Consider the following 72089-nt stretch of genomic DNA (forward strand, 5'->3'; position numbering starts at 1 on the left):
ATTAGTTTTAGCTTTTGAGCAAGTTAGTTCGCGAGATATTTTGCCGTGAAGCCCTTTTGGTTAAATTGTAGGATTTATTCCGGGCGTCGTTTGACGGAGTTGTCAACTAGAGAGTTGATCTTGGATGTTTTGTTTAGTCCCTGGTATTTTTGGTTGCAATAGAAATGCATATTTAGGTGTTGTTTTGATTGCCCTCAAGTTGCTAGAAATAGTGCTGTTTTAGAGGAGCTGAAATATTTCTAAGTCTGGAATCTGTTATATTTTGTTGCTGTCTTGTCTTGCTTGCATATTGTGATCTGTAGCTCTTTTGAGGTTGGTCCAATGGAGTTATTTGTACCCCTTGTGTTTCTCTAGCATGCTGTGATGTTTCATGCCATTTGGAGTCCTGTGGCTATAGGTTTTGCTGCTGTCAATATAGCTTCAGGCTGAAACCTGCACTTTCAGGAGGTGTTATTTTCACTAAGTCTGAAATAGTGTGCGAGATGTCAATTTGTGACTTCTTTTCCTAGTGCTCCTTGCTGCCATGCTAGTTGTTGTCAGTTATTCATAGTAGTGCTTCTTGCCCTCTTCCGTGCCATGCCTTGCTTGAGCATATCGGAGTTGGGTAGCCGAAGTTGTGAGGCGTTGAAAATGCTATGTGGCTGATTTTGGCAGATTGTAGTCATTTCTTGTTTTGCTCGTAGTTTTCGAACCGTAGCTCCGTTTTGATCGTGTCCTACATGAAACATGCTTATAAACTCATGTAGATTCATGTTCTCTTGCTATTTGTATGTGTTGAAGTGCTCGTAGACGCCGTTGCACACATTTTTGCATTCATGCCATCATATCTTGCGGTGCTTGTATCTTTTGAACCGTAGCTCCGTTGGAGATGTTTTCTATGTGTAGATTGTTTGCCTTGACGCGTAGAATCACGTGAACCTATATGTTTTGCTGTTTTACAACCAATTAAAGGTGTTAATTCAGATCTGGACAGAATTGTAAATTAACATGTGAGGTCGTTTCGGAGGTGCTATATGTCATTTCCGACCTCACTTAAAATGCCTAGATAGGTAGTTTAATTGCGCTTCACCTCTTGCCATGTTTAACCTCATTTAATATTGCCGTGTATCTAATCGGGATAGAACTAACTAATAAACGTGGAGTTTCGTCAATATGCAACTCGTTGCATATTGAACTTCACTTAATGTGTAGTGTTTGATTGTGTGAATTGTCATGCCGTGACTTGCATGTTTCAGCTGCTCATGCATCATTTGTGTTGTTGCAACGTGTGGTGAATATCGCGTGTTGATGCTTGTTTCCGTTTCCTCCGTATCGATAGAGTTCCGCAAGCGTGTCAGATGTGAGGACCCGTTCGACTACGTCGGTTCGTCTGCTTCACGGAGGCATTCTTCTTCCAAGCGGGATCTCAGGCAAGATGATCATTTCCCCATATACCATTACTAACATTGCCATGCTAGTTTTACCGTTGCTCCCGTTTATGTCTCGTTGCCTACCACATGTTAATTATCAGCCTCTCAACAATGCCATGAAAACTCTCAACCATGTTCAACCTAGCAAACCACTGATTGGCTATGTTACTGCTTGCTTAACCCTGTGTTAGCGTTGCTAGTTGCAGGTGTAGTTGCTTCCATGTGATAACATGGGTTCCTTGTCATATCACCATATTAAATGCTATTTAATTTAATGCACCTATATACTTGGTAAAAGGTGGAAGGCTCGGCCTTTTCTAGCCTGGTGTTTTCTTCCACCTTTGCCCCCTTTAGTTACCGGCTACCGGTGTTATGTTCCATATTTGATCGCTCCTAACACGATCGGGGTTGTTATGGGGACCCCCTTGATAATTCGTTTTAGATTAAAACTGGTCTGGCAAGGCCCAACTTTGGTAGTACATTTTCCTAAACACCTAATAAAAATTGCATAGGGACTTTCCGGACCCCGAGGATAACTTAATCAACCCCCGGGCCAGTGCTCCTCATGAGTGTTGGTCCCACCTGAGCGATGTCCGGCGCCCCTCTGGTCACCCGGAGGTTTAGCGATCCCGATGTCTAGCTCATCCGCCGTGTCCTGAGAACGAGGTATGCGACTCCTATCGGGATCGTCGACACGTCGGGCGGCCTTGCTGGATTAGTTTTACCTTTGACGAGATATCTTGTGCATCGGGATTCCGGTGATGCTTTGGGTAATCTCAGAGTTGAGGTTTTCCACTAGGGAATCCGACGAGATCGCGAGCTTCGTGATTGAGGATTTCTATGCGGCTTGTGGTAATTTGTGATGGACTAGTTGGAGCACCCCTGCAGGGTTAAATCTTTCGGAAAGCCGTGCCCGCGGTTATGTGGCAACGTGGAGACTTTGTTTAACACTGGTTCTAGATAACTTGAAGTTAACTTAATTAAAATATGCCAACCGCGTGCGTAACCGTGACTGTCTCTTTCGTGAGTTCCTTCTCCGATCGAGGACACGGTGGTGTTATGTCTGACGTAGGTAGGTGTTCAGGATCATTCTTTGATCAACATTAGTTCACGTCCGTTATGCATAGATCTTCCCTCTCTTACTTCTTGTACTCGTAAGTTTAGCCACCAAATATATGCTTATCCGCTGCTGCAACCTCACCACTTAACCATACCTCACCCATTAAGCTCTGCTAGTCTTGATACCTTTGGAAATGAGATTGCTGAGTCCCCTGTGGCTCACAGATTACTACAACACCAGTTGCAGGTACAGGTAAAGGTTATTCGACGCGAGCGCGTTGTTTGTTCATTTGGAGTTGCTTCTTCTTCTTCTTCATCGTCGATCTAGGATGGGTTCCAGGCCGGCAGCCTGGGATAGCAAGGATGGACGTCGTTCTTATTTTTCTCGTTTGTTTTCGTCCGTAGTCGGACCCTGCTCTTACTCTTGATGATTATGTAATGTACTGATGTGACTCTGATGTAGCTTGTGGCGAGTGTAAGCCAACTCTTTATATAACTCTCCTTTTCAGTACATGTATTTGTAACGATATCCATTCTTGCGACACGATGAGATGCGCTTCTATCCCTGACGAGGCCTTCGTGCGAAATTGAGGACAGGGTCGCATCTTGGGCGTGACAGGCTAGCTCCAAGGAGACGTCACCTACAGCTTCAACTTTGGCTTGGACACCGTTCGCGACTTCAATTCTTCTTGAATTTCTTGGCATAGTTATCGTCAAACTGAATCCCTGTAAAGAATTTGCAACGTGAACAGTTGCTCCTGAGTCAAACCACCAAGTAGATTTCGTAAACTTTGTATACAAGGATTCATTAACAAAAGAAACTATATCTTTACCTCTCTTAGCCATGAAGGTCTTTAGAAAAACAGGGCAATCCTTCTTGTAGTGCCCTTTCTCCTTACAGTAGACGCAAGTTTTCCTGTCTACTGGAATGGGCCTACGCTGATAATGGATAGGAGCTTTGCCATTGCCATTGCCCTGTGGCTTGGAGGGAGAACCTTTGTTAGGCGGAAAACCCTTCTTCTTTTCCTTCACATAGTTAAGAGAGCCACCATGTGAAGCCTTAATCCTCTCCTCCTCTTGTGAGCACATTGCGATGACCTTTTCAATATCCCAAGTCTCGGGCTGCATGTTGTAGTTGACTACAAAGGTCTCGAACTCCTTAGGCAATGAAGCCATAACCAGGTGGACAAGGAGAGCTGGTTTGATCTCCAGATCCGCATCCATAGGTTTTAGCTTAGCTGCCGTGTGGCTCATCCTAAGGATGTGCTCCCTTATGCCATGGCCACCACCATGGTAGCTCTCTGTCATCAGTTGTTTGATCAACTGGGTGGTATACGTCTTAGAAGAGCCAGTAAACTGACTCTTTATCTTGTTAAGCATTTCTTGTGCCGTAGGGCATTCAGCAATTGGTCCCACGATGGTGGTCTCAATGGTGTTCTTTATAAACGCCAAACATTTCTTGTTGGCATTTAACCATAGCATGTTGCGGATGGAGTGGGACATCACCTCTTTTTCATAACTTGATTGCTTTTTTTCCCAACTCTCATCATCCTCATCAGCCTCTCTGACTGGTTCTGCAGGTGCAGCTGGCTGTGGTTCCTCCAGAACCCAGTCCACCTCTACAATGCAGAGAGCCATGTCCACCTTCTTCCTCCACTCAGAGTAGTTGTCCCCTCTGAGTGTCAGAATTTCCTTGAGGCAGCTCATCAGATGGAAACCTCCTGAAATCACCAAATGAACTAAATCAGTATGACAATAATATGCATTAAATAACGTTGATTAAAATAAGCATACAATTTTCCATGCAAATAAATCCACATTACCGTTGGGCAAATGTTAGAAATAAAAGCATCTTTTTGCAATATGCAACATGACCGTGTGATTAAACAACGTCGGTCAGAATAACAACATGATCATATTCCATATTGCGTTTAGCAACGGAAAACGTGAAATAAAAAATCATACGCCCTTAACTTTGCAGAAAATTAATTCTGTCAATAATAATAAAATCATGAACTTTATTAATGCTTTTACAAAATTCATGAACTTTTCCTTTTCTGAGAAAGCTATTTTATTCTCAAAAATCTCTTTACTTTTCTTTACAGAAAAATAATATAACAATTCTGTAAATATTCACAGAAACTTTGAACATTTTTGCTTCTTCTTTCTAAACATATTTTCATAAGAAAAAATGCCTAAGAAATACTTTTAAATCTGCCTAAAAAGACAGAAACTGAGAATTCTTTAAATAAAGAAAAATGCCCGACTTGGGCTGGCCTAGCTCCCACCGGCCTGTGGCGTTTTTCTTTTGGGTCGGCCTCGGCCTGGCGCCTCCTCCCGCCGGTCTAGGCCGGCGCTGTCACTTGCGACCTGGTGGCCCGCCCTGGCCTAGGGTTTCTAGCGCAGGGAATCATGGCGTTGATTTGCATCGAACGGCTCCCCGTGGGTTTCGGATCGAACAAAAAGGGAGCAACCCGAGCCGGTCTGGGAAAACCTAAAACACTTCTGCCCAGCACCGCTCGGTACCTCGTTCCTCTCGGTTCTCTCGTCCCCGTCGCCCTGGCCTAACCGAGCACATCACCCACCCCGCTCGCGGGATGAGCCACAGCTCCGGTCGCCGGCGTCGGCAACGAGAGCGACCGCGCATCTCGCGCTCGCCCTTCTTGCCTGCTCGCCTCGGCCTCTTTCGCCCCACGCGCTCTCCTCTGGCCGTGGTTGGCCGGGCGGTGGCCGCCGGCCGTGGCGGCCGAAAGCCCCACACCGCGCGCACCCTCCTGCTGCAGGGCCGAGCCACTGTCTCGCGCGGCGGCCCTTGAGCCCCGCCGAGCGCATGCCGTGGCCGTTTTCTGTTCATGGTGGCCGCCTCTTGTCCTCGGAGCCATGGCGTTCCCCTCGCCGGCTGCGCATACTCCTTTCGGTGTGTGCTCCGCCGTCGAGCGGAAGGTCGTGGTTCCCGTTTCCCCTCTAGCCATGACGTGCAACCTTAGATCCCGTGGCGCCGTGGCCACCTCCTTCGCCGGTGGTGCGTTTCCCTTCGTGGAAGCGCACTGCCGTCGAACGTCGTGCTTGCGGTGCCCTTATTTTCTTTTTCCCTTAACAGAGAACAACCTCGGCATCATCCCCGTTCTTTTGCCGACGCGCGCGAGCACCTTCAAGGTGAACGCGCCACCGTCAAGGGAGCGGTGTTGATGCCCTTTGCCCGAAGGGCTGATGCTTTGTTTTGCATGTTTCCCCCTTATTTTGCTTTTCTTTTTCGGATTCGATCTGATTTTCTTCTTATCGATTTCGTGTTGGATCTTGATCCGAACTTTGCCTCCGAGGAGGTAGGTTCTTCTTCCCCACACCTCGGCTTGCCGATGCGTGTGAGGATCGAGAGGAACAGGCGCGGCCTTGCGGCGGCGCTTCTTTTCGGACGAGGCTTTAGGCCATCTTCGGTACTTGCCCATCTAGGGTTCATGTGGTGTGGGGAAGAAGAAATTTTCTTTTGTTTAACCGAATAGATCTTTGCCTAGCGGCTCATGATACCAATGTGTAAGCCGTAGATCGACTAGGCATAGATAGATCCGGTGTAACCCTTGTACTCACCTAATCCCGAGCCAGATGAACTCCCTGCGCTGGCCATCGGAGCGTTGAAGTCGTCGGTGACATGAGGGAAGGATGTAGACGAAGGTAGCGCTTTCCGTGAACATGCGCTAAACCCTAGATCGGAAGGGGATTTCGATGGGGAGTCTGGCGGCACGGTAAACCTCGTACCGTGCGCCCCGGCCACCATCATTTTATTTATAGCACAGGTCACGGGGGCCCACCAACCATAACGGGTTGGGCGTCCCCGATCAGGGCGCATGAATTAAGGGCCCGGTGGGCCCACATGGAAAAGATCAACCTAAGAGTGTGATCTCGGGCCGTGCGTGATGGCTTGATGCGTGCGTTTGTGGGTTGATGATTGGGTGCTCGAGGCTGCGTGGTAGGTGCGTCCTGGAGATGATGCAATGGCTTGTGCGCGGATGGATCGATGGTGCCTCGTCCCCTTCCTGACTAGGAATTTGGATGCTTTGGTATTTATTAGCAAAAGGGTGTGTGCGTTGCAAGGGAAGAAAAATAATTATAATTTTTAAGGATGCTGATCCTTAAAATTTTAGGACATTTTTTGAAATGCATGAACATTTATTGAATTAGCAAACATTTTTTTCAATTGCACTCAAAAAATAATACACAAACTTTCTTCTCAAAATCATGGACTTTTATTGTTTTCACCAACATTGTTCTCAAAATTATGAACATTTTTCTGAATATGGGAATACTTTTACAAATATCCCAAGCATTTTTTGAATTCAAAAACATTTTATGTTTTCTTCAAAATTCTCAGTTTTAGAAGTGGCAAAAGTTTTTCAAAAGTCGATATTATTTAAATTTTAAAAAAATGGAACAGAAAATGAAAATAAAAAATGAGAGTAAAAACAGAGGCACGAACTGTTTTTAAGATTTTTACACGGACTTTTGTTTAAAATTATTGACTTTTTTCATTTTACAGACATTTTCTAAAAATTTAAGCATTTTTTGTATATGCAAACTTTTTTCAAAACTCCTGAGTAATTTTTGAATTCTCAAAAAAATTATGTTTTTTAATATTTTATTTCAAAATTCTCAGTTTCTTAAATTTAAAAAAAGTTATTTGAAGTTCTAAATTATTTAAAGTAGAAAAACATGGAACTGAAAAGTAAAATAAAAAAACTAAACTAAAAGAACAGGCGGTCACGCATGGGCCGACCCAAATAGGTGTGCTGCATCTTTTTTCAATGCCCAGAGCGTAATATAGGAGGTGCCTGCATGGACCGGCCCAGTCCAGAGATTTTCCTGTTTAAAACGTTTTCTATGACTTATAAGTGGCAATTTTGGGTAATTTTCATCAACTTTATAGGCAATGTTAATGACGGACGACAGAAGTACTAATTGCTTTATTAGTACTAGTACAAATGCTCGTGCGTTGCATCGGGCAAAAAAAAGAACACAACATGCTTCATGTGCCATTATGCATTATTTTTTTATATCTGATAGCAAAAGAATATGTTCGTTGCAACTCGGAACGTCCGTGCTTTGTTTCAGAGAAAACACAAAGACTCCTAGTCCGCCACATGCGTCAGCAGATCGGGCAGACCGGAAATCGCAAGCTCCTCCTCGTCCCTTAAAATCGTGATCAAGACAAAATATGACAGGATCAACATCTGGATAATTAGATACTGAGCAGAACTGAGGTTCCTGAACATCGAAAGATAAACTCTGCCAACAGGAAATGTAGTCAGTAATAATTTCATCTGGTAATAGCTGGAGACCTAGAATTTCAGCACAAAATACATTTATCTCATGCATTCAATTATGTTAAAAGACCTATGCAGGCAGAAGATCAAACTTACACATTAAATAATGGCATGCCTAGAAAAGAAATAGATAGATAAACTGGATAGTAATAAATAAAGGTCGACATTTTGACATATCATGTAGTAACTCCAACTGACAAAATAAGATACTGGGCCTAGGTTTCTGCCGCAGATATTCTGGCTTGTAACTCCACAGTGACTGACTGACTGGTACAACAACTAACTAACCCCCACGTACAGTCTAACTGGGTCTGCAGCTGACTACTAACATTAGCTATTAATCAGCATATTCTCCCTAACGTGCAAACCTTGGACAGTATGCAATACCCATAGTCAATCGAAAAAAATGATGTTAAAGTCAATTAAATCTGCAAGATAAGGTGAGTTCTTTACCTTCGAAAAGAGATTCACTAAAGTCCGGACATTCTGGTCATTTCCACTGATGACTTGTTTGATATCAGCGTATGTGCAGCCAACTTTAGACAACTCCCTTTTCAAAGAGTGATATCTGACCTTTGCTTGCAGGTCCTTCCATTGTGTCTTGCCAATTCCAAAGAGGTTGAACAGCACAAATGCTACTTGGCTCCTACCATGCAAACCAGATATCTGGAATCTGACCGAGGTGCATGGGGCTTCTGATTCCTTAAAAGCATTCAGCCCAGAATCCTTATTGAAGCTTCCGACAAGTGAACAGAAAAGAGATACAAGCAAGTCTCAAGAAGCAAGTGTTTCAAACCTAAAGTATCATCAACAAGAAGTATGTCCAGACATACGGCAAGCCATAAGGTAATCAATGAACCATGCTGAGGGTGAACGAAAGTACTAGGAAGCCAAGCACTGCAGGCTTCCGAAATTAACTTGTAAACAAATTTAAGTGGAAGGCTTACTACCAATATGACATATTTCAATGCAGCACCAGTTTCAGTATCAGCCTCCCTGCCAGTGGCTGAGGCAAGAACCGCTGCAGAACTTGCTCTGATTTTAAGATGTGAATCATGTTCTGAAATGTTGACAAAACCATTCCTTCTCCTTTCGAGGCCGACCGGTCGAGATGTACCAGGCGATCCCGTATAGCGCGGGCCGGCTGCCGGCGTGGCCGCGGCGGTCCGAGCAGGCCGAGGCCGAGGGCGCGCCGGCGAGGGGCGACGGTGGGGAGGCGGTGAGGCGGGCGGTGGCGGAGAGCCCGGTGCTGGTGGTGGGGAGGCGCGGGTGCTGCCTCAACCACGTGGTGAAGCGGCTGCTACAGGGGCTCGGGTGAACCCCGCCGTGCACGAGGTCGCCGACGAGGCCGAGCACGCCGCCGCGGTCACCGGGGACGAGGCCGTCGTCGCTCTGCCCTCTCCTTTTGAGTCCGACCGGTCGAGATGTACCAGGCGATCCCGTATAGCGTGGGCCGGCTGCCGGCGTGGCCGCGGCGGTCCGAGAAGGCCGAGGCCGAGGGTGCGGGCAGCCAGGAGGGCGTGCCGGCGAGGGGCGACGGCGGGGAGGCGGTGAGGCGGGCGGTGGCGGAGAGCCCGGTGCTGGTGGTGGGGAGGCGAGGGTGATTGCGAGGGGGTTCACGTAAAAGCGAAACGTTTTTTAACTCACAAAAGGACCGCGGGTTGAATAGCCGAAAACATAAGGACTTTTTTGCAAAACCGCCAGCGACGTACGGCAGAACCGATCCGTGATTTATTATTAGGGGAGATTAGTAGGTAAAGATAAAGATAAAGATAGGCAGCTAGAGAATGCAAGGCGCCGGGCCAGCTCCCGTCGTTCCGATATTTGTGGACGGGATATAGGTGCTGATCGGTTTAAGATGATCACGGCGGTGGTTCAACCCCTCGTCCAAGTCAATCGGCTCCTTGATTAACAAGGCTGCAAAACAAAGCACAAGAAAATATTCGTGTACTTTTTTTTACATTGAAAATATTCGTGTACCTGGGTCGCTTGTACTTCCTCTTGTAAACTGGGGTAGTATAAAAGTGTTTAGATCATTACTTTAGTTATCTAAACACTTTTATATTAGTTTACAGAGGAACGGAGGACATGTTTGCTACCGGAACGTCACCGATTCGGTCAAGTCTAAGCTTAAGCATGTCTCTTGCATATATGTGTAGCCAGCCGCCGGCCGCGTACCCGAATACACGTATTCAAACGCGGCCGCAATGCAGCCGACTCGCTGTGCAAGTGCAATGAACAGTATCTTTATATAAATTCGTGCAGCAGGTTTACTAGGGTTTATACAAATACACCCAAAGCATCGCACACGCTATGTTCTCTGGTTCATATGCTTTCACCGGCACTGGAGTACTGGACAAGTGTTGCCGAGGCTCGGGGGTTACTAAAACCTGGGACTGGTCATCTATGCACCCCACTCCACTAGTACGACTATATACGACAACATGTGGCAGTGGGTATACTAAAGGAGTTCTATTCTTATTTCTAATTTCTCAGATCAAAGCAATACTAAAGATCTAGGAACAACAAGCTCTCAAAACATCCTCCATTTCAGGGTCATCTCCAGCTTCTTTGTCCTGTTGAAGGATTACACAACACAAAGTTACAACCAGTAATTCACCATCCAGCGAATGATCAAATGGAAAATGGTGCCACCAAGGGCTTGCTTACTGACCTTGTGGATGTAGGAGATGTTGTCGATGCCTGGGCCTGCAACAAGGAGGCCCCCTTGATACCTAAGAAAGATAGACAATTGTTCCTCAAACTGATCCACCACTAACCAATGCTCCGAAGAGAATTACTATATCAGAGCTCCAACAGCCAAAGCAACGCCAAAACATACCATCCGCCTTTCGTCCTGGTGTTCTTTTCAAATGACAGTTCCCAGTCCTGCCTGTACCCTTCCCTGTACAGCTGTATAATCTTCAGACCCGCCTGCGACATGATGGATGTTTACGTATCTGTCGATGAACAGAAACTACACAATAGGAAAGTTATCCAGTAGGAGTTACCGATGGAGTGAATGTTGAGAACAAGCCATTGGCAAATTCCAGAGCCCTATATGATGAGTAATCCGGATCGGCATATACTTCTGCAAAGTGTTATTGTCAGATTTGTATAGTGGAACAATTCCCACAAATTGCCCAATCCGAATCAACATCGGTATGATTTATAGTCAAATACCTTTAACGAGTGATATAAATAATTTTCATTTTCATTTTCTTAAGAACTATAGTATTAATAAACCAAAATGTTTCGTCAACAACTCATTTTCTTGTATAGTTAAGCTGCCCCTGTTGCACAGTTACTGAGAACTTGTAAAATTTGAGCTTTAGGAGCACTCTGCGCAAAGCGTTTCATGGGAAAAGGTTCATAATCAAGAGAACTGGTTTCATGAGACACTAGTTATTTGAAGGCCAAAATACTGTTGCATAAAAAAGGTTCCACCTACTTTCAGAACCTAAGTGGAACATGCTTTCAACATATACTAATGCATCACAACACTGAATCATTGGTACCAGTGGAGGAGCATGAACCAAAATGTAGAGACGGCCAATAAATTATGCTACATGATACTAGCAAACTATTGCTAACTTCCTTCTAGTTGGTGTATAAGTAGAAAGTAATGATACTTAGTAGTGGGACTTTTATTTAAAAGAGGGACTAGGGTGATATAATGATAGTTAATAGTGGGTTTTTCATTTAGAAGGGGCGCCAGGGCCCACTTATCACAATAAGCTCCGGCCTCGGCTGCTACCACTTCAATCTACTATACTAGCATGTTAACATTGTTATAGGCGTACAAGTCGATGTATAATTGTATTTACTCTTACCTCCTTTGAATTTGGTTTGATCAGAAAACGCCTTTGCCTGGATCAGTAAAAATACAGTATTATTCCATCAACCATTGACATGATAGATTATCTACAATTAAAATGGACTCCATCTATCAAATAACTAATTCAATCAACCACCAGAACACTCATGAGTTTGCAACTCCTCTTCGTGATAAACGTAACCGTTGATTCATGGTTACTTCAGGAATACACCAAACACAATACCACATCAAACACCAGTGCGTATTATCCTTACCGTCCACATTAGCCTTATTTTATTTCACAACCACCAAATACACCAAAAAAGAAGTGTTCTCACAGTAGAGCACATACCTGTTCAACAGTACCTGGTCCGATTAAAACAAGAGAAACTCCTGCAGCTTCCATTGCCTCCTGAATGAAGATCAAACATACAAAAAAGAACAGTTTACAAAAGGCATACACTGAATTCAGGAGCTACATAAGCTAATGAAACTGAACACATAACGTTAAGTTTTGCGTTAACTAACTTAGGAAGGCCTTATGCTGTGCGGAATTACTGAAACATCTGGGCAGCCAAACATTGAGCAGGTGTTAGTACGTTACCCATGGGCCATGACCTCTGAAACAGGGGGGTTCATTTTTGTTCAATGGACCTTGGCAAATGACAAGCGACAGAATGCATAGCTTTGAGCAGTTGACGGCATTTCGTATGTTCCTCTATCACTAGTAATTAACAAAGTGGGGAATCAATGAGACATCGAATTGACCTGCTTAGCTGCCAGAAGGTCGGCCCTCTTCCGGCATAGCACACACCTGCAAATAACCAGCACCAATCATCTCAGCTACACAAAATAATCGCCGTAGCTCGACAAATAATCCGGACAGAAACAGTGAAATCCACCCGAAATGGCGGGCGAACGCAACCACGGCCTTCCTGTCCTTCCACAGATCAACGACGGGCACCGCCTTCCCGCTCAGGTCGAGCACCTCCACCCCCTGCAGCGACCTCACGAGCCCCTCCGCCGGCGCCGAAGCAGCCTCCGCGGCGCTCCCTGCGAATCGCGCCGATCATGTTAAGCGCGCGTGCGTGTGGCTTTCACAGATCGAGCTGAACAGCATCATATAAGCGACCAGTGTGACCGACGGAGGTCGCGGGATACCTATGGCTCCGGGCTTGGTGGCCGGGTGAAGGTGGCGCAGCCGCTGCTGCTGGTTGGTGAGGTGGCCGGGCCGGTAGTTCGCGCGGCAGAGGCTCGGCCCGGTCGCGGCCGGGGTGAAAAGCGGTGCAGCCAGTCGCGGGCCGGCAGTCGCGCGCGGCACGGTGAGCAGCGAGTGCGCGGCCATGGCGGTGGGCGCCGGTGGCGAGCGGAGTTTGGGTGGTGACCAACGGGCGGTTGTGCGGCTGTCACTGCCCCGAGAGTTGGCCTTGGAACCGGAGCTGGAAGAAGAAGAGGGCGCGGCGCTGCTGCGGGACGCCGGCCCGCCACGTCTTGTGCTGCGGCACACACATCACACAGCGGGTGGTGGCCCGCACGTCAGCGACCGCGGAAATAAAGAGCCCGGAACTCTTTTTTTTTGGTTGCGAAAAAGGAGTCCACAATTCGCCACGCCTCGTCGCGTTCTCTGACGGCATGAGGGGCTTCCGCTCCGCTCTCGCTCTCGCGGCGGCGCGGACGCGGGTGGAGCTCCAGGGCACGCGCGGCCGCCGACTGTCCCACTGCGCCGCGGCGCCGGCGAGGCCTTCCTTCGGCATCGCCTTCGACATTGACGGGGTCATCCTGCGCGGCCGTAGCCCCATCGGGGGCTCGCCGCAGGCCATCCGACGCCTCTACTCCGACGATGGTAATCCCGTGCTTCTTGCACTCTGCTGGCATTTGGTTGAATCAGTTTGTATTGTACTACATATAAGAAGATCAAGAAGGGAGCGTTTCGTCCGTACTTGTGCAGGCGGATTGGCAACGTGTGCTAGGTGCCTTTGCGTTATTTCATCAAACAGGTCCTAGGCACTAGGTTTGTGCTTGGGCGTGGTGTTCATGCGGATTATGTTAATTTATAAAACTTATAATACATAAAAGATATTTGTGCTGTGCACTACTAATAACTGTGTTTGTAAACAGATGACTTCCGAAAGAGCATGTAGTCAAACTTATGAAACTTATAATACATAAAAGATATTTAGGTTGCTCAGGGGAAATAACTCCAGTAGATCGTCATGAAATATACTTCATAGCAACATAATTTTCTAATTTTCTTACTACCATATTCATACTGGAAGTGGAAGTCATGATCAAAGCTGCATGAAACACCACGAACGGAGGGAAGGAGTAATAGATTGCTGAACACTTATGCTGCATCAGTATGTTTTAAAAAAAAAATATGCTGGCAATGATAGTAAATTAATGCCCTACCATATGGTGCTTAGTAGCTTGTGGATCATCATTCGTTGCCTCTTTTTCAGGTACCCTGAAGGTTCCTTTTCTGTTCTTGACCAACGGTGAGCAGTTCACTATGTCCTATAGCACATCCTGTTTATCTAAAATGGTTGCAATGATTTCTATATATAGTGATGGATTGCTTCTGTTATTTAGATCAATATCAGGCCTGTTAATTTTAACACGAACTGAATGTTGGCTTAACTCTTATAATCAGGTTAATATCTTCCTGTACTACAACTAAACCAGTTGCATGCATGATGTTTTCCAATATATGTCACTATATTGTAGCCAGTGGCGGCGCCGGTGTCGCAACCCTGTGGAGGTCAAATACGCAATTATGTGGTTACACCGTTCTTAGTGTTAATTTCATGAAATTTCACTAGCATAATGTGATTTGCAAAAAATATAAAAAAATGGCGCAACCCTGTGGGTTCAAATACACAATTATATATGAAAGTTACACCATTCTTAGTGTTAATTTCATGAAATTTCATTAGCATGATGTGGTTTGCAAAAAACAAAAGACCCACAGCCCTAACATGGCACCACCTGTATTATGGGGTTATCTTAACTCACATGGATTCAGCCTTACAAAAATTGAAATGCTGAGGTTGACTTGTCTATTTTGGTTATAGAATAATGCTGAACTATCTGGATAATTAAGAGGCAATGTTTCCTACAGGAAGAATGTTTTACAATGTTGAACAGTTATTTTTTCATACCCATCCTATGTTTAAGGGTTTTGTACTTTGTACAGTGAGGCACGGTGATGCTTACCAGTTCTCAGTTATATTACCAAATCTCGTTATTGATATTATTAAGATTTTTCAATTTGTTGGCAGGAGGTGGTGTTCCAGAGCATAAAAGAGCCCTAGAGTTAAGTGAGCTTTTGGGAGTTAACATCTCTCCAGCACAGGTATTTACACTATCATCATGGCTCATTATTCATTGCTTATGAACAGTCAGTCATACACAACATTAGACTTTTAACTAACAATTAACACAACACAGTTTAATGAAAAAGAATATCTGCATCTGTTTCTATGTTAATTTCTGCCTTTTTTTGTGATGATGATGCAGGTTGTGCATGGCCATTCTCCTTACAGAGAGCTGGTGAAGCGGTATAGCATTGAAGTACATAAGTAGTCTTTAAGTTCTGTCTATGGATAACGTTTGTGATTTTCACCCATGAAATTTTATTCCTGAACGGAATATACAACGGTTTCCTGTTACTACAGTTTTGAAGATGATCTTATTGTTGCTGTTGGAAAAGGAGAGCCTGCAGCAGTGATGGCTGAGTATGGTTTTAGGTAATCCTTAATGTTGCTTTTAAGTATTACGACCGTAGTGAAATTTGTTGTGTGTATTTCTCATGAATTGTTTGTTATGTGCAGAAAGGTTCTATCTATAGATGACTATTCATCATATTTTAAGGAAATTGACCCCCTAGCTCCTTTCAAAAAATGGAAAGTGGGAGAATCAAACTGTGAAGACTTTATGTCTGAAAAATTGCATCGACCATATGATGTTTACCAGGAGAGAGTTAAAGGAGTGTTTGTTGTCAGTGACCCTGTTGATTGGGGTAGAGATCTACAGGTAGTCTACTCTATGTTTCATTATTGTAAAATCTTCTTGAGCCATTTTTTAATCTTCTTGGAAACAGTAACCGTGTGAGTTATAAATGTTCACTTCTATAGACATGCATGCAAAGTGCCATGTTTATGTTTTTCAGTTGAAGTGGTTGGCATGCATACATTAAATTGTTTGTCGATTATATGTTAAAGGTACTTTGTGACATCTTGTCAACTGGTGGACTTCCTGGAAATGGAAAAGGAGATCAACCTCCTTTGTATTTTTCGGCTGATGATCTTGAATATCAGGTATGAGGAGTTCGTTGTGTATAGCCCGTTTCTAAAATGTCATATTTCTGAACAGAGGAAGTATCAAATCTTAATATGTAGTTTGGTGGTGTCATTATAGAAATTGGGGCATCCCACGCATTCTTTCCATTAATGGGCTCAATTTAATACAGATTAGTTGACCTGTCAGCTTACTTTCAGATTTAGGGACTTAATGTACAGGTTCAAGGATTTCAGTTCGTATCTCAATTAAAGGCCCTACTTGTTTAGACTTGACATTAATGGTAGAAGAAACAGATTTAAGGTCATTTCACCATTTGCATAGGTGGAGGAGTGTATGTGTCGGTTTTAGCCGAAGCATTGTGTCATGTGGGGATCTACGCATCAGAGGAGGCAGCATGCGTCCAGACCTCCAGCTGAACAGGCTAAGGAATCCTAGTACTAGTTGGCTACCTCTATAGAGGCTGGCCTTACTCATCATAGGACTCAAAGGCAAAGTTGGACTAGGACTCTTCCCTAAACTGAACGTGCAACTACTAAGACACTTGTAGGACACGTCGGATTCCTTAGCCTAATCAGCTGGAGATCTGGATGCATGGTGCCTCAGGTGAGAAAAGAAGAATGGTTTAAATGGATTTGTATGGTTCAGAATTGTAGCTGTGTACCCTTCACAGCTGATTTCAACTCCTGGCATTGACAGTTAATTACAACTCATTTCCATCTGTACATGGTTCACCCCCATGCTTGCTATGTACTACAGACAATATCTCTCTTCCATGATTTTGAACTGATTCTCTTCCAGATGATTTATCTCACTTGCATCCCTTTGTCTCTTTATCAACCAGAGGATGACCTGTATAAGTTGTATCTCAGCCCATACAAAGTAAGAGTGCTGGCCAAAACTTCAAACAAAAGGCAGAAGCATTTTTCTATTCTCTTTTGCTCCGTTCTTTAAAAATTGGCACACGAATCTGCTTTGTCAATATATTTAAAATGTGTAAAGTTTGAAGGTATGATAATGTATTAGGAAGGGGGTCACCGTGCCACACGATGAACTCATTGCAGGGAAATACTCTGATTGATGTTCAGGTTCCGTGCATGCATATGTAAGGTAACTGCTAGCAAATTATAATTTGTTTGGGATCTCCTATGGCAGGCTGCATTTCCTTCTGAGCGGCTTGGGATGGGTGCCTTCCGGATTGCACTTGAAAGCATCTTCAATCAGTAAGCCAATATACTATATACTCCCTCCGTCCCAAAATAACTGTCTCAAGCTTAGTACAACTTTGTACTAGAACTAGTACAAAGTTGAGACACTTATTTTGGGACGGATGGAGTAATTAATTAACTGTATGTCTAAGCACATATATGTTAAATACTACTTATCTGTCTCCTGTTAACTTAAATTTGCAGAGTTAATGATATTCCGCTGAAGTATATATCTTATGGGAAGCCTAATCCATTCGTGTTCAAGAATGCAGCTAGTATACTCCAAAAAATTGTTATGGGTATCTATCCAAATTCACAGCTGACAAATGAAGTACAAGACCATCAGTTCTCTACTATCTACATGATCGGTGATAATCCTAAAGTTGATATCAATGGAGTTTTGAAGGTTAGCCTATGCTATGACACCTCTTATTCTTCCAATAAAGGAAATCACTGCTTCCAGCGGTTGACAGCGTTAGGAAGTTGAGCACTTCTCAGTCTGTCCTTCGTAGTATTTGTGAACTCACGGTTGAACAGTTAGCATGCAATCCTACAAAATAATGTGTCACCTGCATTTATCCGAAGACAGCATTTACCTTGTTGATTGAATTCTGGCAAGAGATGCTAATATTGATAAATTTACACTTTGCAGGCTGGCCCCCCTTGGTCGTCTGTCCTTACTAGGACTGGTGTGTTTAGGGGAAATGATAATGATCCAAAGTTTCCTGCTGATTTGGTATGTATACTGGTGATTCTCTAGTTGGAACTTATGGATGTTTCGTCATCTGCAACAAATGTTGTCAGCTAAATTTATGTATAACTGATAGTAGTTTCAGTCTGAAATCTGAATAACCATAAGGCAGTTGTCATGTTTCTTGACCTCGATGTCTTCTACACTTCCCCTATAGTACATCAGTTCACCCAACTTGCACGAGTTCATTTGACTTCATTCTATAGTACATCAGTTCACACAACTAGCAACTCACTCTGGAGCTCTGTTCTTCATGCAGTGATGCCACCACACAATCGTGTACTATGTTTGAAATCAAGATTAGCGGGTCGTCGGCCGGCTTTCGCCCATTTCTTTCAAATACCGAAAACAGGCTTTCACCCATTATTTTAGGCTAGATAGATTCAGTCAATTTCATTGCTTAGTCCACCATTCTGTGTCACCTATTGGTTCTTAGTTTGTTGATATAAACGAGTTGTAAAAGCATGAAATACCCACTTAGAAATTGTTTAGTACTGTCTTGATCGGTCAAATCAACTTAGTGGCAACGGACAGCAACGATCAAATCCTGTCTATTACTCCCTTGATTAGTCCAATCAAGCAGTAATTAGTATCCTGCTGCGATTGTGTCGGCAACCTACTGCATTTACTTTTGTCTGTTGGGGAGGGGGGGGGGGGGGTGGCATCAGTTGCTGGACATGATAAAATGGCTTTTCTTTGCAGCTTCACTGTGATGTTGCGGCTTTACCTGTACAACCTACAGCTTGATGCTTTCGCGTTTTACCTCCTTTGTTCGAAAATATAAGCCGTGTTGGACTTAAACAGTCTCCAATGCATTCGACTAGTACTATTTAACTTAGCATGGTACTAAAAATACTAGGTCAGTATATAACATTAAATGATTTCACAAAAATACATGAAATGACATAATTTTACATTACCAATTATTTACTTTTGTGTAGATTAGTGGTCAAAGTTTTATAGTGTTGACTCCAAGCATAATAATGCCCGTTAAATTCTGGGATGGATGTAGTAATATTTTGTTACTGCACAACTGTTATTGTCACTGCTTAAGGGCCATATGGTTAGCTTTAAAGTTTTAGAGTAGACCAAGCTAAAGAAATTCTAGTTATTAAGATTATTATGGCTCATCATATAGTTCAATCTGCTATTTAACTTTAGCATCTATTTTATGCTAGTCCAATTCCAAGGTAAGATATTTATCTTACCATGCTTGAATGAGTGTAAAGATAGTACTCCCTCCGTCCCAAAATAAGTGTCTCAAGTTTAATGCAATTTTGTACTAAAGCTAGTATAAAGTTGAGACACTTATTTTGGGACGGAGGGAGTAGTTTTGTAAAACTAGATAATTTGCCTGCCCAAATGTGAAAAAGTAACTCATAAAAGGTTAGTTTTGCTATTGTTGTGATCTATACAAGTAGCTGGTTATGGTTCTGCTCCCAAAGGAAGTGTAACGTAAATGTTTGTTTGGATCTTGTCTTCTGTAGTCTATCAACAATATGTACAATGTTTAATTTACAAGCACCGTGATGCCATCTCCCGTCACACGTGTGACACATCCAGTACTCAATGTTTTGTACTTTTGGAGTGTACCATGGCAGCAGAACGATAACCATAAACTAATGCTCTAAGCCATTAAGCATGGGAAGTACACCAAGTATGCTGGGAGATGGCATAAAAGAAGGATTTGCAGTAGTGTGTAAATAAAAGGAGCAGTATACACGTTTGATAAACTACAGAAAACAGCATCCACTCAAAAACTTTGTGTGATAAATGTCACCTCTTTTGGGAGCAGAACCATAACGACAAATTATCCATTGCTGTGATATCATGTTTGTGTATTGGCTTGCTGTTCTAACAGAAAACTGCACTTATTTATTTCTTACAGGTTGTTGATACTGTTGACGAGGCCGTCAGTTGTATTCTGGAAAAGGAATGTATACGGTGACATTGTTGTGATGAAGCCTGCGCATCTATTCTCAATGTTATTTGGCACGCTTGGCACATTTGCCCTTTTTTTGTCTAGCAAAGTTGGAACGTAGTGCTGGCTAGAGTCCCGTCTCTAATTCATTGTACTATACAGATATGCCCTGGAGAGGAAAATGCACCCGCCTATTTTGATAAAACTAGAAAGCGTTTGCAATACTCCATCCGTCACGATTTAGAAGACACGCTTGAAAATCTCTGGGACCAAGGCAGTCATCGATTGGTTGTGAGATGTAGCAGGTGTAAATGCTAATGCGCCTAATCAACTGAGAAAGTAATAGTACTAATGCCTGAGCAGCAAATTGGGAGAGTGAGTGCATGACTAGTACTAATTAATAAGAGTAATTGCTTTCGCGCCTTAAACCTTGTTTATTTTGAAAACGCATGTAAGTTTAATTGTGCCTTCTAAACCGTGACGGAGGGAGTAGCAATGATGCCTTGACCTGAGGCCCGTCGCTTGTTGAGTAAATAGGCAATTTTTCGAATAGATTAATCCAAGAAATAATTACTAACACGGCATTGACTAGATTCATGACACGCTGATTATGGAGCATACTAGCAAGTACTACGCATATAGCGGAATCATCTACGCATATAGCTAGTACTACTAGGGCAGAAATAAACAGGAGCGTGATAAACGGGTTATACCCTTCGATTGGTCAGTTGGCCTTAGCAGCAGCGTTGGCGGCGGCAGCATCCTTTACCGCCTTCTTTTTGGCTTCGGCCTTCTCGCGGACGAGACGGTCGGCTTCGCTTGGTGAAGACCTGGCGATGACGAGGGTGACGCGAACGTAGACGAAGTAGACGGACGGAGGCGAGCAGTCGCGTGATTGCTTCCCAAAAACCTATTCGTCCTCTCCCGTACAGGATCCGGAGAGGCGGGGTTTTAGAGGCATGCTCTCCTGTTGACCGTGTACGCGGTGAACGGGACGGAGTCCCCGACGGCAACAACAGCAAAGGAACGAGCGCATGAGGCAGAGGTGATCTGATCTTGTGTTGGTTAGGGTTGGCTTTAGCCCTGCTTATAAAGGCGGTGGGCGGCAGAGGGGGAGTGCGTGAGTGCCTCTTCTCTTCTCACTCTCCAATAGCATGTAGAAGATAGACCCTTATAAAGGGGCCCAACTTCTTCTCTACTAGCGGGGTGGGACTAAACTTCCCACCACCACCTTGTCATCCCACCACCTACATGGACCCTTGGAGATTTCTGAAATTGTCTTATGGGCCTAAGGCCCATCATAGATTTCAACAATCCCCCACCAGATCTCAAGGGCACATCGTGTTCCTTCGTTGCAATCACTGTTTTGATATATCAGCATTTCAGTGAAGACCTCTTAAGGTTGAGCTTCACCTCGAGCAAGCAGCTACACCCCTTTACAACTGAACAATGGACTATGCCTTGAATTGTCAGTTTTGGCATAAAGAAGCTTCACCACAAGTCTTACTAGTACCAGGCTACCGAAGGCCGACCCCTCAGGTGGAGCATATTAGTCACACTCGTGGCCTATTCATGAGTTTACTAGAGATCACCCCAATCTCATAGACTGTGACCAGCAGTCGGGCTCATATAGGTGTGTTCCTCGAAAGATCGCTCTGTAGGACAACATCTTGCTTACACATAAACTTTAGAACACATTAAGACAATATTCATCCTACCATACAATATCCGAGAGTATTGCATCTCCAAGGGAGTGGGTTAGTAAAGTTACTCTCCTCAGTTCACCACTGGCTTGTTTTCCCATGTTTTACTTCACGGGATCTGCGATCATATAGGTTGGGTTACTACCATGGCAACTCATGTGGGTCTCATACCCATCTCCCTCGATGCACTATCTATCACAACACGTGATAACCCTTTAGTAAAGGGATCTGCCAGATTCTTAACCGTTCGGATGTAATCCAACGCTATCACTCCGGAGTTTCTCAAACGTCTGGTAGACTTCAATCTCATTCTTATATGTTTATTGGACTTCATGTTGTCCTTTGAACTCTTCACTTTGACAATAACTGATTGATTATCGCAGTTCATAAGGATAGCCGGAACCGGCTTCTCAACCACACGCAGGTCCATCAAAAGATCTCGAAGAAATTCTGCTTCGACACCAGATGTGTCTAACACTGTTAATTCTGCTTCCATTGTCGATCTCGTTAAGATCGTTTGCTTGCAAGACTTTCAGGAAACAACACCACCTCTGAAAGTGCATGTTATGCCCTAATCGACTTTTGGTGTTAATGACAACACATACATAGGAAACTAATCCTATTTGTTGAGTGTATCTCAGGATGGCAAGATGTGGCATTATTCCTAACCCTAACTCTCTACTTGTGTTAATCCTTATTACGTACTTGTATTTGATTATTGTTTACCGGTTGCCTTACTTCACTCTAAATAGCTTACTCCTTGTCATAGCAATTATTAGGCCTACGCTCATATTCCGCACCTTTGCCTAAAATTGCTAAGTAATTATTAAAATTTGGAACTGTACCTATTCACCCCCCCTCTAGGTCCATTTCGATCCTTTTCAACCTCCAAGAGTAAACATATACCGAGTAGTGGCCTTCATCTCATCAGCATCAGAGATCCAATTCGCACCACCATACCCTTCAAGTATCCATGGGTATCCCGTATAGTGAAGTCCGTGGTTGATAGTACCTTTCAGGTAGCGCATAATTCTTTCAACATCATGCCAATGAACATCGCCCGAATTGGCAACCAACCTGCTAAGTTTGCTCATAGCAAACGCGATGTCAGGCCTCGTTGTGCTAGATAGATACATAATCGAACCAATAATTTGAGAGAATCACAATTGATCTATAACTGTGCCTTTGAACTTTTGAATCAGCACACTAGGATCATATGGTGTTTGAGAAATTTTGCAGTCTGAATATCCAAAGCGACTCAAAATCTTCTCAACATAGTGGGATTGCAGAATTGTAATCCCACCCTCATCATCTCTCAAAAGCTTGATGTTCAAGATAACATCAGCCTCCCCAAGGTCCTTAATCTCAAAGTTTTGAGACAGAAAAGACTTAACCTCCTCAATCACTTTGAGGTTGGTTCCAAATATCAGTATTTCATCAACATACAAGCACAATATAACTCCTTCGCCCCCACCATGGCGATAGTATACACATTTGTCATCTTCATTAACAACGAAGCCCACAGATGTTAGAGTTGTATCAAACTTCTCATGCCATTAAATAGGTGATTGTCTCAGACCATATAAAGATTTTAGCAACTTACACACCTTTCCTTCCTGACCATCTATCACAAAGCCATCTGGCTGTTGCATATAGATTTCCTTGTTTAGCTCCCCGTTCAAGAAAGCCGTGTTAACGTCCATTTGATGAACGAGAAGACCATGCGAGGCCGCCAATGAGAGTAGTACTCGAATGGTGGTTAGTCTAGACACAAGTGAATAGGTATCAAAGAAATTTTCTTCTTCTTTCTGGGCATAGCCCTTGGCCACAAGCCTAGCCTTGTACTTTTCAATCGTACCATCGGGCCTAAGATTCCTTTTGAACACCCACTTGCATCCCAATGGTTCGCAACCATAGGGACGATCAGTAATTTCCCATGTCCCATTAGCCATGATGGAATCCATCTCGCTATGGACCACACCTTTCCAGTAATCAGCATCTGGAGACGCATACACTTCTGAAATAGAAGTGGGATTATCATCCACGAGGTATACGAAGAAATCATCACCAAAGGTCTTTGCAGTCCTTTATCTCTTGCCCCTACCAAGGGTTTCCTCGTCATCCTCCTCAGGATTTTCATCATGTGTTTGTTCATAATATTCCATAGGAATGGCATGCTCAGGAGTTTCCTCAAATTCCTGTCTAGAAGTGCTTTGCATATCTCTCATGGGAAAAATATCCTCAAAGAATGTAGCATCCCTCGACTCCATAATTGTACCGACCTTCACGTCAGGTACCTCAGAGCACTACTAGAAATCTATAGCTAACGCTATTCTTAGCTTAACCCAAATTAACGCAGTCCACGGTCTTTGGTCCAAGCTTGCGCTATTTGGGGATCGACACATTGACTTTCGCCAAGCAGCCCCAAGTACGTAAGTACGACAGCGTCGTCCTTCTATTTGACCACTCCTCATAGGGAGTGACCTCGTTATCTTTTGTAGGAACCTTATTCAGGACATGACATGCGGTCAATATAGCCTCCCCCCACCATGCCTTGGATAAACCCGATGTATCTAATATGGCATTAACCAAATCAGTTAGAGTATGGTTTTTCCGCTCGGCAACCCCGTTTAACTGGGGTGAATAGGGAGGCCTCCTCTCATGAATAATGTCGTGTTCTGCACAAAAAGAATCAAATTCTTTTGAGAAGTACTCTCCACCACGATCAGACCGGAGTCGTTTAATTTTCTTTTCAAGTTGATTCTCAACTTCCGCCTTATATATTTTAAAGTAGTATAGAGCCTCATCTTTAGTATTTAACCAATACACATGGCAATATCTAGTGGGATCATATATCAATGTCATGAAATATTTATTTTGACCTTTAGTCAACACACCATTCATCTCACAAAGATCAGAATGTATGAGTTCTAATGGCGCCAAGTGTCTCTTCTCTGCAGCCTTGTGAGGCTTGTGAGGTTGCTTTGCTTGCACACACGAATGGCACTTATAACCTTTGGCTAAAGTGAAACTCGGGATTAAGTTCAATTTTGCTAGCCATGACATAACACCAAAACTTATGTGACAAAGACGTGAATGCCAAACTTCAGATTCATTAACACTCGAATGAATATTGTTCACGACTTTATTACAAAAATCTACAAGGGAAAGGCGGAAAGACCTCCGCATTCATAACCTTTTCCAACGAAAAGTCCATATTTCGTAACACCTACTTTATTGGACTCGAAGACCAACTTAAACCCTTCTCTACACAGAAGGGAGCCACTAACGAGATTCTTCTTGATGGCGGGGACATGGTGCACATTCTTCAGCTGCACGATCCTTCTCGAAGTAAACTTCTGATTGACCGTGCTAACACCAAGAACAGAAGCGCTCGCGCTATTCCCCATTAACACGAACCCTCGGCCCGTGACCTGGTAAGAAGAGAACAATGATATGTTAGCACACACATGAATATTTGCACCTGTGTCTACCCACCAATCGGTATGTTGACAAACCAAAAATAGAGTGAACAAATTACCGTACCCAGATGCACCACTTTCATTGTTGCTCACAATCATATTGGCAGGCTTGGAGTCCTGCCCTGGCGTCTTGTACTTGTTTGGGCACTTACTGGCCCAATGTTCCTCAGAACCACAATTGAAGCAGCCATCTCCCTTCTTGTTCTTCTTGAAGGTCTTCTTACCCTTCTTCTTAAAGTCGGTATTCTGTTGGGCAAAATTCTTCCCCTTGGGCTTGTGGGAATTGAAGTTCCTCTGATGTACCATGTTGGTAGCAGAAAGACCTTCGACCGTTTTTTTGTGCGAGTCCTTTGCTCTCGAGTTCTGCTCAACACTCATATGGCCGATGGTATCCTCTATTGAGAATTCATGTCCTGATGTTTCAGAGTGGTAGCAAAGTTCCTGCAAGAATTAGGAAGCTTAGCGATTATACAACCCGCGACAAATTTGCCCGATAAATGCACTTTAGAACCTCAAGTTCTTTAGCAATGCATATTATCTCATGAGCTTGTTCCAGTACAGAACGGTTCTCAACCATTTTGTAATCATAGAAATGCTCCATAACATACATCTTGCTCCTAGCATCGGTGGCCCCGAGTTTATATTCGAGCGCCTCCCACAGATCTTTGGCAACATGCACATGTAAATATGCATCAACCAGCTTATCTCTGATCACGCTTAAAACTGCTCCAAGGAATAAGATGGTGGCCTCCGCGAACGCCTTCTCCTGTTCGGAAGTGATCGTTCCCGTAGGAGTAACACCGGCTACCCAGAACACGTTCATAGCTGTGAGCCATAAGGTGGTTCTCGTTTTCCAACGCTTGAAATAAGTATGGGTAAACTTATCCGGTTACATTGCAGCAGCAAAACCATTACTCGAATTTTTTTCCGAATGTATACGGTGACGTTGTTGTGATGGAGCCTGTGCATCTATTCTCAATGTTATTTGGCACGCTTGGCACATTTGCCCTTTTTTTGTCTAGCAAAGTTGGAACTTAGTGCTGGCTAGAGTCCTGTCTCTAATTCATTGTACTATACAGATATGCTCTGGAGAGGAAAATGCACCCGCCTATTTTGATAAAACTAGGAAAGCATTTGCAATAGCAATGATGCCTTGACTCGAGGCCTGCCGCTCGCATGTATAGAGCGAGCAGTGGTGCAAGGTGCCCGAGCATGGAGCGGCGGTGCTCCGCAATGCTTGGGGTGCGCAGATGAGGAGTTAATTGCAGAAAACATCCACATCGAACGCCAGGATTGCGGAAATCGTAAGTCTACGGAATTGTGCTAAGTAAACTAATTCCTAGGCTAACTTTTTACAAAAAAATACTAGTCGATTGTTTAGGATGCTTTGAGCACAATTATCATAGTTGGGCCCTGCTGGACAGGGTGACGTGGCACGAAGTAATGGATCATAAAGAGAGGGAATAGAAGGGACTATATTGTAAAAGGGGACTAAAAGGATAAAGTATTTTTTAATTAAGAAAAGGGAGGATAAGGTTTCACCTCCTCACCCTGTTGACTATCTCTGCACCAGCCGGTGGAGCTCGAGCTCGCTGGCGTCAAGCCAGCAACACCTGTCGTGCCCCACTCCGAGCAGCTCACCTGGAGCACGAGTTAAATGTATATAACCCCATGAACTCCTAGATTTGGACCACATCACCCCCAGAACTCACTTTTGGCTCACTTAATCCCCTAAATATGTACAAACCGGGCAAAGCACCCCCTGACGGCTCTCCTGGTGGTTTGGGACGGTTGTTTTGCGGACGTGGCAAGGGGCTGGTGCCAAAGAGGCATGGCTGACGCGTACAAAACGGGCGAAACGACTGAGCGCCTCTAGAACCAGCACGCGAAGGAAATGTCCTTTTCCCTTTGCCCTTCCTTCTTCCCACAACTAGGGTTCGTCTTCTCAAGCTCGACCCATGGCGGCGCTCACCATGGGGAACTCCGGGTTGTCCCGATCGTTAGTGTCTTCATGACTCCCTAGCAATTTTGGTCCAACAATCCCCTACAAGGAGTCGTTGTATGTGTTGGGGATATTATCCCGTCATGAGACCAGCCCTAGGGGGCCGGGTCAGGATAATGGCGGCTCAGTATTCCATTTCCAAGATGGGCCATGACTTATGAAGCGGAAGACATAAGGCGTATACCGTGAGAGCCAGTTGCAGCCTAAGACACGAAGAAGGCGACTTACGGCCCATACGGGAAAAGAGTCGCCTGGAGTTTCCTTGCATAGGGGACAAGGCAAGTTAGAAACGTACCGGCTCATGAATAATAATATGACCCAGACTCTTGTAAACCAAGAGCCTCGACCTGTATATAAAGGCGAGTCTCTAGGGTTGATAGGGCTAAGTTAACATCAATCGAGAGCTAGGTCAAGCGAATCCACACCCTTGTAATCGATTTCGACAACAATATACACATAGAAGGACGTAGGCTTTTACCTCAATCTGAAGGGCCAAACCTGGGTAAACTCGTCTCCCGTTTTCCCGAACAACCCATTTGATTTGCCACATAGTTGCGATGGCTTCGCCACTAAGTCCTTTCACGAGGACATCTGCCGTGACAAAACCACGACAGTTGGCGCCCATCGTGGGGCCTACGCACAGTGGAGTTGAGTTCTCGAAGGGACCCCTTCCAGGGTTCGGGAGCTACGTGGTCGGACTCATGACTACATCGATAATTCGAGCTGGGGTCCCAAGGCCAGTTCAATCGAATTAGGATACCGGGTCCCCTTCGGCAAGATCCAAGTCTTCATCGACAAGATCGAAGCGCCAATTCTCGAGCCGGACATCTGCACCGACATCGTCGAGCCGGCTCGGCTCGCCCAACCCACCACGTCTCGGATTGGACGGCGTCGCGTCTTCGTCGGTTTCACGCAAGGGACTAGCCTCCTGGATGAGCCGGAAGCTGGTAGAAATACCCCTGCCAATTCTGATGGCGAGTCATCAATGGGAGATACTGACTCGATCTGCCCTCTCTACGAGGGAAGGCTGGGCGGTTTTCGTGAGGTGACGATCTCTGAAGGGCCGCAAGAACCACCCCGCCAAATCGCCATCTATATGGCAGGAGCCACGACGGCTCAGGACCAGCCGAACGCGGCAACCGCCAATGGGGCCAGCGGATCACGGAAGACCTCGGCTTAGGCCATGTCAGATATGATGCCCGAGATGTCAAAACTCATGGTAGTAGTTGTGATGGCTGATAACCAAGAGGAAGTTAACGCTGAATTGGCTAAACTTCGTGAAGAGATGGCTCAAATACTGTAATGCCTCAGATGTAATCCTTGCCATTTTGGGATCCTTTCCTTTTGTGGAACCATGTTTTGAATGTTATAAAGTCACCATTTCATGTGGATCTTTTCATGTCATCACTTTGCATCATGCCATCATCCATTTCATTTGTTTTGCTTTCACTCTGGTGTTGCTAGTTGTTCCATCTTGTTTGCTAGCTTGCTTGTAGCCATGTGATGTTGTGGTGTTTTCAAACCATTGGTTGAAAACAATGCTTCTCAAACTTTGCTTTTCAAACAAGGCAAAGCCTTCCCCTTTTGATATTTCTAAACTTCTGTGTCAAACCTTGAGTGCATCTGTTTTAAAAATGTTATAATTTCATAGAATCAACTTGTGGTTGAGGGGGTACTATCTTGTGGTTTTTAAGCTTTAAATCAATTAGAGTTTTTAATAAAACAGCATATTAAATCCCTGTTTTGGAAATAATTTAGTTGTCCTAAAAATAAGGTTTGCATTTTATTTAAATAGGGCATAATTCCCTCATGCCCGAGGTGTTACTATTTTTATTTTCAAAACCCTGTGTTGCTCTGGGTATTTTGATTTGCTGTGGTGTTTATTTAAAAAGGAAAAACCCTTTTCTTTTATTTCACAGAATCCCACGTGGGTTGGCTCCCTCCTCTTACCTAGGCCTTGCCCCTTTCTTTCTTTCCTTCGCGCAGCAGCCCGCTCGGCGACCCTCTTCCACCTCCTAACGCCGTGCCTTTTCCCCCTCCTTTCCATCACAGAGAGGGTCGTTGCGAGAGAGAGAGCTCCCGATGCCGTGGCCTCACGGATGTCGAGACCGTCCCTCCCCTCACCTTTTTAACCCCTCGACGTGCGAGCCCCTTGCCTAGGGTTCCTCCTCCGCCGCCAGCCCCCCTTCTTCTCCCTCCTTCTATCTCCTCGTCAGGTAAGTTCAGAGAGAGAGAGAGAGAGGCGAGATTCAGAGAGAGCGCCGCTCGATTCCGCCGTCCTCCTCGTCGCCGGCAGCCTCCCCCGCGGCGTCTGAGGCGCTCGCGAGGATGGGGTTCTCCCCCCGTTCCATTCCTGTCGCTAGTGGGGCTGCTCCCCCTCCCTGGCGCCTCTTCCACGAAGACATCGCCGGAGCGGAGCGTCGGGTCGCCACAGGCCTTCCCCCTCTCCTTCCTCTACTCGGTAGCGAGTGCATCTCCGAGCACCAGGGTGAGCTCCTCCTCCCGTCCTTCCTCTTCCCCTCGCGTAGAGTCTCCAGATGCGTGTAGCGTCGCCGTAGTCCTCTGCCGTCGCCGCCGTCGCCGTAGTTAGTTGCACCGTTGCGCCGCTGCTATGGGTCTCCTCGAGATGCGTTTGGCTCAGGAATGGAGCCCCCATAGACCCAGTGTTCCGCGCCGTAGCCTGCCGGCCCGATTAGATCGCCGGATGGTCGCCGGAGCGTTTCTCCTATTCCGGCCGCCGCGTGGTTGTGCTAGTTGCAGAGGGGCTGCTCAAAAGAACATGCCGTCCCTCTCTGTCAGTAACGCATCCGTAGCGCAGTGGCAACAGAGCCTGGGCACGCGCAGCGCGTCGTGGGTTCGATCCCCGCAGGCCCCTTTTTCTTATTTGTGTATTTCGCTAGTAGCAGAGCATCATAGAGAAGCTTAGCTTGCTTCTTTCCCCCTCTCTGTCAAGCGTCGTAGCAGTAACAGAGTGGTGTGGGTACATGTGTTGTAACCAGGGGGTGTGGGTTCGTTTCCCACAACCACCTATTTTGTGTTTCTTCTTTGTTTTAATTCTTTCTCTTTTCCTTTTGCTGCTTAGTTTTGTTTTGTTTCTTTTTAAAACCATGGTATGGTGTTGGTGTGCTTTATTTATTTTGAGTCCTAGTGTGTATGTGAGTGTATGTGTGTGCACATGAGTGCATATGCAAGTGTATGTGTGTGTGTGTGCACATGAGTGCATGTGCATGTGTATGTGTGTGTGTGTGCATGGCTGCAAATGCACATGTGCAAGAGGGTCTAACCCCTCATGTTGCACCTATTCATGTAGTGTATGAGTGAGTATATGCACTTGAGTGTGTGTGTGAGCACATGTATGTGTGTGCGTGTGCATGGGTGCAAAGGCACATGTGCCAGATGATCATGGGCCAGCATGCGGGATGTAAGTTGTTTCTTCGGGGATGCTTATGAGTTCTCGTTGGGTAGTTCCGGATGTTTCTGTCAAGATGGGTAATTATGCCTTTCTGGCTTCTCCTATTGTCCTTGGCAACTATGATATTGATTTGATCCTTGGAATGGATTGTTTGGCTATGAACAAGGCTTCTATTGATTGTGAAGCTAAAGAAGTGAAGCTAACTCATTCTTCGGAGGACGTGATTATCTTCGCAGCGCGTGATGACATGGCCCGTCTATTTTCCTTGAATGAGAAGGGTGAGATCTTTCCAATTTCGCAAGTCCCAATGGTCTGCGAGTATGAAGATGTTTTTCCGGAAGAACTGCCAGGAATGCCTCCGCACCGAGCAGTTGAGTTCGTAATTGAGCTTGAACCGGGTACTGAGCCTGTGTGTAAACGGCTGTACAAACTGGGTCCAGAAGAGCTAAAGGAGCTGAAGAAACAACTTGATGAGCAAGAGGGTCTAGTTCTGATCAAACCAAGCTCGTCTCCTTGGGGCTGTGGAGTTCTTTTCGTCAAGAAGAAGGATGGTACGGAACGACTCTGTGTCGATTACCGTCCATTGAATAAGAAGATGATCAAAAACAAGTGTCCACTTCCTAACATTAATGAGCTGTTTGAGCAATTGAAAGGGGCTAAGATCTTCTCGAAGTTTGATCTCAGGATGGGTTATCATCAGATTCGCATTCGCGAAGAGGACATTCCAAAGACTGCTTTCAGAACAAGCTTTGGCTCGTATGAGTACACGGTGATGTCTTTCGGTCTGGCCAATGCTCCACCGACCTTCTGTCGGATGATGAATTATATCTTATCCCCATTCAAGAATGAATTCTTCTTGTTGTATCTTGATGATATTTTGGTCTTTTCGGAAACTGAGGAAGAGCATGAAAAAATCTCAGGCTTGTGCTTGATAAGCTAAGAGAGCATAAGTTATATGCTAAGTTTTCCAAATGTGAGTTCTGGTTGAAAGAAGTTGTCTACCTTGGGCACATCATCTCTGTCGAGGGCATCAAAGTTGATCCGTCGAAGGTGCAAGCCATTGTTGAGTGGGAACCTCCGCAAAATGTGAAGCAGCTTCGAAGCTTTCTCGGGCTTGCAAGCTATTGTAGAATATTCATTGAGAATTTCTCCAAGATTGCTAAGCCTCTCTCAAGTCTTTTTCAGAAGGGTGTGAAGTATGTCTAGTCTCCAGAGTGTCACTTGGCCTTCGACACACTCAAAGAGAAGCTCACTTCTACTCCAGTCTTGGTTCCTCCTGATGACTCCAAACCTTATCAAGTGTTCTGCGATGCCTCTCTTCAAGGTCTTGGTGCAGTGTTGATGCAAGAAAAGAAAGTGGTAGCTTATACCTCGAGGCAGTTAAAGCCAAGTGAGAAGAATTACTCCACTCATGATCTTGAGTCGGCGGCAGTGGTACATGCTCTGATGACTTGGAGACACCTCTTGTTGGAAAGAAAGGCTGAAGTGTTCACCGAGCACAAGAGTCTCAAGTACATCTTCACCCAGCCTAACCTCAATCTTCGGCAAACTCGTTGGGTGGAAATGCTCCAAGATTTTAATCCGAGCGTTAAGTACACTCCAGGCAAAGCTAATGTCATCGCAGATGCCTTGAGCAGGAAGGCTTACTGCAACAGTCTCATTCTGAAGCCTCTCCAGCTTGACCTTTGTGAATCTTTCAGAAAGCTCAACCTTCAGTTAGTTCCTCAGGGATTTCTTGCTAATCTTCAGATTTCTCCTACCTTGGAAGACCAAGTCCGACAAGCTCAACTTCTTGATGCAATGGTGAAGAAAGTTAAGATTGGCTTGGCAAAGGGAGTTCCCAAATATAAGTGCTTCAGTGTTGATGCCAGAGATACATTATTCTTTTAGGATCGTCTTGTTGTTTCGAAAGGGGATCTCAGAAAGGTTATCATGGAAGAAGCTCATAACTCTCTTCTCTCGATACATCCAGGAAGTTCCAAGATGTATCAGAATTTGAAACAGACCTTCTGGTGGACTCACATGAAGCGTGATATTGCTCAGTTCGTAAATGAATGTGATGTATGTCGAAGGGTGAAAGCAGAGTATCAACGTCCAGCAGGTCTTTTGCATCCATTGCCCATTCCCGAATGGAAGTTTGACCATATTGAGATGGATTTCGTCACCGGGTTTCCGAAGTCCGAGAAGGGTAATGATGACATCTTCGTTGTCATCGACGAGTTGAGCAAAGTCGCTCATTTCCTTCCAGTCAAGTAGTCTATCTTGGCAGCTCAACTTGCAGAGTTGTATACGTCAAGGGTAGTCTCATTGCATGGTGTTCCAATGCTGATTTCTTTGGATCGAGGAAGCATCTTTACTTCCAAGTTCTGGGACTCATTTCAGTCTATGATGGGTACTAAGATTCGATTCAGCATAGCCTTTCATCCTCAGACTAGTGGGAAGTGGAGAGAGTCAATCAGGTCCTCGAGGATATGCTAAGAGCCTGTGTCATTTCCTTTGGCATGAAGTGGGAATACTGCCTACTTTTTGCTGAGTTTTGATATAACAACAGCTATCAAGCAAGTTCAGGAAAAGCTCCATTCGAGATTCTCTATGGCAGGAAGTGTCGTACCCCTCTCAACTGGTCAGAGACTGGTGAGCGTCAGATTCTTGGGAATGACATGATTGCTGAAGCAGAAGAGATGTGTCGTGTCATTCGAGATAATCTCAAAGCAGCGCAGTCCCGTCAAAAGAGCTACTATGATAGAAAGCATCATGACATGTCTTATGAGCTCGATGACTTCGTCTATCTTAAAGTGTCTCCTATGAAGGGCACTCAGTGCTTCGGCATCACAGGGAAACTTTCTCCTCGTTTTGTTGGGCCTTTCAGAATTGTTGGCAAGAGAGGCGACCTTGAATATCAATTAGAGCTCCCTTCAAACTTCACAAATGTGCATGACGTGTTCCATGTCTCTCAGCTCCGGAGATGCTTCAAGACTCCCGAGCGCACAGTTGATCTTCAGGATATCGACCTTCAACCCGACCTATCCTACCATGAGCATCCAATCATAGTTCTTGAGACGACTGAGTGCAAGACCCGCAATAAGTCAATCAAGTTCCTCAAGGTGCAATGGTCACATCATTTCGATAAAGAGGCCACTTGGGAGCGCGAGGATCACCTCCGTTCCGAATTTCCAGAGTTCTTTCAGTCCTAGATCTCGGGTCGAGATCTTCTTGTAGTGTAATGCCCCAGATGTAATCCTTGCCATTTTGGGATCCTTTCCTTTTGTGGAACCATGTTTTGAATGTTATAAAGTCATCATTTCATGTGGCTCTTTTCATGTCATCACTTTGCAGCATGCCATCATCCATTTCATTTGTTTTGCTTTCACTCTGGTGTTGCTAGTTGTTCCATCTTGTTTGCTAGCTTGCTTGTAGCCATGTGATGTTGTGGTGTTTTCAAACCATTGGTTTAAAACAATGCTTCTCAAACTTTGCTTTTCAAACAAGGCAAAGCCTTCCCCTTTTGATATTTCTAAACTTGTGTGTCAAACCTTGAGTGCATCTGTTTTAAAAATGTTATAATTTCAAAGAATCAACCTGTGGTTGAGGGGGTATTGTCTTGTGGTTTTTAAGCTTTAAATCAATTGGAGTTTTTAATAAAACAGCATATTAAATCCCTGTTTTGGAAATAATTTAGTTGTCCAAAAAATAAGGTTTGCATTTTATTTAAATAGGGCATAATTCCCTCATGCCCGAGGTGTTATTATTTTTATTTTCAAAACCTTGTGTTGCTGTGGGTATTTTGATTTGCTCTGGTGTTTATTTAAAAAGGAAAAACCCTTTTCTTTTATTTCGAAGAAACCCACGTGGGCTGGCTCCCTCCTCTTACCTCGGCCTTGCTCCTTTCTTTCTTTCCTTCGCGTAGCAGCCCGCTCGGTGACCCTCTTCCACCTCCTGACGCCGTGCCTTTCCCCCCTCCTTTCCATCAGAGAGAGGGTCGTCGCGAGAGAGAGAGAGCTCCCGACGCCGTGGTCTCACGGACGTCGAGACAGTCCCTCCCCGCACCTATTTAACCCCTCGGCGTTCGAGCCCCTTGCCTAGGGTTCCTCCTCTGCCGCCAGCCCCCCTTCTTCTCCCTCCTTCTGTCTCCTCGTCAGGTAAGTTCAGAGAGAGAGAGAGGAGAGATTCAGAGAGAGCGGCGCTCGATTCCGCCGTCCTCCTCGTCACCGGCAGCCTCCCCCGCGACATCCGCGGATGGGGGTTCTCCCCCCGTTCCATTCCCGTCGCTAGCGGGGCTGCTCCCCGTCCCTGGCGCTGATGACCCACAAGTATAGGGGATCAATCGTAGTCCTTTCGATAAGTAAGAGTGTCGAACCCAACGAGGAGCACAAGGATCTGACAAGTGGTTTTCAGCAAGGAAAAATCTGCAAGCACTGAAATTGTCGGTAACAAGTGATTGTGTGGTGAGATGATTTGTTGCAAGCAACAATTAACAAAAGTAGCAACAGTGCAGCAAAGTGGCCCAATCCCTTTTGTAGCAAGGGACAAGCCTGGACAAAGTCTTATAGGAGGAAAAACGCTCCCGAGGACACACGGGAATTTCTGTCATGCTAGTTTCATCGTGTTCATATGATTCGCGTTCGTTACTTTGATAGTTTGATATGTGGGTGGACCGGCGCTTGGGTACTGCCCTTAGTTAGACAAGCTCCCACTTATGATTAATCCCTCTTGCAAGCATCCGCAACTACGAAATAAGAATTAAGACAAAGTCTAACCATAGCATTAAACTAGTGGATCCAAATCAGCCCCTTACGAAGTAAGTCATAAACTAGGGTTTAAGCTTCTGTCACTCTAGCAACCCATCATCTACTTACTACTTCCCAATGCCTTCCTCTAGGCCCAAATAATGGTGAAGTGTTATGTAGTCGACGTTCACATAACACCACTAGAGGAAAAACAACATACAACATATCAAAATACCGAACGAATACCAAATTCACATGACTATTATTAGCATGACTTATCCTATGTCCTCAGGAACAAAAGTAACTACTCACAAAGTATAATCGTAATCATGATCAGAGGTGTAATGAGTATCATCAAGGATCTGAACATAAACTCTTCCACCAAGTAATCCAACTAGCATCAACTACAAAGAGTAATCAACACTACTAGCTACCTTACAAGTACCAATCGGAGTCGCGAGACGGAGATTGGTTACAAGTGATGAACTAGGGTTTGGAGATGAGATGGTGCTGATGAAGATGTTGATGGTGACGAGTCCCCTATGATGAGAGGAGTGTTGGTGATGATGATGGCGACGATTTCCCCCTCCGGGAGGGAAGTTTCCCCGGCACGATCGTCATGCGGGAGCTCTAGATTGGTTCTGCTCAAGTTCCGCCTCGTGGCGGCGGCGAAACCATGAAAAAGCTCCCTTCTGATTTTTTTCTGGACGAAACCCTCCATATAGCAAAATAGGGGGCAAGTGGAACAGCAGGGTGCCCACAAGCCCCCATGGCGTGGCCTGGGGGGTGACCGCACCGTGCAGGCTTCTGGCCACCCCCTGGCCCTCCTCCGGTACTTCTTTCGCCCAGTATTTTTTTATATATTGGGAAAAAAAATCTCCGTTGATTTTCACGGCGTTTGGAGTTGCGCAAAATAGGTATCTCAACTTTGCTCCACTTTCAGGCCATAATTCCAGTTGCCGGTATTCTCCCTCTTCATGTAAACCTTGCAAAATAAGAGAGAAAAGGCATAAGAATAGTACCGTGAAGTGAAATAATAGCCAAAGAAGCTATAAATATCAACGTGAAAACATGATGCAAAATGGACGTATCAACTCCCCAAGCTTAGACCTCGCTTGTCCTCAAGCGAAAGCCTAGCTCACTAAATATGTCCACATGTTTAGGGAGAGAGGTGTCGACAAAACAAGATACGAACATGCATGCATCATGATCATGATCAGAACAGCAATACCAACATATAATCTCTCATGCTAAAGTGATAATTCCTTCACAAAGTAAAGCATGGATCAAGAACCTTACCGAGAAGTAACAACCGATAGCCTTTAGTCATTGAAGCAATTGCAATTTATCACAACATCAGAAAGAGTCAAATAAGAGCTTGTAAAGCAAATCCACATACTTAATCATTCTTTTGTTCTCTACAATTGCTACAACTCACGTGGTATTCATGAGATCAAAGTTTCAGCTGGACACAGAGAAAGATAGGGGCTTACAGTTTTGCCTCCCAACTGCTTACCTCAAAGGTAATGTCAACAGTAATAATTCATGAATACTTACCTCCAAGTTGACATATGAATATAGATCTTTCCCAAGCATGTGACGGTAGCCAAGATAAAGGCGAAACAGGGAATTGGTGAAGATCACCATGACTCTTTCAAGGGCAAAAAGTAAAGGTACAAGATAGGCCCTTCACACAGGGAAGCAGAGGTTGTCATGCGCTTTTGAGGTTTGGATGCGTGTCCTCTTAGTGCGGAGGAACGTCACTTTATATTGCCCCCTGTGATAAAGAACTTTATTATGTAGTCTGTCGCTTTTATGTCTTCCTCATCATAGGTTTGTATAAAGCTTATTTTCCACACACTAATAGATCATACATATTAGAGAGAAATTTTTATTGCTTGCACCGATGACAACTTACTTGAGGGATCTTATTCAATCCACGGGTAGGTATGGTGGACTCACATGGCAAAACTGGGTTGAAGGTTTATGGATGCACAAGTAGTATCTCTACTTAGTGCGGGAGTTTTGGCTAATGTGAGGTGGAAGCAATCGTCACATGCTAAGGGATCTCTAATCATATAACATTGTTCAGAGCCAAGCAAACACAATTCATTACGCCGTCTTCCTTGTCCAACATCTACTTCTAGGCATGTAATAGTTTAGTGAGTGTTCACAATCATAGATGGTGTCAGAGATGATATATTTATATGTGAACCTATCCTTCCTTATCACTTCCTATTAATTGCAACAATGACCAAGATCTACGTTTGCCTACCCTCAACAAGTTTCAATCCTCATTCTTTTTATATGTGAAGCCATCACTTCTCATAAGATCATTACATGATCTTTCATGCTTTTGTTCTATTCTCACTCTTTTGATCATGGCAAGAGGCAAAGCCCTTCAACTAAGACACTCTTTATTATATGGATCACGAGCAAGAATACATCGGGGGTGACACAAAGCTAAACTCAAGACTAAAACACTAAGACTTTTAAACTACTAGAGAAAAAGAAAACTGAAAAGGAAAACTAAAAACAAAGGTAAAGGCAAATGATGTGATGGTGATACGATACCGGGGAAACTCCCCCAAGCTTGGCAAAAGCCAAGGGGATTGCCCATACCAATGCTCAGCTGTCTTCCTTTGGTGGTGATGGTGGAGGAGTTGTTGCAGAGGTCTTGAGCTTGTCTAATTTCCACTTGAGCATAAAATTCTGCTCTCTCAGATCATCATTTTCCTCCTCAAGCTTCAACACCCTTTGGCATAATTCCTGCTTACTCTCCTGCAAGAAACGAGAAGGGATAAACAAGTTCTTAGGCTTCTTCCTTGAGTCAGGGAGGCTCGACTTCTCGAACTCCACATGAGTGTGTCCAGGTTGAGGTAGAGGAGCCTCCTCTTCATCGGAACTCGTTTGTTCCTTCCCCTTGGGATCATAGTCTTCTTCCTCATTAGTGGTCCAGCCATATGGTTCCAAGTCCCCATAGACCTTGGGGTTTGCAAGGTAATCTGCCACATAGCTCTCCCCCTCTGAATCCTGAGAAGACATCTTGACCTAGATCTACGGCAGAAAACAGGCTCGAAACGAAAAACAAAGGAAATCTGCGTGATGCAGGGGTCAGACCAAACGGAAGTATATATAATGATTTTTTTCAGATCACAAGGAGTCCCCTGCACGAATACGAATTCCGGGAGGCGCACGAGGTGGCCACAAGCCCTCACGGCGCGGCCAGGGGGTGGGCCCGCACCGTGCAGGCTTGTCGCCTCCTCGCGCACTTTCGGACTACTTCCAATTTTTGTATTTTTTCAAATATTCCAAAACGGAGAAAATTTCCTATTGGAAAAGATTTGGACTCTATTTTCTTACCGAATCACATACCTCTTCGTTTTCGGAGTCTGAAATAGGCTGATAAATGTCCCTAAGGTATTCTTACGGAGTTATGGTATTGATGATATTGCTTTCAACATTTATGAGAGTACCTGAGATATAATGCTTGATTCTCTGCCCATTTACCACTCTCGGACAATTACCTTCCGTGTTGTTGATCTTGATAGCACCGGAACGATATACTTCCTCAACAACATAGGGACCTTCCCATTTAGAGAGAAGCTTGCCTGCAAAGAATCTTAAACGAGAGTTATATAGCAGGACATAATCACCTACATTGAACTCACGCTTTTGTATCCTCTTATCATGCCACCTCTTAACCTTCTCTTTGAAGAGCTTGGCATTCTCATACGCCTGAGTTCTCCACTCATCAAGCGAGCTAATGTCAAATAACCTCTTCTCACCGGCAAGTTTGAAATCAAAGTTGAGCTCTTTGACTGCCCAATAAGCTTTATGCTCTAGCTCAAGAGGTAAGTGACATGCTTTCCCATACACCATTTTGTACGGAGACATGCCCATGGGATTCTTTATAGGCAGTTCTATAAGCCCACAGTGCATCATCGAGCTTCTTAGACCAATTCTTTCTAGACCTGTTTACAGTCTTTTGCAGGATCAGTTTAATCTCTCTATTGCTTAGCTCTACTTGACCACTGGACCGAGGGTGGTAGGGAGACGCAATTCTATGGTTGACATCGTACTTAGCAAGAGTTTTACGGAAAGCACCATGAATGAAGTGTGAACCACCGTCGGTCATTAGATATCTAGGGACTCCAAATCTAGGGAAGATAACTTCTTTCAGCATCTTGGTAGAGGTGTTGTGATCAGCACTACTAGTGGGGATAGCTTCTACCCACTTAGTGACGTAATCAACAGCAACTAAGATGTGAGTATACCCATCGCATATAATCAAAGCCCCAGACGTCAAATGGTTCAATGACAAGTGAATAATTCATAGGCATTTCCTGACGTTTGCTAATATTACCTATCCTCTGACATTCATCACAAGACAAGACAAACTTATGGGCATCCTTGAAGAGAGTGGGCCAATAGAAACCTGATTGCAATACCTTGTGTGCAGTTCTATCTCCCGCATGGTGTCCTCCGTAGGCCTCGGAGTGGCACTTCTGTAGGATCTGTCCCTGTTCATGTTCAGGTACACAACGTCTAATAACACCATCTACTCCTTCCTTATAAAGGTGAGGATCATGCCAAAAGTAGTGTCTCAAGTCAAAGAAGAACTTCTTCTTTTGCTGGTACGTGAAACTAGTTGGTATATATTTGGCAACGATATAGTTTGCATAATCAGCATACCACGGTGCACTACGTGTAGCATTGATGACATTCAGTTGCTCATCAGGAAAGCTGTCATCAATAGGTTGTGGGTCATGAAGAACGTTCTCCAACCTAGACAAGTTATCTGCTATGGGGTTATCAGCATCCTTTCTGTCAACAACATGCATATCAAATTCTTGTAGCAAGAGAACCCATCTGATAAGTCTAGGTTTAGCGTCCTTCTTCTCCATGAGGTACTTAATAGTAGTGTGATCAGTGTGAATAGTGACTTTGGAATCAACTATGTAAGACCTGACTTTTCACATGCAAACACGACTGCTAAAAATTCCTTCTCCGTAGTGGCATAGTTTCTCTGGGCACTGTTTAGAGTTTTACTAGCGTAGTGAATAACATTCAACTTCTTATCAACTCTTTGCCCTAGCACAGCACCAACAACATAATCACTAGCGTCACACATGATCTCAAAAGGTAAGTTCCAATCGGGTGGTTGAACAATAGGTGCAGTTATCAAAGCCCTCTTAAGTATTTCGAAGGCTTCCTCACAATCATCGTCAAAGACAAAAGGAATATCCTTTTGCAAGAGATTGGGAAGAGGCCTAGAAATCTTAGAGAAGTCTTTAATGAACCTTCTATAGAAACCGGCATGACCAAGGAAACTTCTTATACCCTTGATATCTGTGGGGTATGGCATTTTCTCGATTGCATCAACCTTAGCCTTATCGACTTCAATATCTCTTTCAAAAAATTTAGGTCCTAAGACGATGCCTTCATTAACCATAAAGTGGCACTTCTCCCAATTCAAGATAAGATTGGTGTCTTTACATCTCTGTAAGACTCGATCAAGGTTGCTGAGGCAATCATCAAAGGAAGACCCGTAAACGGAGAAGACATCCATGAAAACCTCGACAATCTTTTCACAAAAGTCAGAGAATATAGCCATCATACATCTTTGAAAAGTGGTAGGTGCATTACACAAGCCAAATGGCATACGTCTATAAGCAAAGGTACCGAAAGGGCAGGTGAAAGTGGTCTTCTCTTGATCAGATTGTGCAACTGGTATTTGGGAGAAACCAGAATATCCGTCTAGAAAGCATAAGTGTGTGTGTTTGGACAACCTTTCTAGCATTTGGTCGATAAAAGGCAGAGGGTAATGATCTTTCCTAGTGGCCTTATTCAACTTCCAAAAATCAATCACCATCCTATAGCTAGTAATAATCCTCTGTGGGATCAACTCGTCCTTGTCACTAGGGACAACGGTGATGCCTCCCTTCTTAGGAACGCAATGCATCGGACTCACCCAATCGCTATGAGCAACATGATAGATAATACCCGCTTCCAGGAGCTTTAGTATTTCTTTTCTCACTACTTCTTTCATCTTAGGATTCAATCTCCTTTGATGATCAACAACTGGTTTGAATTCAGGATTAGTTTTGATCTTGTGCTGGCATAGAGTGGGACTAATGCCCTTAAGATCAAGAGTATATCCGATAGCAGCACAGTGCTTCCTCAGAGTTTTTAGTAACTTCTTTTCTTCATGCTCCGAGAGGCTAGCACTAATAATAACAGGATATATCTCCTTTTCATCAAGATAGGCATACTTAAGAGTATCAGGCAACTGTTTAAGCTCGAACACAGGATCACCCTTTGGTGGGGGAGGATCCCCAAGCAGTTCAACAGGCAAGTTATTCTTAAGGATATGATATTGTTCTAAGAAAACTCTATCTATCTCATCCCTTTCATCCATATGCATATCATTTTCATGCTCAAGCAAGTATTGCTCTAAGGGATCAGTAGGGGGCACGGCAATAGAAGCTAAGGCAATAGTTTCATCCCTACTAGGCGACTCCTTTTCATGAGGTTGTCTACCAAACTTAGAGAAATTGAACTCATGTGACACCCCTTCAAAGCCAACAGTGACAGTTTGCTTCTCACAATCAATATGAGCATTGACGGTATTGAGAAAAGGTCTGCCAAATATGATGGGACAAAAGCTATCTTGTGCGGTAGCAAGAACGAGGAAATCAGCAGGATACTTCGTTTTACCACACAAGACTTCAGCATCCCTAACAATTCCCACTGGGCAGATAGTATCTCTATTGGCAAGCTGAATAGTGACATCAATAGGCTCTATCTCAACAGGTGCAATCTCATCTTTGACTTCATCGTATAAGGATTGAGGTATTGCACTAACACTAGCACCCAAGTCACATAAACCATGATAACAATGAACTCCTATCTTAACAGAAACCACAGACATGCCAACATGCCTATATTTGTCTCTAACGTGAGGTTTAGCAATTCTAGCAGCATCTTCACAGAAGTGAATATTATGTCCCTCAACTTCTTCAGACAGAAGATCTTTGATAATAGCAATGCTAGGTTCAACTCTAATTTGCTCAGGGGGTGTAGGTGTTCTAATATAGCCTCTATGTATCACAGTTGAAGCTTTAGAATGATCCTTTATCCTAACAGGGAAAGGTGGTTTCTCGATGTAAGTACTGGGAACAACATGATCACTATAGGCAATGACTTTCTCTTCAACTGGAGTGGGTTTAACTACATTGACTTCTAAAGGAGGATGAAATTTAAACCACTTCTCTTTAGGGATATCAATATGAGTAGCAAAGGATTCACACAATGAAGCTACTATCTCAGAGTCAAGTCCATACTTAGCGTATCTAAAAAAAATTCCATACTTAGCGCTTAGGTCGATGACATCATGGTAAAGTCACAGAAGAAGGAAACACTTCTAGGTGACCTCAAGGAGACGTTTGACAACCTCCAAGTGTATCAGATGAAGCTTAACACGACCAAGTGCGTGTTTGGGGTTCCTACAGGAAAATTGTTGGGATTCCTGGTGTCCGACCGTGGCATAGAAGCTTACATGGACAAGATCAAGGCGATAACTTCGCTTGGCAAGCCGACTAACATTAATAAGGTCCAGCGTATGGCGGGTCGTATCGCGACACTGAGTCATTACATAAGTCGCCTCGGTGAGAAAGCTATTCCTGTTTATCAATTGCTCAAGAAAACAGATCACTTTGTCTCGACCGATGCGGCTAATGTGGCTTTCGAGGCCCTCAAGAAGCAACTTGCTGAGCCGCCTGTGCTGGCAGCCCCGACTGACAAAGAGCCAATGCTCTTGTACATTGCCGCTAATTCTAAGGTGATGAGTGTGGCAGTGGTTGTCGAACGTAAAGAAGAAGGAAAATAATATCCTGTTCAGCGGCCGGTGTATTTCTTCAGTGAGGTATTGACCCTGTCCAAACAACGGTATCCACATTGGTAGAAGTTGGTCTTTGGGATTTTTATGGCAAGCCGGAAGTTGAAGCACTACTTCTTGGAGCACCCAATCACTATGGTCAGTTCTGCGCCGATAGGGGATATTATACAGAACTGAGAAGCAACTAGGCGGATTGCTAAATGGGCGATAGAGCTTGGTCCTCATCATGTGAAGTATATGACTCGCACAACAATCAAGTCTCAGGCTCTCGTAGACTTCATCAACGACTGGACCGAGTTGCAGATTCCTGAAGATAGGCCTGATAACACATATTGGACTATTCATTTGGATGGCTCTAGGCAGTTGGAAGGCTCAGGAGCTTGCTACCGCTTGAGCTTGCGTTGGTTTTTTCCCTTGAAGAGGAAAGGGTGATGCAACACAGTAGCAGTAAGTATTTCCCTCAGTTTGAGAACCAAGGTATCAATCCAGTAGGAGTATCAAGATGAAGCACCGATGTACGTGCGCAAAAACAGCAAACTTGCACCCAACGCTACAAAGGGGTTGTCAATCCCTTCACGATGGATTGCAAGGTGAGATCTGAAGGCGGAAAGTGCAACAAAGTAAAAGTGTAGGGCTGAAAATATGATGCGAAGTAGACCCGGGGGCCATAGCGTTCACTAGAGGCTTCTCTCAAAATAGCAACTATTACGGTGGGTGAATGAATTACTGTCGAGCAATTGAGAGAACCGCGCAAAGTCATGACGATATCTAAGGCAATGATCATACATATAGGCATCACGTCCGAGACAAGTAGACCGATACTTTCTGCATCTACTACTATTACTCCACACATCGACCACTATCCAGCATGCATCTAGTGTATTGAGTTCATGACGAATAGAGTAACACCTTAAGAAAGATGACATGATGTAGAGGGATAAATTCATGCAATAGATATAAACCCCATCTTTTTACCCTTGATGACAACAACACGATGCGTGCCTCGCTACCACTTCTGTCACTGGGTGAGGTCACCGCACGGTATGAACCCAAAACCAAGCACTTCTCCCATTGCAAGAATCATAGATCAAGTTGGCCAAACAAAACCCACAACTCGAAGAGAATTACAAGGATATGAAATCATGCATATAAGAGATCAGAAGAAACTCAAATAAGATTCATAGATAATCTGATCACAAATCCACAATTCACCGGATCACGACAAACACACCGCAAAACAAGATTACATCGGATAGATCTCCATGAAGATCATGGAGAACTTTGTATTGAAGATCCAAGAGAGAGAAGAAGACATCTAACTACTAGCTATGGACCCGAAGGTCTATGGTGAACTACTCACGCATCATCGGAGAGGCAATGTGTTGGAATTATGCCCTAGAGGCAATAATAAATATAGTTATTATTATAATTCCTGTATCAAGATAATCGTTTATTATTCATGCTATAATTGTATTGAATGAAGACTCAGTTACATGTGTGGATACATAGACAAAACACCGTCCGTAGCATGCCTCTAGTTGGCTAGCCAGTTGATCAAAGATAGTCAGTGTCTTCTGATTATGAACAAGGTGTTGTTGCTTGATAACTGGATCACGTCATTAGGAGAATCACGAGATGGACTAGACCCAAACTAATAGACGTAGCATGTTGATCGTGTCATTTTGTTGCTACTGTTTTCTGCGTGTCAAGTATTTATTCCTATGACCATGAGATCATATAACTCACTGACACCGGAGGAATGCTTTGTGTGTATCAAACGTGGCAACGTAACTGGGTGACTATAAAGATGCTCTACAGGTATCTCCGAAGGTGTTAGTTGAGTTAGTATGGATCAAGACTGGGATTTGTCACTCCGTGTGACGGAGAGGTATCTCGGGGCCCACTCGGTAATACAACATCACACACAAGCCTTGCAAGCAATGTAACTTAGTGTAAGTTGCAGGATCTTGTATTACGAAACGAGTAAAGAGACTTGCCGGTAAACGAGATTGAAATAGGTATACGGATACTGACGATCGAATCTCGGGCAAGTAACACACCGAAGGACAAAGGGAATAACATACGGGATTATATGAATCCTTGGCACTGAGGTTCAAACGATAAGATCTTCGTAGAATATGTAGGATCCAATATGGGCATCCAGGTCCCGCTATTGGATATTGACCGAGAAGTCTCTTGGGTCATGTCTACATAGTTCTCGAACCCGCAGGGTCTGCACACTTAAGGTTCGACGTTGTTTTATGCGTATTTGAGTTATATGGTTGGTTACCGAATGTTGTTCGGAGTCCCGGATGAGATCACGGACGTCACGAGGGTTCACCGGGGGGGCAACCCACCCCGGGGAAGCCCATAGGCCTTGAGGGAGGCACACCAGCCCTTAGTGGGCTGGTGGGACAGCCCACAAGTGCCCTATGCGCCATAGAGATAAAAATCAAAGAGAAAGAAAAAACAAGGGAGGAGGTGGCAAGGAAGGGGGACTCCCTCCCACCAAACCAAGTCCAACTCGGTTTGGGGGGGGAGTCCTCCCCCCTTGGACTCGGCCGACCCCCTTGGGGCTCCTTGAGCCCCAAGGCAAGGTCCCCTCCCTCCCACCTATATATACGGAGGTTTTAGGGCTGATTTGAGACGACTTTTCCACGGCAGCCCGACCACATACCTCCACAGTTTTTCCTCTAGATCGCGTTTCTGCGGAGCTCGGGCGGAGCCCTGCTGAGACAAGGTCATCACCAACCTCCGGAGCGCCGTCACGCTGCTGGAGAACTCTTCTACCTCTCCGTCTCTCTTGCTGGATCAAGAAGGCCGAGATCATCGTCGAGCTGTACGTGTGCTGAACGCGGAGGTGCCGTCCGTTCGGTACTAGATCGTGGGACTGATCGCGGGATTGTTCGCGGGGCGGATCGAGGGACGTGAGGACGTTCCACTACATCAACCGCGTTCTCTAAAGCTTCTGCTGTACGGTCTACAAGGGTACGTAGATCACTCATCCCCTCTCGTAGATGGACATCACCATGATAGGTCTTCATGCGCGTAGGAAATTTTTTGTTTCCCATGCGACGTTCCACAAGAGTGGCATCATGAGCTAGGTTCATGCGTAGATGTCTTCTCGAGTAGAACACAAAAGTTTTTGTGGGCGGTGATGTGCGTTTTGCTGCCCTCCTTAGTCTTTTCTTGATTCCGCGGTATTGTTGGATTGAAGCGGCTTGGACCGACATTACTCGTACGCTTACGAGAGACTGGTTTCATCGTTACGAGTAACCCCGTTGCTCAAAGATGACTGGCAAGTGTCGGTTTCTCCAACATTAGTTGAATCGGATTTGACCGAGGAGGTCCTTGGATGAGGTTAAATAGCAACTCATATATCTCCGTTGTGGTGTTTGCGTAAGTAAGATGCGATCCTACTAGATACCCCGGTCACCACGTAAAACTTGCAACAACAAAATTAGAGGACGTCTAACTTGTTTTTGCAGGGTATGCTTGTGATGTGATATGGCCAATGATGTGATGTGATATATTGGATGTATGAGATGATCATGTTGTAATAGAAATATCGACTTGCACGTCGATGGTACGGCAACCGGCAAGAGCCATAGGGTTGTCTTTATACTAACGTGTGTGCTTGCAGATGCGTTTACTATTTTGCTAGGATGTAGCTTTAGTAGTAATAGCATGAGTAGCACGACAACCCCGATGGCAACACGTTGATGGAGATCATGGCGTGGCGCCGGTGACAAGAAGATCGTGCCGGTGTTTTGGTGATGGAGATCAAGAAGCACGTGATGATGGCCATATCATGTCACTTATGAATTGCATGTGATGTTAATCCTTTTATGCACCTTATTTTGCTTAGAACGACGGTAGCATTATGAGGTGATCTCTCACTAAAATTTCAAGACGAAATTGTGTTCTCCCCGACTGTGCACCGTTGCTACAGTTCGTCGTTTCGAGACACCACGTGATGATCGGGTGTGATAGACTCAAAGTTCACATACAACGGGTGCAAAACAGTTGCGCACGCGGAACACTCGGGTTAAGCTTAACGAGCCTAGCATGTGCAGACATGGCCTCGGAACACATGAGACCGAAAGGTCGATCATGAATCATATAGATGATATGATTAGCATAGGGATGCTTACCACTGAAACTATACTCAACTCACGTGATGATCGGACTTGAGCTAGTGTAAGTGGATCATGAACCACTCAAATAACTAGAGAGATGTACTTTTTGAGTGGGAGTTTAGCAAATATAATGATTAAGTTAAACTCTAATTATCTTGAACATAGTCTAAGTCCACTTTGAATATATTTGTGTTGTAGATCATGGCTCACGCGACAGTCATCCTGAATTTTAATACGTTCCTAGAGAAAGCTAAGTTGAAAGATGATGGAAGCAACTTTGTAGACTGGGCTCGTAATCTTAAGCTAATCTTACAAGCTGGGAAGAAGGATTATGTCCTTAATGCTGCGCTAGGAGATGAACCACCCGCTACGGCTGATCAGGATGTTAAGAACGCTTGGTTAGCACGTAAGGAGGACTACTCAATAGTTCAATGTGCAGTCTTGTATGGCTTAGAACCGGGACTTCAACGTTGCTTTGAGCGTCATGGAGCATTTGAGATGTTCCAGGAGTTCGAGTTTATCTTTCAGAAGAACGCCCGGATCGAGAGGTATGAGACCTCCGATAAATTCTATGCTTGCAAGATGGAGGAAAACTCGTCTGTCAGTGAACATGTGCTCAAAATGTCTGGGTACTCAAACCGTCTAGCTGAGCTGGGGATTGAACTCCCGCAAGAAGCTATCACTGACAGAATCCTTCAATCACTGCCGCCAAGCTATAAAGGCTTTGTGTTGAACTACAACATGCAAGGGATGAACAAGTCTCCCGGCGAGTTGTTTGCGATGTTGAAAGTCGCAGAGTCTGAACTCCGTAAAGAGCATCAAGTGTTGATGGTGAATAAGACCACTAGTTTCAAGAGAAACGGCAAAGGCAAGAAGGGCAATTCGAAGAAGAGCGGCAAGCCTGTTGCCAATCCGACGAAGAAACCCAAAGCTGGACTAAGCCGGGAACGGAGTGTTACTATTGCAAGGGTATGGGTCACTGGAAGCGCAATTGCCCCAAGTATCTGGCAGATAAGAAGGCGGGCAAAGAAAAATCAGGTATATTTGATATACAAGTTATTGATGTGTACTTAACCGGCTCTCGTAGTAGTGCCTGGGTATTCGATACCGGTTCTGTTGCTCATATTTGCAACTCGAAACAGGAACTGCGGAATAGGCGAAGGCTGGCGAAAGATGAAGTGACGATGCGCGTAGGAAATGGTTCCAAGGTTGATGCAATCGCCGTCGGCACAGTGTCACTTCAGTTACCGTCAGGATTAGTGATGAACTTAAAGCATTGTTATTTAGTGCCTGCGTTGAGCATGAACATTATATCTGGATCTTGTTTATTGCGAGACGGTTACTCTTTTAAGTTAGAGAATAATGGTTGTTCTATTTCTATGAGTAACATCTTTTATGGTCATGCACCGAATGTGAGAGGATTGTTCATATTGAATCTTGATAACGATACGCATATACATAACATTGAGACCAAAAGAGTTAGAGTTAACAATGATAGCGCCATATTTTTGTGGCACTGCCGCTTAGGTCATATTGGTGTAAAGCGCATGAAGGAACTCCATGCTGATGGACTTTTGGAGTCACTTGACTATGATTCACTTGACACGTGCGAACCATGCCTCATGGGCAAGATGACTAAGACTCCGTTCTCCGGAACAATGGAGCGTGCAAGTGACTTGTTGGAAATCATACATACCGATGTGTGTGGTCCGATGAGCGTGGAGGCACGCGGCGGATATCGTTATTTTCTCACCTTCACTGACGATTTAAGTAGATATGGTTATGTCTACTTGATGAAGCACAAGTCTGAAACATTTGAAAAGTTCAAGCAATTTCAGAGTGAAGTGGAAAATCATCGTAACAAAAAGATCAAGTTCCTACGGTCTGATCGTGGGGGTGAATATCTGAGTTTCGAGTTTGGTGCTCACTTAAGACAGTGTGGAATTGTTTCACAGTTAACACCGCCTGGAACACCACAGCGTAATGGTGTGTCCGAACGTCGTAATCGTACTCTATTAGAGATGGTGCGGTCTATGATGTCTCTTACTGATTTGCCGTTATCATTTTGGGGCTATGTTTTAGAAACAGCTGCATTCACTTTAAATAGGGCACCATCAAAATCCGTTGAGACGACACCATACGAACTGTGGTATGGCAAAAGGCCAAAGTTGTCATTTCTTAAAGTTTGGGGATGCGATGCTTATGTCAAAAAGCTTCAGCTTGAAAAGCTGGAACCCAAGGCGGAAAAGTGCGTCTTCATAGGTTACCCAAAAGAGACAGTTGGGTACACCTTCTATCTCAAATCCGAGGGCAAAGTGTTTGTTGCTAAAAACGGAGCTTTTCTCGAGAAGGAGTTTCTCTCGAGAGAATTGAGTGGGAGGAAGATAGAACTTGACGAGGTTGTCGAACCTCTCATCCCTCTGGATGGTGGCGCAGGGCAAGGGGAAACCTCTGTCATTGCGACGTCGGTTGAGGAGGAAGTTAATGATGATGATCATGAAACTCCAGTTCAAGTTTCTGTTGAACCACGCAGGTCGACGAGATCACGTGCTGCTCCAGATTGGTACGGTAATCCCGTCTTGTCAATCATGTTGTTAGACAACAATGAACCTGCAAATTATGAAGAAGCAATGGTGGGCCTAGATTCCAACAAATGGCTAGAAGCCATGAAGTCCGAGATAGGATCCATGTATGAGAACAAAGTGTGGACTTTGGAGATACTACCTGAGGGCCGCAAGGCTATTCAGAACAAATGGATCTTTAAGAAAAAGACGGACGCTGACGGCAATGTAACCGTTTATAAAGCTCGACTTGTGGCAAAGGGTTTTTCACAAGTTCCAGGAGTTGACTACGATGAGACTTTCTCACCCGTAGCGATGCTTAAGTCCGTCGGAATCATGTTAGCAATAGCTGCATTTTTCGATTATGAAATCTGGCAGATGGATGTCAAAACGGCATTCCTTAACGGTTTCCTTAAGGAAGAGTTGTATATGATACAACCTGAAGGTTTTGTCGATCCTAAGAATGCTAACAAGGTGTGCAAGCTCCAGCGATCCATTTATGGACTGGTGCAAGCATCTCGGAGTTGGAACAAACGCTTTGATGAGGTGATCAAAGCATTTGGGTTTATACAAGTGGTTGGAGAATCTTGTATTTACAAGAAAGTGAGTGGGAGCTCTGTGGCGTTTCTAATATTATATGTAGATGACATATTACTGATTGGAAACAACGTAGAGTTTTTAGAGAGCATAAAGGATTACTTGAATAAAAGTTTCTCTATGAAGGACCTAGGAGAAGCTGCTTAAATTCTAGGCATTAAAATCTATAGGGATAGATCAAAACGCCCGATAGGACTTTCACAAAGCACATACCTTGATAAAGTTTTGAAGAGGTTCAAAATGGAACAGTCCAAGAAAGGGTTCTTGCCAGTTCTACAAGGTACGAGATTGAGTAAGACTCAGTGCCCAGCAACTGATGAAGATAGAGAGCATATGCGCTCCGTCCCCTATGCTTCAGCCATAGGTTCTATCATGTATGCGATGTTGTGCACTAGACCGGATGTTAGCCTGGCCATAAGTATGGCAGGTAGGTTCCAGAGTAATCCAGGAGTGGATCACTGGACAGCGGTCAAGAATATCCTGAAGTACCTGAAAAGGACTAAGGAGATGTTTCTCGTGTATGGAGGTGACGAAGAGCTCGCCGTAAAAGGTTACGTCGATGCAAGCTTTGACACAGATCCGGACGACTCTAAGTCGCAAACCGGATACGTATTTATTCTTAATGGGGTTGCAGTAAGCTGGTGCAGTTCCAAGCAAAGCGTCGTAGCAGATTCTACATGTGAAGCGGAGTACATGGCTGCCTCGGAGGCGGCTAAGGAGGGTGTATGGATGAAGCAGTTCATGACGGATCTTGGAGTGGTGCCAAGCGCACTGAATCCAATAACCTTGTTCTGTGACAACAGTGGTGCCATTGCCTTAGCAAAGGAACCACGGTTTCACAAGAAGACCAGACACATCAAACGATGCTTCAACCTCATCCGCGACTACGTCGAGGAAGAGGACGTAAATATATGCAAAGTGCACACGGATCTGAATGTAGCAGACCCGCTGACTAAACCTCTTCCACGGCCAAAACATGATCAACACCAGAACTGTATGGGTGTTAGATTTATTACAATGTAATTCACATGGTGATGTGAGGGCTAGATTATTGACTCTAGTGCAAGTGGGAGATTGTTGGAATTATGCCCTAGAGGCAATAATAAATATAGTTATTATTATAATTCCTGTATCAAGATAATAGTTTATTATTCATGCTATAATTGTATTGAATGAAGACTCATTTACATGTGTGGATACATAGACAAAACACCGTCCCTAGCATGCCTCTAGTTGGCTAGCCAGTTGATCAAAGATAGTCAGTGTCTTCTGATTATGAACAAGGTGTTGTTGCTTGATAACTGGATCACATCATTAGGAGAATCACGTGATGGACTAGACCCAAACTAATAGACGTAGCATGTTGATCGTGCCATTTTGTTGCTACTATTTTCTGCGTGTCAAGTATTTATTCCTATGACCATGAGATCATATAACTCACTGACACCGGAGGAATGCTTTTTGTGTATCAAACGTCGCAACGAAACTGGGTGACTATAAAGATGCTCTACAGGTATCTCCGAAGGTGTTAGTTGAGTTAGTATGGATCAAGACTGGGATTTGTCACTCCGTGTGACGGAGAGGTATCTCAGGGCCCACTCGGTAATACAACATCACACACAAGCCTTGCAAGCAATGTAACTTAGTGTAAGTTGCGGGATCTTGTATTACGGAACGAGTAAAGAGACTTGCCGGTAAACGAGATTGAAATAGGTATACGGATACTGACGATCGAATCTCGGGCAAGTAACATACCGAAGGACAAAGGGAATAACATACGGGATTATATGAATCCTTGGCACTGAGGTTCAAACGATAAGATATTCGTAGAATATGTAGGATCCAATATGGGCATCCAGGTCCCGCTATTGGATATTGACCGAGAAGTCTCTTGGGTCATGTCTACATAGTTCTCGAACCCGCAGGGTCTGCACACTTAAGGTTCGACGTTGTTTTATGCGTATTTGAGTTATATGGTTGGTTACCGAATGTTGTTCGGAGTCCCGGATGAGATCACGGACGTCACGAGGGTTTCCGGAATGGTCCGGAAACGAAGATTGATATATAGGATGACCTCATTTGATTACCGGAAGGTTTTCGGAGTTACCGGGAATGTAACGGGAATGACGAATGGGTTCCGGGAGTTCACCGGGGGGGGGGGGGCAACCCACCCCGGGGAAGCCCATAGGCCTTGAGGGAGGCACACCAGCCCTTAGTGGGCTGGTGGGACAGCCCACAAGTGCCCTATGCGCCATAGAGATAAAAATCAAAGAGAAAGAAAAAAAAAGGGAGGAGGTGGGAAGGAAGGGGGACTCCCTCCCACCAAACCAAGTCCAACTCTGTTTGGGGGGGGGAGTCCTCCCCCCTTGGACTCAGCCGACCCCCTTGGGGCTCCTTGAGCCCCAAGGAAAGGTCCCCTCCCTCCCACCTATATATACGGAGGTTTTAGGGCTGATTTGAGACGACTTTTCCACGGCAGCCCGACCACATACCTCCACAGTTTTTCCTCTAGATCGCATTTCTGCGGAGCTCGGGCGGAGCCCTGCTGCGACAAGGTCATCACCAACCTCCGGAGCGCCGTCACGCTGCCGGAGAACTCTTCTACCTCTCCGTCTCTCTTGCTGGATCAAGAAGGCCGAGATCATCGTCGAGCTGTACGTGTGCTGAACGCGGAGGTGCCGTCCGTTCGGTACTAGATCATGGGACTGATCGCAGGATTGTTCGCGGGGCGGATCGAGGGACGTGAGGATGTTCCACTACATCAACCGCGTTCTCTAACGCTTCTGCTGTACGGTCTACAAGGGTACGTAGATCACTCATCCCCTCTCGTAGATGGACATCACCATGATAGGTCTTCGTGCGCGTAGGAAAATTTTTGTTTCCCATGCGACGTTCCCCAACACAATGGTGTTGATGAAGAAGCCCTCCGTGTCTGAATCACCTCTCCGGTAGGGCACCAGAACGTGCCCTAGATGGGATCTTGCGGAGACAGAAACTTGCGCGCGGCGAAAAAGTATGTTCGTGGATCTTTCTCGTGGTTTTGGATTTTTCGGGGATTTATAGGCGGAAGAAGTAGGGCAGAGGAGCCACAGGGGCCCACAAGCCTGCTAGGCGTGGGCCCCCTGGCCGCGCCTAGGGGGCTTGTGGCCTCCGTTGGTGCCCTCTGCCTTGGTTCTCAAGCTCCCTGCGTATCTTCTGTTCCGGAAAAAATCTTTTCGGAGGTCTCATTCCATTTGGACTCCGTTTAATATTCTCCTCTGAAAAGGGTCAAAACACGGAAAAAAACAGGAACTGGCACTTGGCACTGAGTTAATAAGTTAGTCCCAAAAAAAATGCATACAAAACATCCAAAGTTTGACAAGATAATAGCATGGAACCATAAAAAATTGTAGATACGTTGGAGACGTATCAAGCACCCCCAAGCTTAACTCCTGCTCGTCCTCGAGTAGGGAAGTGATCAAGACTGAATTTTTGATGTGGAATGCTGCCTAGCATATTGGCCTTTGTAACTTCTTTCATGTGACATGAATGTTCAGATCCGTAAGATTCAAAACAATAGTTTGCTATTGACATGAAAACAATAATACTTCAAGTAAACTAGCAAGGTAATCATGAACTTTCAAAATATCAAGGCCAAAGAAAGTTATCCCTACAAAATCATATGGTCTGGCTATGCTACATCATCCCCACACAACTAATTTAAATCATGCACAACCTCGGTATTGGCCAAGTAATTGTTTTCGCATTCTTACTTTCTCAAACCTTTTTCAACTCTCACGCAATACATGAGCGTGAGCCATGGATATAACACTATAGGTGGAATAGAGTGTGGTGGAGGTTGTGAGACAAAAAGTAGGAGATGGTCACATCGACTCGGCGTATCAAAGGGCTATGGAGATGCCCATTAATAGATATCAATGTGAAGGAGTAGGGATTACCATGCAATGGATGCACTTAGAGCTATAAGTATGTGAAAGCTCAAACAGAGAACTAGTGGGTGTGCATCCAACTGGCTTGCTCACGAAGACCTAGGGCAATTTTGAGGAAGCCCATCATTGGAATATACAAGCCAAGTTATATAATGAAGATTCCCACTAGCATATGGCGGTGACAAAACAAGAGACTCTCAATCATGAAGAACATGGTGTTATTATGAAGCACAAGTGTGGAAAAAGATAGTAGCATTGCCCCTTCTCTTTTTTTATTTGGGCTCTTTGGCCTCTTTCCATATCTCTTTTTTTTGTGGGCAGCTTTTGCCTCTTTTCTCTTTTTTTTATTTCCTCACATGGGACAATGCTCTAATAATGATGATCATCACACTTTAATTTACTCACAGCTCAATGCTTAGAATGATGAGGACTCTATAGGAAATGCCTCCGACAGTGTACCGGGATGTGCAACGATCTAGCTTGGCGTATGACGTTGAAACATCTCGCTAGCTATCTTACGATCATGCAATGGCAATATGAAAGTGACGGCACATGTCATGAGACGGAACGGTGGGAGTTGCATGGCAATATATCTCGGAATGGCTATGAAAATGCCATAATAGGTAGTTATGGTGGCTGTTTTGAGGAAGGTATATGGTGGTTTTGTGCACCGGCGAAAGTTGCGCGGCACTAGAAAGGCTAGCAATGGTGGAAGGTGAAAGTGCATCTATACCATGGACTCACATTAGTCATGAAGAACTCACATACTTATTGCGAAAGTTTTTATTAGTAATCGAAACAAAGTGCTAAACGCATACTCCTAGGGGAAGGGTTGGTTGGTGTTAACCATCGCGCGATCCCGACCGCAACACAAAGGATGACAATCAATAAATCAATTATGCACCGACTTCCTAACATAGTGGTTCACCATACGTGCATGTTACGGGAATCACTAACTTCAACACAAGTATTTCTACATTCAGAACACCCTACTAACATAACTCTTAATATTACCAAATCCATGTCTCGGAACTAATTGAGAGGAATCAAACTTCTCTTTCTAATCAATGCACATGAATATGGAAGTTTTATTGTATCATCTTTGGGTGCCTATCACCTTTGGGACTACTTTCATAGCACAAGCCAACTACCAAGTTACTCAGAGATAGCACTCTCAAAAAGATATAAGTGAAGATCGAGAGTTCTTATTTCTCCAAAATATGACACCGCCTTGCTCTAAAAGATCTAAGTGAAGTACTTAGAGCAAAGTTATCTAGCTCAAAATATATAAGTGAAGCACATGTGAGCTAAATTTCCTAACTCAAAGGATATAAGCGAAGCTCAATGAGTATTCTAGCAAATTCACGATGAGTGCATGTCTCTCTCAAAATGTGTGCAGCAAGGATGATTGTGACACAAAAAAAAAGAAAAGACTCCTATGATACACGACACTCCAAGAAAAACACATATCATGTGGTGAATAAAAATATAGCTCCAAGTAATGTTACCGATGGATTGAAGACGAAAGAGGGGATGCCTTCCCGGGGAATCCCCAAGCTTAGGCTTTTTGGTGTCCTTGAATTTGGCTTGGGATGCCTTGGGCATCCCCAAGCTTGAGATCTTTCCACTCTTTATCCCTTTGTCCATGAGAACATCACCCAAAACTTGAAAACATCACAACACAAAACTTAAACAGAAACTCGTGATGTCATTAGCACAAGAAAACAAACTACCACCTCTTGAGGTACTGTAGAAAACTTGATTTACATTTATATTGGTGTTAGATTACTGTATTGTCACTTTTCCATGGCTAATACCCCCCGATACTATCCATAGTTTCATCAAAATAAGCAATCAACACAACAAAAATAGAATCAGTCAAAAACAGACCAGTCTGTAGCAATCTGTATACTTTGTATACTTCTGGTATCTCAAAAATTCTGAAAACTTACGACAGTTTGGGAAATTGGTATATCAACCAGCAGCAAAAAGAATCAACTCAAAAGATCTTTCTGTACAAAAATGAAAAATAATTTCGTGAGCGAAAAGTTTCTGTCTTTTTCCAGCATGATCAAACAACCATCACCAAACTAGTCATAAAGGTTTTACTTGGCTCAAACACAAAAAGAAACACAAAAGACACAATCATAATAGAATTATGATGGTGTGGATGCAACAAAATAGAAAGCAAAAAAGAAAAGATAAATTCATTGGGTTGCCTCCCAACAAGCACTATAGTTTAACGCCCTTAGCTAGGCATAAGGTGATAGAATCACGTATCTTCATCTTTGGTACTCAAACCATAAGTAGCCCTCATCATGGATTCATAAGGCAATCTTATTTTCTTTCTAGGAAAATGTTCCATGCCCTTATTTAAATGAAATTGAAATCTAATATTTCCTTCCTTCATATCGATGACAACACCAATAGTCCTTAGGAATGGTCTACCAAGAATGATAGGGCATGTAGGATTGCAATCAATATCAAGCACAATGAAATCTACGGGTACATTGTTCCTATTTGCAATAATAAGAACATCATTGATACTTCCCATAGGTTTCTTAACAGTAGAATCCGCAAGATGCAAATTAAGAGAGCACTCATCAATCTCATTAAAGCCTAGAACATCACATAAAGACTTTGGAATCGCGAAAACACTAGCACCCAAATCACACAAAGCATTGCATTCATAGTTTTTGATCTTGATTTTGATAGTAGGTTCCCACTCATCATGAAGTTTTCTAGGAATAGAAACTCCCAATTCAAGTTTCTCTTCAAGAGATTTCATCATAGCATTGACGATATGGTCAATAAAGGCCTTGTTTTGGCTATAAGCGTGTGGAGATTTTAGCATGGATTGCATCAAGGAAATAAATTCAATCAAAGAGCAACTATCATAATTGAATTCCTTGAAATCCAAATAGTAGTTTCATTACTACTCAAAGTTTTGATATCCTCTACTCCACTTTCAATGCTTTTAGCATCAAGATAGATAGACTCCGAATCATTGGGGTGTTTTTCAACAAAGGTGGATTCATATCCAGCCCCATCATCATTAGGTTTGACACTAGAAAACAAGGATTCAATGGGAGTCACACCAAGCACTTTAAGATCTTCGTGATTCTCATCACGAGAACACACCTTTTTAAGCCATTCATGTCTAGCATGAATTTGGGCGGTTCTTTCTTTACTCGCATTCATGGAAACACGCATAGCTTTCAAAGTTTCATCCATATTGATCTTGGGAGTAGCATTTAACTTTCAAAGCATCAATATTAAGAGACATTCTATCAACGCTCCTAGCCAAATCATCAATTTGTGTAGTTTTTCTTTTATGGACACATTGAAAATCTTTTGCGAGTTGATAAACTCTTTAATATTACTCTCTAGATCAGAGTGTAATTTATTGTAATTTCCATGAGCATTGTTGTAGGAGTTGCCAACGTTATTAGAGGGATTACTAGGAAAAGGCCTAGGAATATAGTTTCCTCTAAAAGCATTGTTGTTGCCAAAATTATTCCTACCAACAAAATTAACATCCAAGCTTTCATTGCTACTCTCTATCAAGGAAGACAAGGGCATATCATTTGGATCTAAAGGAGCACCTTTACTAGCAAACAATTTCATTAACTCATCCATCTTAGCACTCAACGAGTTAATTTATTCTATAGCGTGTACCTTTTTACTAGTAGGTGACCTTTGAGTGTGCCACTAAGAATAGTTTGTCATGATATTGTCTAGGAGTTTTTTGGCTTATCCTAATGTGATTTCCATGAATGTTCCACCGGAGGCGGAGTCCAAGATATTTGTAGAAGCAAAATTCAAACCAACGTAGAAGATTTGTATAATCATCCAAAGACTCAAGCCGTGAGCGGGACAATTTCTAATCATCAATTTCATTCTCTCCCAAGATTGTGCAACATGTTCATGATCAAGTTGCTTAAAATTCATGATGTCATTAGGGAGAGAGATAATCTTAGCAGGCGGAAAATACTTGGATATATAAGCATATTTGCACTTGTTCCAAGAATCAATACTATTTTTGGGAAAAGATGAAAACCAAGTTTTTGCTCGATCTCGCAATGAGAACGGAAATAGCTTCAATTTAATCACATCATTATCCACATGTTTCTTCTTTTGCATATCGCATAACTCAATGAAGGTATTAAGATGGGATGCAGCATCTTCACTAGGAAGGCCGGAGAATTGCTCTTTCATAACAAGATTCAGGAAAGCAGCATTGATTTCATATGATTCCGCACTAGTGGATTGAGCAATTGGAGTACTAATACAATCATTATTATTAGTATTCGAGAAGTCACAAAGTTTGGTGTTTTCAGTCATGGTGACTTCAGCAAGCACACAAGCACACAAGTGAACAGAAAGCAAGCGAAAGAAAAGGGCGAACGAAAAAGGAAAATATTTTTGTAAATTTTTGTTTTTCAGAAGTGGGGAGAGGAAAACAAGAGGCAAAAAAGTAAATGCAAGAGATGAGTTTGCGGCGCTTACTTGGATAAGCTTCACTTGATGCTCCCCGGCAACGGCGCCAGAAATTCTTCTTGCTACCTCTTGAGCTTGCATTGGTTTTTTCCCTTGAAGAGGAAAGGGTGATGCAGCACAGTAGCGGTAAGTATTTCCCTCAGTTTGAGAACCAAGGTATCAATCCAGTAGGAGTATCAAGATGAAGCACCGATGTACGTGCGCAAAAACAGCAAACTTGCACCCAACGCTACAAAGGGGTTGTCAATACCTTCACGATTGATTGCAAGGTGAGATCTGAAGGCGGAAAGTGCAACAAAGTAAAAGTGTAGGGCTGAAAATATGATGTGAAGTAGACCCGGGGGCCATAGTGTTCACTAGAGGCTTCTCTCAAAATAGCAAATATTACGGTGGGTGAACGAATTATTGTCGAGCAATTGATAGAACCGCGCAAAGTCATGACGATATCTAAGGCAATGATCATACATATAGGCATCACGTCCGAGACACGTAGACCGATACTTTCTGCATCTACTACTATTACTCCACACATCGACCGCTATCCAGCATGCATCTAGTGTATTGAGTTCATGACGAACAGAGTAACGCCTTAAGCAAGATGACATGATGTAGAGGGATAAATTCATGCAATAGATATAAACCCCATCTTTTTACCCTTGATGGCAACAACACGATGCGTGCCTTGCTACCCCTTCTGTCACTGGGTGAGGTCACCGCACGGTATGAATCCAAAACCAAGCACTTCTCCCATTGCAAGGATCATAGATGAAGTTGGCCAAACAAAACCCACAACTCGAAGAGAATTACAAGGATATGAAATCATGCATATAAGAGATCAGAAGAAACTCAAATAAGATTTATAGGTAATCTGATCATAAATCCACAATTCATCGGATCTCGACAAACACACCGCAAAAGAAGATTACATCGGATAGATCTCCATGAAGATCATGGAGAACTTTGTATTGAAGATCCAAGAGAGAGAAGAAGCCATATAGCTACTAGCTATGGACCCAAAGGTCTGTGGTGAACTACTCACACTTCATCGGAGAGGCAATGGTGTTTATGAAGAAGCCCTCCGTGTCCGAATCCCCCTCCGGCAGGGCACCAGAACGTGCCCCAGATGGGATCTTGCGGATACAGAAGCTTGCGGCGGCGGAAAAGTATTTTCGTGGATCTCTCTCGTGGTTTTGGATTTTTCGGGGATTTATAGGTGGAAGAAGTAGGGCACAGGAGCCATAGGGGGCCCACAAGCCTGCTAGGCGCGGCCCTCCCTGGCCGCGCCTAGGGGGCTTGTGGCCTCCCCTGGTGCCTTGTGCCTTGGTTCTCAAGCTCCGTGCGTATCTTCTGTTCCGGAAAAAAATATTTTTGGAGGTTTTATTCCGTTTGGACTCCGTTTAATATTCTCCTCTGAAAAGGGTCAAAAACACGGAAAAACAGGAACTGGAACTTGGCACTGAGTTAATAAGTTAGTCCCAAAAAACATATAAAAGGCATACAAAACATCCAAAGTTTGACAGGATAATAGCATGGAACTATCAAAAATTATAGATACGTTGGAGACGTATCAGAGCTGGAGTGTTGTTATCATCCCCGAGAGGAGACAAGTTTTGCTATGTTCTACGGCTTATGTTTCCTTGCACAAACAATGCAGCTGAGCATGAGGCTTTGCTTCATGGGCTCAGGGTGGCCAAGGAGATGAACCTAAGCTGAGTCAGGTGCTTAGGCGACTCATATTTAGTGGCTCAGCAAGTATCAGGAACCTGAGATTCTTAGGATCCATTGATGGCGGCTTATAGGCATGCGGTAACCGAGGTGGTGGGTTATTTCCATGGCTATCAGGTTGATCATATCAATCGTCGATAGAACGAGGCGGCTGATGCTCTCTCCCGACTCGGATCACAACATAAACCTGTACCCCCCAATGCGTTCTTGGATTTCTTACATAATCCTTCTGTGAAGTTGCTTTCTGAAGAAGACATAGCAGTTGCTGACCCAGAGTCACAGTTGCTAGTTGATGAAGTTTTTGCTAGGCAAATCGTGCGGCGGTGCAAGTCCATGGTTATACACAAAGGTGAGTTGCACAAACGAAGTACTTGTGGGGTTTTCCAGCGTTGTGTCTCGCCGGAAGAAGCGCGAGATATTCTCAACGAGATACACGCGGGCGATTGTGGACACCACGCTGGGTCACGATCTTTTGTGTCAAAAGCTTTTCGCCATGGTTTCTACTGGTTGACGGCTCATGCCGATGTAGAGGACATAGTGCGTTGTTGTGACGGATGTCAGAAGTTCGGATGTTAGGCACATGTGCCGGCTCAGGAATTGCGCATGATCCAAATTACATGGCATTTTGCAGTTTGAGGTTTTGACATGGTCGGCCCATTTAAAAAGTCTTCTGACAAAAAGACCCATGTGCTGGTGGCGGTTGATAAGTTTACCAAGTGGGTTGAAGCAGAGTTGGTCAGCAATTGCGAAGCAGAGACGACGGTCAAATTCCTCAAGAAGCTGATTTTCCGTTTTGGTTATCCCCATAACATCATTACTGATGATGGTACTAATTTGTCTAAGGGGGCAATGAAGGAGTTCTGCCAACGAGAGCACATCCGTCTTGATGTATCCGCAGTAGATCATCCACAATCTAGCGGTCAAGCTGAGCGGGCTAACCATGAAATCTTGCGTGGGATCAAGCCCCGGCTCATGGTTCCTCTGCAGCGCACTCCGGGTTGTTGGGTCGAAGAACTTCCTTGTATACTTTGGAGTATCAGAACAACACCAAACAGATCTACCGGTTACACTCCTTTTTTCCTCGTCTATGTGGCGAAGGCGGTTCTCCCAAGTGATATAAGGCATGAGTCTCCTAGAGTCACCGCATACATAGAAGCCGGCAATGAGCAAGCACGTCAGGATTCTTTGGATGCTCTCGAGGAGGAGCGCGATTTAGCCGCAGCACGATCGACAATGTACCAACAAGACTTGCATCGTTACCACAGTCAACGTGTCAAGAGCCGGGTCTTCCAGGAGGGCGACTTGGTGCTTCGACTAATTCAAGATCATACGGGTATGCACAAGCTTTCACCTCCATGGGAGGGACCTTTCGCCGTCAGCACAAACCTCCACAACAGCTCATATTACTTGATTGATCTACGCCCTGACAAGCCCACTCCAGAGGAGGAGACAACCCGCCCGTGGAACATTGCGCATTTGCGGCCCTATTATACTTAGATCCATTAGCTCCTTATCCATGTACATACTTAGGTAATTGTGTACTCTTTACATTACATTAATAAAGCCGGCGCCCATGAAATTCGGGGTCTTTGCCGTTTCAGCCTATATTTGAGCATGAGTCTTTATTGATTAAAATAAGCCGCCCAAGATGATGAGTCGCCGCCAAGGAGGCCATCCAAACATGGACGCTATTAGTATCAAAGAGAGTGAGTCGCCCTAATGTGATCACTCAAACATGGATACTAGTAAAGCCAAAGAGGATCAAGTGCCATGATGCATGGTTCAAACATAGGCGCAAATGTATGATCATGAACAATCCGGCTTACTTGGGGGCTACTAGTCCCCAAGTCGTTTAGCAATAATAGCATTGTCTTCTGCTATCCTATGCCCATTTTCCTTGATCATAGGTCATTTGGGGGCTTCTGACTCATTGAGTGCCGCCTTACTACCCTCTTGGCTAGCGAAAAATTAACGCATTACAATGGTTATACCGGACTGTATGTTTTACGACTCGCCCATAAGACCCGTGTACTCTTGGCGAGTCAATCCAATATTGGACCCTGAACTTCCAAGGTTCAAACATTGAGGTACTTGCGAGCGCCAGCATATGGAAAATAGACAAACCATGGGTTCACTGAACCTGCTTCACTAAAGCTTGACTTGAGCCTGATCAGCCAGTCTAAACACATAAAGGTTTTGCAAAAACCTCTTAGGGCATGTCTGGAGCCTTGCAAGCCCATCTACCCGCCATGACTCACTAAGCCGGCTTAATTTCCACCTCATATGGTGTTACATTTTTAGGCAGAGATTCAACAACTGTTTTGACTCATTCAAATTGGGCAATGATCAAGGAAGAAAGAACACAATACTTTCTAAACCGCCGATAGCCAAAACAAGGCGACTTATATTACAAGCTAACGCCAGGAACTTTGGCATCCCTCTTAATGCAAGTACATAAGCAGTTTTAAGTATGCTCAAAAGCAAATTACATGGCTCGTAAAGGCCAAAAGTTTTTTTATATTAACCCGGTGGCAAGTTTCCTCCGGGTTCGTTCTCTTCTTCAGGTTGAAGTTTTGAAGGTTGCCACGTCTAAGCCGCCTCCAAGTCACCCTGTGTCGAGTTTTTGGGGTCTTGGATCTGGAAGTTATCCACATCCCACGTGCAATTGATTAAGGCATGAAATTCATCTTCTTCTGTCAAGATGGTTGGCGGGTCAGCATCAGAGGCAAAAAGTTGCTTACAACACTGAGGAGTCAAGTCCATTGGTGCGAAATTGGGAGTCGCCACACGCTTACAGTCATCATCATAAGCCGCCTGATACTTTGACAGATCAAGGCTCTCAGAAAGCCGGCTTGCCGCAGGGTGAACATCCTTTATGCACTGAGCGTAGTCTTCTTGCGTAAAATCTGAGCTGTTATCCTTATATTCAGGAAACCCGCCAGCTATTTCATCCGGCTTGAGCTCTGGAGCATAGGCTATTGATCGGCTCATAGCTGCGATCAGGCCTTTCCGTGCACATGATTTCCCTATTTCCTCTATATGTTGGGGAATGGTTGAGAGCCGCCTTAGCATATCCTTGATATATTTCACTGGGTCTTTGTCCCCCCATACAGCCTTGACGGTCAATAAGGCGCCAGCATAGAGTTTCTCTGTAAGGGTATATATCGCCTTTAGCTTCAGAACAGAATCATCCTGAAGATTGGCGGATCGAGGGCCTGCAAGGAGCAAATGATACATAAGTCGCCTGGCACCTTGTGTCCTTTACAAAAATTATAACAGGCACTATATCGAGGACTTACCAAAGATAGCATTGGTCATATTGGAGATGTGTCGACGAAGACCAGTCAATTCTTCTGTGACTTGTTTCAATTGGCCTTCGGCATTTTCAACACGTTTCACTAGGGCGGCTCTGTCAACTTCAGTTGACTCTTTGTAACAAAGATGCTCAACCTTGAACTTTTCAAGTTCTGTCAACGTGGCTCGAAGTTTTTCCTCCGCCGCAGCCCTGGCGTCTTGTTGACGTCCCAAACTTTTTTCCAGCCCACTTAAGGATGCGTCAGTTTGACTTATACTCTCCTACAAAATCAAGCAGGAAGGATCAATGACCTTGTTGCTACTTGGCCGCATTGATCGGTGGACATAACGTCTCAAGCACATTGCAAGCAATACACTTGACACTTGGGGCCTAATGAATTTGCTTCTCTAAAAAAGGGGGCGAATTATTAAACAAGACCCGACTCATCTTTAAGAAGATGACCTAACCCTTGGGGGTACAGGTTGAAGTTTTTCAAGATTATTAAACAAGACCCGACTCATCTTTAAGAAGATGACCCGACCCTTGGGGGCTACAGGTTGAAGTTTTTCAAGATTATTAAACAAGACCCGGCTCATCTTCAAGAAGATGACCCGGCCCTTGGGGGCTACAAGTTGAAGTCTTTCAAGATTATTAAACAAGACCCGGCTCATCTTCAAGAAGATGACCCGACCCTTAGGGGCGACAGGTTGAAGTTTGTCAACATTATTAAGCAAGACCGAGCTCATCTTCAAGAAGATGACCCGACCCTTGGGGGATACAGAGGGATATATGGGGTAATTTATTCCATAACACCATACCTCGTATCTTTTCTTTGTCATGTTCACCATGCCAGCTTCAAAGTCTCAACTCACGGAGAGGCGGGTTAAATATCCTGCATGCAGCTCTTCAAAATTCAGTTTCTCGATATTGGGAAGTCCAAGTGCAGATTTTCCTTCGACCATCTTAGTTGAGACGTCCTCGACAGTATGCTTAGCCAACACATTACGGACGGGTGTCGTATGACCTGTCCCAATAATGACAACAACATCTTCGTCAGGCATGGCATCTTTGGATGACTTTAGGGGACTTGGCGGGTTGATATTTTCTTTCTGACTCGGATTCATGGTCATATCATCAGTTTTCGGCGGATTGGCTTGAACATCAGGGATATTATCCATGGCAGTGCTTTCTGGAGGATCAGTATAAGTTCCAGTTGGTTCATATGGAATATCGTGGATAGAGGCATTTGTTTCTTCCACTTCAGGCTTTTCAATATTTGGAGTTGACCCGCCGGTTTTCTGTTTCTTTGCTTGAGCTCTAAAAAATGAAAGGTTAAGACATATATAATGACATGTGAATGACATATGAAGTATTAAAACAAGGGTTCATAAAGCGAATAGTAACATACCCTGCGAGACGAACAAAGGATGGCAATTTTGAGGATGATGGGTTGTCACATGAAGGAGGAGATACCTATTACAGTAGAAAAATTTGGTGAGTTTGAGCAAGTTGACAATATACTTGATAAGGAAATAGAAGGTACCTCAGTGCGGCGTTGGTGGGCGGATGTTTTTTCAGGCAAACCCGCCATAAGATCACCTGAAGAGCTACATGTGTGGAGTTTTGGAGTATACAAAGCCTTCTTCAAAAGGAAGTTAGGATCTAAATGAGCATCTGGGTGATTCATAGGGGCTTTCCTACAAACCCGCCTTTGAGGTCTTTCCAAGGAAATATTTGAGTCAGAAGATATTGAAATTACCTCAGCATCTTCAATGTTACTTTCAACGTCATCCCCGTGAGAAACAAGATAAATGGTTAGAACAAGCGTATGACACAACAAAGGGATAATCTAGACATTTACCTCAGACAATTCTTCAAAATTTTGTGACTCGCCCATGACAGATGACTCACCCGTACCTGTCTTGGCTTTCTTCTTCTTGGCGAGAGTCTTGACCCTTTTAACGGGCGGCTTTACTATCATATGTTTCCAGAAGGGCGTGTTTTTCTACAACAAGGGAAGTTAGTCCTACAAGAGAGCAAAGGGAAATACCAAATAAGACGGGTAAGGGATGAATTTACTTACCTCAGGAGCCGGATTCATGACGTGGAATGGTTTTAAACCAATTTTGAAACAAGCTTCTGTGGGTTCACCACATAATTTCTTCACAAGACTGTTGACTTCTTCGGAGTAAAGCATTACGTTGGTAAAACGCTGAGCATTGTTTAAATCGTTGTCATAATGACACATCAGTCCATCTCGTCGACTTAGGGGCATAATGCGCCATTCTACCCAGCATTGGATTAAATCAATCCCTGTCAAACCATTAGCATTCAGAGCTCTTAGTTGTGGCCAAACAAATTTGTGGGCGGCTGATTCTTCCTGGGTCAGAGCCTTCGGGAGTTGGAAGTCCATTGGAAGATGCTATTCTCTGTAACCCGGCAAAGGATTTTCCTGAGTCACTGCATTATTCTTGCAAAAGAACCAGGTTTTTCGCCAGCCTTTGGGGTGGCTGGGTAAGGCGACAAGAGGAAAGCCAATTTCAAGTCGCCTCTAGATTGTGACCCCACCGAGTTCTAAGCTGGGGCTTGTTGGAAATATGCCCTAGAGGCAATAATAAAATGGTTATTATCATATTTCCTTGTTCATGATAATCGTCTATTGTTCATGCTATAATTGTATTAACAGGAAACAGTAATACATGTGTGAATAAATAGATCACAATGTGTCCCTAGCAAGCCTCTGGTTGGCTAGCTCGTTAGTCAATAGATGATCATAGTTTCCTGATCATGGGCATTAGATGTCATTGATAACGGGATCACATCATTGGGAGAATGATGTGATGGACAAGACCCAATCCTAAGCATAACACTAGATCGTATTGTTCGTATGCTAAAGCTTTTCTAATGTCAAGTGTCTTTTCCTTCGACCGTGAGATTGTGTAACTCCCGGATACCGTAGGAGTGCTTTGGGTGTATCAAACATCAAAACGTAACTGGGTGACTATAAAGATGCACTACGGGTACCTCTGAAAGTGTCTGTTGGGTTGGCACGAATCGAGATCGGGATTTCTCACTCCATGTGACGGAGAGGTATCTCTGGGACCACTCGGTAGAACATCATCATGAGCTCAATGTGATTAAGAAGTTAGTCACAGGATGACGTGCTACGGAACGAGTAAAGAGACTTACCGGTAACAAGATTGAACAAGGTACAGGTATACCGACGATCGAATCTCGGGCAAGTTCTATAGCGACAGACGAAGGGAATTGTATACGGGATTGATTGATCCTTGACATCGTGGTTCATCCGATGAGATCATTGTGGATCAAGTGGGAGCCACCATGGCTATCCATACCCTGCTGATGGTTATTAGAGAGGTGTCTCGGTCATGTCTGCATGTTTCCCGAACCCGTAGGGTCTACACACTTAAGGTTCGATGACGCTAGGGTTATAGGGAATTGTCATATGAGGTTACCAAAAGTTGTTCGGAGTCCCGGATGAGATCCCGGACGTCATGAGGAGCTCCGGAATGGTTTAGAGCTAAAGATTGATATATAGGATGGATGGTTTTGGACACCGGAAATGTTTCGGGCGTCACCGGTAGCGTACCGGGACCACCGGGACCACCGGAAATGGTCCCGGGGGTCCACCTGGAGGGGCCACCTGCCCCAAGAGGTAGCGTATGCCAAAAGGTGGAGGGAAACCAGCCCAAAGTGGGCCAGTGCGCCTCCCACAAAGGGGTCCAAGGCGCAGGAGGTGGAGAGGGGGGGAACCCTAGGCGCTGGTGGGCCTAAGGCCCACCTAGGGGTGCGCCACCCCCTCCCCCTGCCGTGGCCGCAGCACCTCCCATCTGGGGGGCTGCCGCACCACCTAGGGTGGGAACCCTAGGGGTGGAACCCCCCCTCCCCTCCTCCTATATATACCTAGGGGTTTGGGGCTGTTTTGGACACGGATTCTTCTCTCCCTCGGCGCAGCCCTGATGACCCACAAGTATAGGGGATCAATCGAAGTCCTTTTGATAAGTAAGAGTGTCAAACCCAACAAGGAGGAGAAGGCTCTGATAAACGGATTTGAGCAAGGTAATAACTGCAAGCACTGAAAGTAGCGGTAACAAGTGATTGTGTAGCGAGGTGAAACGTAGCAAGCAAAAAGTAACAAGTAACAATTAGTAGCAACGGTGCAGCAAGTGGCCCAATCCATTTTGTAGCAAGGGACAAGCCTGAACAAAGTCTTATAGGAGGAAAAACGCTCGCGAGGACACACGGGAATTTATGTCATGCTAGTTTCATCAACTTCATATGATTTACGTTCGTTACTTTGATAGTTTGATATGTGGGTGGACCGGCGCTTGGGTACTGCCCTTACTTGGACAAGCATCCCACTTATGATTAACCTCTCTCGCAAGCATCCGCAACTACAAAAGAAGAATTAAGACAAAGTCTAACCATAGCATTAAACTAGTGGATCCAAATCAGCCCCTCACGAAGCAACGCATAGACTGGGGTTTAATCTTCTGTCACTCCAGCAACCCATCATCTACTTAGTACTCCCCAATGCCTTCCTCTAGGCCCAAATATGGTGAAGTGTTATGTAGTCGACGTTCACATAACACCACTAGAGGAAAAAAAACATACATCATATAAAAATACCGAACGAATATCAAATTCACATGAGTATTATCAGCATGACTTATCCCATGTCCTCAGGAACAAAAGTAACTACTCACAAAGCATAATCATAATCATGATCAGAGGTGTAATGAATAGCATCAAGGATCTGAACATAAACTCTTCCACCAAGTAATCCAACTAGCATCAACTACAAAGAGTAATCAACACTACTAGCAACCTTACAAGTACCAATCGGAGTCGTGAGACGGAGATTGGTTACAAGAGATGAACTAGGGATTGGAGAGGAAATGGTGTTGATGAAGATGCCTCCCCTCTGACGAGAGGAGTGTTGGTGATGACGATGGCGACGATTTCCCCCTCCGAGAGGGAAGTTTCCCTGGCAGGATCGTCCTGCCGGAGCTATAGATTGGATCTGCTCAAGTTCCGCCTCGTGGCGGCGGTGAAACCACGAAAAAGCTCCCGAATGATTTTTTTTTTTTGGACCAAAACCCTTCATATAGCAAAAGAGGGGGGCTAGTGGGCCATCAGGGAGCCCACAAGCCCCCACTCCGCCACCAGGGGGTGGGGGTGGCAGGGCTTGTGGGTCGTGGTGGCCCCCCTCCGGTACTTCTTTCACCCAGTATTTTTTATATAATCCCAAAGAAATCCACGGAACTTTTCAGGGCATTTGGAGATGTGCAGAATAGTGGACTAAGATTTGCTCCTTTTCAAGTCCAGAATTCCAGCTGCCAGAATCTCCCTCTTCAAATAAACCTTGCAAAATAAGAGAGAAAAGGCATAAATATGGTACCACAAAGTAATATAATAGCCATAAAGCAATAAATATCAACATGAAAGCATGATGCAAAATGGACATATCAACTCCCCCAAGCTTAGACCTCGCTTGTCCTCAAGCGAAAACCAAGTTCAATAAACATGTCCACATGTTTAGGGACGAAGGTGTCGATAAAACATAATACGGACATGAGGGCATCATGATCACACATAGAACAACAATACATCATAAAGATTCTTATGGGAAAGTAACAATTCCTTCACAAAGCAAAGCATGAAGTAAAAACCTTACCGAGAAGTAACCAACAACAGTCCAAAGTCATTGAAGCAATTGCAATTTATCACAACATTATAAAGAGTCAAATAAGAGCTTGTAAGGCAAACCCACATATTCAATCATCTCTTTGTTTTCCATAATTGTTACAACTCACGTGGTACTCATGGTGTCAAAGTTTCAGCTGGACACAGAGGAAGATAGGGGCTTATAGTTTTTGCCTCCCAACGATTTACCTCAAGGGTAAAGTCAACAATAATAAAGCATAAGTACTCAACTCCAAGTTGATATATGAATATAGATCTTTCCCAAGTATGTGACAGTAGCCAAGACAAAGGCAAAAATAGGGAATTGGTGAAGATCACCATGACTCTTACAAGGGCAAAAAGTAAAGGTACAAGATAGGCCCTTCGCAGAGGGAAGCAGAGGTTGTCATGCGCTTTTGAGGTTTGAATGCGTGTCCTCTTAGTGCGGAGGAACGTCACTTTATATTGCCTCCTGTGATAAAGAACTTTATTATGCAGTCTGTCGCTTTTATGTCTTCCTCATCACAGGTTCGTACAAAGCTTATTTTCCACACACTAATAGATCATACATATTAGAGAGCAATTTTTATTGCTTGCACCGATGATAACTTACTTGAAGGATCTTATTCAATCCATAGGTAGGCATGGTGGACTCTCATGGAAAAACTGGGTTGGATGTTTATGGATGCACAAGTAGTATCTCTACTTGGTGCGGGAGTTTTGGCTATTATGAGGTGGAAGCAATCTTCACATGCTAAGGGATCTCTAATCATATAACATTGTTTGGAACAAAGCAAACACAATTCATTATGTTGTCTTCCTTGTCCAACATCTACTCCTAAGCATGTAATAGTTTGGTGAGTGCTCACAATTGTAAAAGGTGTCTAAGATGATATATTTATATGTGAACCTCTCTTTCATTATTACTTCTTATTAATTGCAACAATGACTGAGGTCTATGTTGATTTATTCCCAACATGTTTCAATCATCATACGTGGCATATGTGAAGTTATCACTTTCCACAAGATCGTCTCATGATCTTTCATGCTCTCGTTCTTTTCATACTATTGATCATGGCAAAGCCCTTGACTAAGATATTCTTTATTATATAGCTCGTAAGCTCGAATACATCAGGGAAGAGACAAAAGCAAAAGACTCAAACTAAACACTAAAGACTTATTCCTCTAAGAGAAGAAATAAAAACTGAAAAGGAAAGAACTAAAACAAAGGTAAAAGCAAAAGATATAAAGGTGATACGATACCAGGGCAACTCCCCCAAGCTTGGAAGAAGCCAAGGGGATTGCCCATACCAATGCTTAGTTGTCTTCCTTCGGTGGTGATGGTGGTGGAGTTGTCGCCTTTGATTCCAAGAGAGCTATCAATCATTGATTTATACCTTTGAGATCTGTGACATGGTTTTCCAGCAAAACAACTTCACGAGAAAGGGAAATATTGCGAGCACGAGTTGTTCCGCAAAACCTCAAGAGTTCAATCAAGGATGGAGACAGCATGTGGAGGAAGGGTTGGAGAAAATCTACTCCTTCAACGTCTTCAATGTTGAACATAGGTTGAACTTCCTCCCTAGCGTGGGTTTTCTCCTTAGCTTGATCCCTGGCTTCCGTGACTTCTACTCTTTTCAGATTAGTATCTACTTCTTCATGAAATTGGTGAAGATCATTCTCCCCAACAGATTCCTGAGACATCTTTGCTCTAAATCTGCGGCAAACAACAAGCTCGAAACGAAAACAGAGGAAAACTGCGCGATACGGAGATCAAAACCTTCGGGCGAGTATATATTGATTTTTTCTGGACCAGAAGGAGTGCTCCGCAGGAAAACGGAGTCCGGGAGGCACACGAGGTGCCCACAAGCTTGCCCTCCGCCACCAGGGGGGTAGGGGGCGATGGCAGGGCTTGTGGCCGCCTCGTGAGCTCTCCGGACTGCTTTTTATTTTTATAATTTTCCAAAAATTCCAAAACGGAGGAAATTTCCTATTGGAAAAGCATCGGAGTCCAATTTCTTACCGAAACAGATACCTCTTCGTTTTTAGGGTCTGAAACAGGCTGATAAACATCCCTTATGTACTCCTCTGGAGTTATGACATTGATGATACTGGTCTCAACATTTATGGGAGTACCAGAGATGTAATGCTTGATTCTTTGCCCATATACCACTCTAGGAAAATTTCCTTCCGTGTTATTGATTTTGATGGCACCGGAATGATATACTTCCTCGATAACATAAGGACCTTCCCATTTAGAGAGAAGCTTGCCTGCAAAGAATCTCAAACGAGAATTGTATAGCAAGACATAATCACCTACATTGAACTCTCATTTCTGTATTCGTTTTTCATGCCATCTCTTAACATTTTCCTTGAACAACTTGGCATTCTCATATGCCTGGGCCCTCCATTCATCTAACGAGCTGATATCAAACAACCGCTTCTCACCGGCAAGTTTGAAATCAAAGTTGAGCTCTTTGATTGCCCAATAAGCTTTGTGTTCCAGCTCAAGAGGTAAATGGCAGGCCTTACCGTAAACCATTTTATACGGTGACATGCCCATGGGATTCTTATAAGCAGTCCTATAAGCCCATAGTGCATCGTCAAGTTTGCTAGACCAGTTCTTTCGAGATCT

General features: G+C 44.2%; 2 protein-coding genes and 1 pseudogene across 2 annotated transcripts; 2 read left to right on the forward strand and 1 right to left on the reverse strand.

The window, feature by feature from the left end:
• The first annotated feature begins 8894 nt into the window (after window positions 1–8894).
• LOC123450615 lies at window positions 8895–9337 on the forward strand (annotated as a pseudogene).
• A 676-nt stretch (window positions 9338–10013) lies between these two features.
• Window positions 10014–13077, reverse strand: LOC123448952 (thioredoxin-like protein AAED1, chloroplastic). The gene is made up of 9 exons (XM_045126007.1): window positions 12762–13077; window positions 12503–12653; window positions 12369–12414; window positions 11953–12012; window positions 11617–11653; window positions 10795–10874; window positions 10626–10717; window positions 10458–10518; window positions 10014–10359 (listed from the first exon to the last, which is right to left on the reverse strand). The coding sequence occupies exons 1-9, from the start codon at window positions 12943–12945 to the stop codon at window positions 10300–10302; spliced, it is 771 nt and encodes a 256-aa protein (XP_044981942.1). The 5' UTR covers window positions 12946–13077; the 3' UTR covers window positions 10014–10299.
• Window positions 13078–13200: 123 nt separating this feature from the next.
• Window positions 13201–19981, forward strand: LOC123448951 (uncharacterized protein YKR070W). The gene is made up of 11 exons (XM_045126006.1): window positions 13201–13443; window positions 14060–14095; window positions 14879–14952; window positions 15117–15157; window positions 15275–15346; window positions 15431–15632; window positions 15821–15916; window positions 17052–17119; window positions 17309–17510; window positions 17757–17840; window positions 19744–19981. Exons 1-11 carry the CDS (start codon window positions 13233–13235, stop codon window positions 19801–19803), a joined length of 1146 nt encoding a protein of 381 aa, XP_044981941.1. The 5' UTR covers window positions 13201–13232; the 3' UTR covers window positions 19804–19981.
• Window positions 19982–72089: the final 52108 nt, after the last annotated feature.

The sequence above is a fragment of the Hordeum vulgare genome, chromosome 4H (genome assembly GCF_904849725.1).
Source record: "Hordeum vulgare subsp. vulgare chromosome 4H, MorexV3_pseudomolecules_assembly, whole genome shotgun sequence".
Lineage (NCBI taxonomy): Eukaryota > Viridiplantae > Streptophyta > Magnoliopsida > Poales > Poaceae > Hordeum > Hordeum vulgare.

Excerpts from the sequence above, each read along its gene's own strand:
- LOC123448951 (XM_045126006.1), top strand. The coding sequence starts at position 13,233 with ATGAGGGGCTTCCGCTCCGCTCTCGCTCTCGCGGCGGCGCGGACGCGG. Across the intron at positions 17,511-17,756 it reads ATATCAATGGAGTTTTGAAG|GCTGGCCCCCCTTGGTCGTC; the intron begins GTTAGCCTATGC and ends TACACTTTGCAG. Across the intron at positions 17,841-19,743 it reads CAAAGTTTCCTGCTGATTTG|GTTGTTGATACTGTTGACGA; the intron begins GTATGTATACTG and ends TATTTCTTACAG.
- LOC123448952 (XM_045126007.1), bottom strand. The coding sequence starts at position 12,945 with ATGGCCGCGCACTCGCTGCTCACCGTGCCGCGCGCGACTGCCGGCCCG. Across the intron at positions 12,013-12,368 it reads ACCTTCTGGCAGCTAAGCAG|GAGGCAATGGAAGCTGCAGG; the intron begins GTCAATTCGATG and ends ATCTTCATTCAG. Across the intron at positions 11,654-11,952 it reads GACCAGGTACTGTTGAACAG|GCAAAGGCGTTTTCTGATCA; the intron begins GTATGTGCTCTA and ends TTACTGATCCAG.